The sequence below is a fragment of the Crocodylus siamensis genome, chromosome 13 (assembly GCF_052110815.1).
Source record: "Crocodylus siamensis isolate JL-2025a chromosome 13, ASM5211081v1, whole genome shotgun sequence".
Lineage (NCBI taxonomy): Eukaryota > Metazoa > Chordata > Crocodylia > Crocodylidae > Crocodylus > Crocodylus siamensis.
Window position 1 is genome coordinate 32,596,584 of NC_143407.1, and position 71,354 is coordinate 32,667,937.

Genomic DNA, 71,354 nt, shown 5'->3' on the forward strand with positions numbered 1-71,354 from the left:
TTGTGATCATAATGGCTGTGATATTAGCTCTGTACCAGGAAATTTTGTGTATATGCTGGGGGCGGAGGGCGGTGCTGACAAGATAGTCTGACCCCAGGTTTCAAACCATTAACACTAACCTCGCATGTGGTTACAATTAAAAACCCTTTCAAGAGCTAAACTGCAGCCATAGTGAGCCAGGAAGAGATGAGACATCTTACTTAAATAAATGTGTTTGCACTAGTTTGTCAGTACTGGAACCACCCTTATGTAACTTGTATCAAGAGCTCTTCCACTCTAGATTCAGACTGGTATGTTCAACGGGCTCTCTCACTGCACAACTAAGGTCCTCTTTGCTTTGGGGAACTAATGAAAATAAAAGCATGTTGTGTCCGTCTTCAGAAGCAACTCTTTTGTCAGCGAGGAAAAGGGTTAATCAATCACTAAGAACTGAAATCTGGCAATCTGAGGCAACAACTGCAGGTTTCTCTTTTAAAACAGAACTGATAAATGGTGGATGACCCTAAACTGCAACATCAGTGTAAGCAGAGTGCTAGAGATTTCTCTAATGCTCCCACAGGCATTACTCTATTCACCTGCAGCCTTTGCTACCAAGACTGTTCCACCTTGTATTGGTATTGAATACTACCATTTGTTCCAAAAAAGTATAAATTTACATTGGTGTAACCAAACCGATTTGAAACCAGTTTAGATGGACACATTTCCACTAGTTGAGGCTATGCTTAAAACAGCTTAGCTTAGTATCACATTAAACTAAGTTGGTTTAAGGGGGATTTAAACATGCTGGTATTAGAGCTCTGCACCAACATACTGGACCAATTTTAAAATCAGTTCAGCCACCTCAGTGTGACCAAGGAAGCCTGCGGCATGAAGGGGAGTGTATGGAAACTTATACTTCAATTAGTGTCACATCTTTCCAAAATTCTTTTTCTGTTTTCCTTTAGCAAATGACACGTAATTCATCTAACAGTCTTCCCATATTTGGGACTCTGCAGGCTTCCTCTGTACTGATTTGGAGTCTACAAGAGTCTGCCAGCTCTTACTTTTTAATCAGGATCCATAGTATTCTGCATATTCAAATTAAAATTCTTCTCATTTCACCCAATAGTCAAGTGCTTAAAACTCTTTTGAGACTTCAGTCTTTACAGAAGCACACTTTGTGACTTTCTTTTTTGGTGGCATCCAAGCCCCAGTTCTTTTGCTTCTACAGCACACAAACAACCAAAGACAGTGACTACAACACTCAGCATCTGCTAGAAAGGGTTTTTAGGACTTCAGAACAAGTCTTCCTTCCCTCTGGATACTCGTATGCCAGCTACAGCTTCCCCTGTTCAAGCCCTGCACCTGCCTGGCCAGTGGTCTCTTTCAGGGGTGCAGGCTATTCTTTGGGCACAGGCGAATGATATACTCTTCTAAACTCTCTGATGGGAGAATGGGTCATGGTTTAACTCAAGCTCTTCCCTCTGACATTACTTGTAGCTTACTAGTAACAGATACGGTGGTTTTTTCACTTCCCTGTGCTTCAGGTCTATTCCAAAACTTTGGGGTTAACAGCCAGGTTGAATGCTGCCCTGTTAAGTGTGGATATATTAAGGAGAAACCCTTCAGGTGTATTCTTAAGAACCAGAGGGAGGGTGCTTTGGCAGGTGATACAAACAGAGAGCCCGGGTGCTCTAACTCAGCAGACAGGACAGGCTCATCTTTTCCAGACAGTTTTTACCTATGTGACCTCCCAGTATTTTCCTTCCTGGACTTCCAAGTTTTATGAAATTGGTCCTGGTTTGTAAGAACACCGAGATGCTGCATTGGATACAATGTAAGGTAAGAACACAAGCTCCAGCAAGTTTCACATACTGAATAAGCAGTACATTTTTATTATTTTTTTCCAGCTGCCTTGGCCCAAGGAAAAAAAAAAAAAAAAGCCATACACTTGTTCAGGAGCACCAGCAGAAACTTAATTAAGAGCTTTGTATTCAAAGCCTTACCCTTTTCCAGCTACGCCAGAGTGAATGCGTCTTCATACAGAGGACAAATGGTTAACATCCTAAGATAGCTCAAGATATACAATTTCAAAGGCAGACAGAGCAGATCGGATAATAGGGAGTCCAAATCCTTTGGACAAGGTTCAAACTTATGCAGTTTATGGACATATTTAAGCCTTAAAGATCCATTAGCACACCAAGATAATAATACACTTATTCCTATCAAACTGATATAGATGTCTCACATGAAACAACAGATTCATGAGGCTTTGTGTTATGAAGCCACTGCTTATAGAAGGCTGCTTATCTTCATTCCCAGATACTCCAGTGTTATTACCCATACCCTCTTTTTAACAAAACCTTTCAGCAACAAGCGATGTGTGTCAGTTTCCAAGGATTCCCTGAACTAGAGCCTTTCAAAGAAGGATCAGGCTGTCTTTTTCTAGCCTTGCCATTAGAGTGAAACAGCACCTGCTGCCTGCCTTTTGCAAGTCATTTTCCTCCAGTTGTAGGGCACTGTTTGACTTGACCTAGCCTTAATGTCAAGTCAACATTTTTGCGATATTTTGAACACTTGGAAAAAGGCTTCCAGGAAAAGTATCAGAGTAAAACTTTCTTTCCATGGGGATAGCAACCAAAATACAAACAGTATTTTCAGGACCCACGCTGGTAGGAAGCGGCACTATGAACTCCCAGCGCCAGAGGCTAAGAGATTTTTTGCCTTAATGTCAGAGCAACAAATTAGCATGACTCATATTTGAATGCTCTGTCTGATGGATGATTTCTCTCTGCACTATGATACAACTTTCACTTTCCACGCAGGTACTAAAAGCAGTTTTCAAAATATACATGGATACTAAGAAAAGAAAAGGAAGGAAGGAAAAAAATGAACAAGAACTGCTCACTGTAGAATACATTTTACTTTTTAAAAAATATGCATCATGGTGATAGCTACACATGGTAGAATACCTTTGTTTGGAAAAAGGTAACAGTCCTGATGCTCATGTAATGGCCATTCAGACTAAAATTAAATAACTGAATTACCTTCCACAAAGAACAAGTGGCTGAAAATGAGTTACCCACAGAGCATTAAATATTCTCTTCCAAGAAAAAATATCCTCCACAGATATTGCAGTTGAAGGCCAGAGAGAAAATAGGCAACATCTACCCGGCCAACTGTATCTGGCTATTTCACAGTTACATAAGAGAGACAGATGAGGCCTTGTAAAATGACTATTAGATTACTAGTGTTCCAGAGATCTAATATTTTTTGCAAGGGAAAGGTGGACTAGAATAAGCACTTTTCTCTCCAATTGCTTTGCAAGCTAAGATACAGTAGGAGAGCAGTATTCAGCATCATTTGTTTTCTCAAAATGACTCAAGAGGCCTGCTAAGTATTCATAATGAGGTTTTAGAGCTTTATTATTTGGAACGATTGGACAAAGAGGGAATTTCCACATCACATCTTTACAAAGATCCTGCCTAGTTGCACACAATTCATTAAATTTAAGGCGGCAAATTGTTAGCTCGTTAATTAAAAGCAACAATACCTACAACTAGACTAAAACCAAAGCGGAAGACATCAGTATTTCAAAGTCCAGTACAGTTGTGGGGCAGGGGGAAAGGAAAAAAAAAAGCAAGCAACTGACTTAACAAAACGCTTAAAAGTATCACTGGCTAACTGTTTGTGAGAAGGAAAGGCAACAAATAAATGTTAAGATCCTAATTTACGAATAAGCCCTCAGAAATATTTTTAAGGGGAGCGCAGGAGATAGAATAACCCTGTGAACTCAAAGGGAGATGGCTCTGGAGTAAGGAGATTAACTTCTTAGTGTAAAGTTTCCCCATGTTCAAATCACAACTGCCCACTGGAGCAAGAAATAATTTCTAAAACCTCTGCCAAGCTCCGGGGCTCATTGCAGACACAAATTACAGCTTGCTGCAGTTTGGTGCGCTTCCTTACGGGGCCAAGCTGCAAGGGCAGAGTAAGTTTGCACCTAGGCTGGGGCTGGGCAGCGCTCGCCACCGAGGGAACATTCTGAGCATGTTTTCGGAGGCAGGACACTCGAGCAAGTGACTCATCTCTTCGTACTTGCAAGAGAATCATTTTTCCTTTAGAAAAGAAACGCTGCGAGCTCTCTGCAGACGCACTCATTCAATTTGGGTTCTCTGACAAATGTCACGTTTCTTTTTTGAAAAAAAAGAGAATCAAAACAGCAGCAAGGAAGCCTCCGGGTGGGTAATTTGCAAAGAGGATCGTTTTACCTCGTGGAAGGTGATGTGTGGCACTTTTTAAAGGGGGGGGGGGGCTGCTGCTGTTACATTACATTACATATGTCGCATTTGGGAAGGTGTAAAACAAAAAAGAAGAGAAAGAGCAAAGGGGGAAGAGCTGCCCTGAGGGGGAGGGGGGCGCCCATGGCATTTTCTTTGCCCTCAGTTTTTAACTTTCACACTGTCGCAGAGCTGGGGGGGAGGAAGGGGCAGGCAAAAAAGAAAAAAGAAAAAAAGCGAGCCCCCAGGGCCATCCTCCCTGGCCCAAACACCCCCACCTCCAACCCCATTTTAAATGAAAACAAGCTCCCGTCACCCGGCCGCCAGCCCGCCCGGCTGCTCCGAGAGGGATTAATGTCTTCTTCCCCGCACAGCCGGCTTTTTTTTCTCCTCGTTTGATTATTTTATTTTTGGCTCCGGCTTTTTTCCTTCTAACAGGGGGGGATTAAAATAATAACAGTCATCATAATAATCCCTTATTATTTCAAGGGGGGTACAGAAGATGAAACAAAACCTGAGAAAATCATCTGGGGGGGGCACTAAAATGGGGCAAAGGGAAAAAAAAAAAGAAAATCATCATCTGGGGGGAAAAATAAGTGAGAAAAAAAAAACATAAAACCTGGAGAGAATTATGATGGGGGGGGGGGGAAGTGAGGGAAAGGCGATCTGAGATTATGATCTGGGGGTCATTTGGGGTGGTTAAAAAAAAAAAAGGAGAAAAAAAAAGTGAGGGCAACAGAAAACCTGAGGAGAAAATTATCATCACTTGGGGGAAAATATGAGGGAAAGTAAAAAAAAAAAAAAAAAAGCCCCAAAAACGTAGGAGAAAATTATGATCTGGGGTCATTTGGGGGGAAAAAGCAAGGGAAAGAGATAATGTGAAGAAAAAATTATGACCTGAGGGGGGTCATTGGGGGGGCCGTTTGATCACTGGGGGGGAATGAGGGAGATAATCTGAGGAGAAAAATTATTATTTGGGGTGGGAGGGAGAAAACCTGAGGAGAAAATTTTGATCATTTGGGGGGGAAGAAATGCAGAAGGACGGGGACAGCCCCGCGGGGTGCTGCGGGCCGTGTGCGGGCTCCAGCGGCGGCGGCGCGGGGCGCCCTCCCCTCCGCCCCCTCCCCTGGCCGGCGGCGGGGGGAGGCGCGGGGGGAGGCGGGAGGCGGCCGCCTGGAGCCGCCTGACTGACAGCGCGGGGCCTAGCGGGGCCGGGGCGGCGGGCGCGCGGGGGGGGGGGGCGGCCGGGCCGGGCCTCACCTGGAAGAGGAACGCGGTCCAGTTGGCCTCCATGGCGGCGGCGGCGGCGGCGCGGTGCCCCCTCCCTCCCTCCCTCCTCCTCCTCCACCTCCCCCCGGGCCGCAGCTACATGGAGCCGACAACAAAGCGGCGGCGGCGGCGGCTCAACATGGCAGCGCCGAGCGGCCGCTTCCGCTAACCTCCGGGCCGCACCACTGCGCGCGGGGGGGGGAGCCCGGCCCCCGCCGCCCCACCCGCCCCCGCCCGCCCCGCCGCCGCCCCGTGCCCCGCCCCGCCCCCCGCGACCCCCCCGCTCGCCCGGCCCCCCCCCCTCCCCCGCACCCCCTGCCCCCGCGCCGCCCCCCCCCCCCGCCGCCGCGCGCCGCGCACCGCCCCCCCCCGCCCGCCGATGGGCGCGTCCCGCCCGGGAGATGGCTCAGAAGATGGAGGCGCCGGAGCGCCGCGCCGGGACGGCCCCGACACACCGACCGACCGACCGACACACCGGGACCGCGACACGCGTGGGACACCCGCGCCGCGCCGCGCGCACGCCTAGGGCCACCTGCACTCACACACGCTTATTTTTTACACACGCTCTTGTATATACAGACTTACGCACCAACACACACGCTTGAACAGCACACAGATGCACTTGAACTCCACGCACTTACACACGCACGTGCACTTAAGGCATCCCCACACACACAAGTACGTGAACACCATACACTTATATACACACGCACGCGCACGGACGCCCCCCCCCAACACACACCACACACACAGATGCACGTGAACACATTTATACACACACACACACACGTGTGCCTAAACACTGCCCCCCACATGCACATCACACACTTATACACCCCCAAGACACACACTTGAACACCCCCCCACACACACAGATGGACATAAACACCGCACATGCACTTAGACCCCCCCCTACAGACCCCCCCACATGCACACACACTTGGAGCCCCCTCCCGCACACACACACACCACACACTTGTACTTAAACCCCGCCACACCTGGAGGGAGCCCAGCCCACACCATGCACACACTTGGAGCACCCCCCTCCTACACACACACACACGCGCGCGAACACACACGGAGCCCCCCCACACACGCACACCACACACTTATATTTAAACACCCCACACACAAACACCACACACAGATGCACTTAAACCCTCCCCACGAACACCACACACTTACACACACGCACGTACTTAAACCCCCATACGCGCACTTGAACACCACATGCACATGAACGCCAAGCACTTATACACACACACGTGTACTTAAATCCCCCCACACACAGGCTCCCCCCGCGCACACACTCGGAGCCATCGCCCCACACACACTTGGAGGCCCCCCTGCCCCCCATACTCACACATCCAGGCTTCAGCAACTTTCAGCCCATCCCAAGCTCCCTCCCAAGAGCCGCAGCACCCGGCTGCTGCTGGAAGTTGTGCGCCGGAGGCCCCACGGCCCACGGGACCCGCAGGCAGCCAGCAGCACGGGGAGGGAGGGGGAGGGCTCAGCAGGGGGAGGGGGCCAGCAGAAATGCTTTGGGCATCTGCCTCCTCACAGCCTCCCCGTGGGTCGGGCGGCATTCAGCAGCACGCGTGTTGCCGCCGCTGGACGCGGTGAAAGTAAATCACGCAACCCTTTCAGTTCCATTCACTTTTGACTGCTTCATCACCACCCAAGGCTCTCTGCCACAAACCAAGTACCCAAGCTTTAGTTGGGGGGTCTTCTTTTATTCTGTGCACTTAACACCCCCAGATCCCACAAGCCAGCATCCTTCTGAGCTGGTGTTTCAGCCAGGAACCTGCAAACGGTTGCAATCCTGATACACCGGCAGAGGAGGTGTTGCCGCCAACGCAACATTATGGGCCGCGTAGCTTGCCACCTCCTCTGACATGTATATTTTCCCTTATGCATTACAGCACCTAACTTACCAGGCTAATTTATATGCAGAGCATTTCTGCTGCATCCTCTAGGTGCAAATTAAGGCCCTGGTCCCACAAACAGTTAAGTACAAGCACTTAATTTTAATTACATGTTTGCTCACATTAAGCACGTTCTTAAGCATTAGCTGGATCGAGGCCCAAACGTTGCATTGCACTTACCGAGAAGGACTCGCCTGTCTGCTCTCGCTTGCTTCGGCTGCTAGGTTTTCCTCCTTTGAACAACGGCAGGAAAAGGGCACGGTGGGCACCACGTTACGGTCATTCTTGTAAACTGGGAAAGGTTTTTCCCTTCTAGTGCAGGAGCCACCTCCGATACAGTTGTGAAGCCGCATGCTGCAGCCTGTAAGTGGATTTTTTCTTCAATGCTTACCCATTGGACAGAGCACTTCATAGGAAAGGGCCGTTTTCTTCAGAGAACTGGAGGAGGTGGTGATTGGCTTACAAGATGCTCCTATTTTCAGGCTCTATTCAATCCTCTTCACCCAGGCCAAGGACCCATTGAATTGGATCCTGCAATCACTGGTTTCTCACATTCAGGCAAAGGCACAAATAACTTTGCTGACATTTTGAGGTGGGGCGTGTAAGAGATGCGAGCTGCCACGGACTTCTTTGGGAGCGCAGCCTCAGCATACAGGGCTGGATCAGACATCCTATATTAAGTCTCCCATGCTACTTTCTGCCCTGACAGTCGAGATCTGCTTTTGCTAATAATGATTAAGTTACTGGTACATAACTTTACACTAACGAGACACATTTCCCTGAGAGGCAGTTGCAATACAAACAATGAAGCATTTGTAAAGGGAAGAGCATCAGGTGAGAAAGGGACACCTGCAAATTGATTTGTGGGGCCTCAGGCTAGTCACCAAGATGCTGCCCTGTGCTGTCTCTCCACCCTGGCAGTGTTTCCCCTCTGCCCAGGCACATTGCAGATGCAGACCCTGCTCTGAAAAACAGCTGCTCCAGCCATTTTATCACGACTCTAATGCTTTATTTCTTAAAAAGCCCCAACTCCTGGAGTCAAGTGATGACATTAACTACTGCTTTCACTAAATCCACACAGACCTTGTGGATGTGGCAAGGCAGCTTGAAAGCAGGAACCTTCAAAGGCTCAAACCACACACAGCAAGTAAAGAAATTATGGGTTTTTGGTTTTTTAAGTCTGAATTTTTAAAGCCAGCCACATTTTCAGGACTGATGCGGGGGCTGAATACCAAGAGTTGCCAGTTCTGTAAGTCTCTCTCATCCACAAATACAACTGCTAGAGGCAAAGTATTTTCCTTTGCTTTACCCACACGATGCATTTTAAAGAAAGATACAAGGTGCTGAAGAATAGACCCCATTAGGGACTCTTCCAGTGCGGCACTTTACCTCAGGGAAGCCGGCCACTTGATCTTCTCTGGCTACTGTACAGAACACCATTACCACTGCATCTGTGTGGGCGTTTTAAATAGTGCCAGCAAAGAGGCCTATTTTTAACTAATCCCAGACCAAAGGTGAGGCAGCACGGGCCTAGAACACCATGATTCTGTCCATCAGCACGCCGGCCACACTGAACTATTTGGAGGCAGGGAAAAGGATGGATTAAGGGAGCCACGGATGGAGTTGAGCACCCCCCACCATCTTGCACAGCAAATGCCTATTTAGACTCAGCATTTGAGTGCCAGAAATGAGCTGTCCCAGAAGGAAAGGTGCCCTTCAGGGACAGGAAGGACCTTTGGATGACACCTTTGTGCTGCTTTCCCCAGATACCCAAGCACCCTGCTTCTCTCCTGCCCTCACCTGCCACTGGTTGGCGCAGCCTAGCCGGGACCAGGCAACAACCTGGCTGCCCTGAAGCTGCCGAAGGTGAGCTTGCTCCTCTGCCCGGGACTTTGCCCAGGCTCAGCCCTTTGCAGGGGGTTGGCTCTGGTGGGGATGGGCTGGTCTCAGGTTCCCAGGGCTGCCCAGGCAAGGGGCAGAGCGTACAGCACAAAGGTGCTGATCACTCCAAACCCACCGCAGCCAAAGCACGGAGGGGAAGTGGCCAAGTGAGCTGCTTGCAGAGACACTGGTGCCATCTGCTAGGGATGCAACCACCCAGGTAGGCAGGGCAGGCTCCCTGCAGCGGGCCTGGGCAACCCAGGACAATGGGCTGGATGTGTATCCGCAGCCTGATCCGCCTAGCATGCAACCCAGGACCCCAGCAAAGGCTTTTCCCTGATGAGGCTCAATGCCCGTTTCTAAGGAGAATAGTTTGGGATCTTATTAAATCAACCGACTTCCCCAGTATCAGTCCCGGGATTGCTCTTCACCAGCTCTGCAGACAGGTTTCCCAGGAATCTCAGCCTTGCTTTATATATAAAGACCTCAGGAAAGATCCTACTGGGAGGAGCATGAAGGATCAGGCCCTGTGCTGCCTCTGCCCAGCCCCTTGTGTGCCTGGAGCAAGCCTTACCCTGCCCTGCCCATCTACTGCAGCAGTCAGGGCCATGCTATCCAACCCATGCAGCTCCTCATGGCTTGGGAAATTTAGCAATAGGGGAGCAGTAGTTAACACTCTCCCACAGGCAAATTTTCCAACCTGTGGGGAGGCTCCAGGGGTCAGGTCTGGCCTGCAGTTTGGGGATTGAGCACCCCTAGTGTATTGAGATCTGTACAAAGCAGACCAGTAATTCAGTGCTAACTCAGCCTCAGGGGTTTTATTTCACCCAAGGGCAATGGACAGAGGGTTGGTGGACTCAGGGATTTAATCATCAGACTCTACAGCTGGTCACCTCTTAGTTTAGTCCACAATCCTATCTATTACAGATTTTAAGTTTTTATATTGATGCTGTAAGGGCGCGGGAAAGGATTTTGCCCTACTGAAAAGCTTCCATCCAGTCATCCGTAGGTTCTTCCCTGGTATTGTGTGGAACAGGATCAATTCCCAGCACCTTGGTCTGAACAACGTACTATATGTTGAGCCTATTACTTTTTTTTATCTATATATTGTGGTACCTCCTTCACATATACACCCAGTCTTAAAAGAAATGTCCCTCCCAGAAGAGTAAAGAAAGGTGCCCTGCAATTATACTGTCACCCGGTGCTGCAATAATTCTTGCTTCTTACGTCTCCCTTGAAAAGAAGCTGCGAAACTGAATAACTTGTGCAGTGGTTTGGTGTGTGTGTAGGCACGCACACATGCACAGTGGATAAAATCATGAGCTTTTAAAAGCAAAGACCTGAAATCAAGGTTGACAGTAGGTAAACAAGTGATTCTGGAGCTTTTATGGAGGTCAATCAATCAATTACCTCTCCATGTCAGACAGTTCATCACTATCTGGCTTTTCATAAGTTACCCATTTCTGCTCAAAAATGGCCTAAGAGTAGACCTGCTAGGATCTCACATATCGGGATCAAAATGAATCAGCTGGTCATGGCAGGCTTTCAGTCCGCTCCTTGGATCAATGCAACTATAAGGAGAGAAGGGAGGAAAAAACAGATTAAACAAGAAGCAAGGGGGAGACCCGATCATGTCAAGCTGCATGTCTAGCAAAGTGTTGCAGGGATCAATATTAGGCCTTGCCCCATTTAACATCTTCATAAGCCATGTGGAAGAGAGGGCAAGCAGCATGATTATTACATTGGAAGGCAATTTACAGTGTCATCTGAAACCATTAGCCTACACAGATGCATTTTACATGCTTTTTTTTTTTTTTTTTTTTAAAACAACTGTTTAGGCAATAGATTTGCTGTTTTCTCATGCTTTACAACCTTGCCCAAAGAAAACCACATTCAGGTGCGTGATATTAGAGACAAAGGAAACAACCCCAGAACTGTCTCCTTAGTTTTTCTCCCAATGTGGAAAACTTGCTCCAACATCCCAGTTTCTTTGACTGTTCAGCAAACTGGATATTCCCTAACACACAGAATAACCAAGACAAACCCACCTGTTACAGACTGTGAGAGGCAGGATACACAGAGTGAGCATAGTACAGTAATGGGAGACAGCAATGACAGAGCTGCATCTTAATAGGCTGTTAACTGAGTGGACAAAAATTGAAAGTATTAGGTCTTTAGGGGACAGTGCAAGCACTGAGCTTTGGAAATAAGCTCAATCAATATTTCTAATAACACCTCTTAAAGCATGCAAGCATTCAGCTCTGTGTTTGCTGGGGGTGGGGTTCAAGCAGATGATTGGAGCTGTAAGGTTGTCTTAATCATAGACCGAAATAAAACCGAGGTGTTTTTGCGATTTAGGATTACTTGTACATAGGACAAGCCTCCAGGGACTTCTGCATTCCCTAATTAAAGCTTCCAAAAAAGCTATTTACACTGGTTTCTTTAAGGTGCTACACTATAATCAGAGAGGTAGAAGGCAAGGAAAGATTTAAACCAAACTGGGAAGGGGGAATCAGTGTGAGAAACCCTAAACATAGCTCTTTGTTGTCAAATACTTCACCTAGTGCTTTACTTCTCAAGCAGCTACTGACATGCTAAACTTGAGAGGGGCAAGCCTGGTTCTGCTATTCAGGGCAACTTGGAATGACAAATTACTGACACCTTGTTAGCACTGATCACCATCTTCCTCTCTCCCATTCAGAGGCATTAGGATTAGGGTCACACATCATAATGGAGGCCAGCAGGAGAGATTTTGCAAAACCTCACTGATCATTTGGGGTTTTGTTTTGGGTTGTTGTTTGGGGGGGGGGGGGGGAAGGTTGTTGGTTTGTTTGTTTTTTAATAAAGCCAAATTTGGCTCCTCCAGCCCAATGCACAATACTCTTACCTTAAAGCCAGCATTAGCCAAACTGCACATAAAAACCTCTTAAGGTTTCCTTCTGCTCTTTATCACGGAGGTCAGGAAAATCAGGGGGGAGGGAAAAAGACCAGCCCATTAGGGCTTGTTTTCAGGGCCTCTCAAGTCCCTTCCACACACAAATAACGTGCAAAGAACTGAGTTAGTGCAACCCAGTAATTTCTACTGCAGGTAGAGCACTGCCTCACAGAAGCACAGCTACCTCAAGAAGAGACGAGCCCTTAATGAAAGGTCAGCTCCGAGGTAGAAAAACAGAACAGGCAGCTGAATGCACTTATCACCTGGGTATTTCCAAAGCAGCTTGGGATGTTGCCACTGTATCCCAGGCTCTACTCTTCATGGGTCATTATCCTTATATTGCATTTGCATTGAGACAGGCACTGGGTCTGGGGGGGGGGCAGTGTCTATTATAACTGAGCCTCACTCCTGACGAGGCCTTATAAAGAGCCAATATTTCATCCCTTGAGCAGCACCAAAGGCCAGCAGTGTTCACATCTGGATGCTATTTAACCCCTAGAGTTTAATGGATTAGAACAAATGGGTCTGGCTCTCTCCCCTAGCCTCAAGCTTTTCTTCTTTTAGCGTTCAGTAGTTGAGAAGGGGTTTTTAGAGCTATCAGAAGATGTTACCCTATCTTCCATGACACAAACATATCGAGCATCAAAACTGGGGCTCAGCCAGCTTGGCACAGGCTGCCTTCCTGACACTCTTGTTTGGCAGAGGTGACCCACAAAAGGAAAAGAAAGGGTTTGTGCTGCTCTTTCTTGAGGGAAAAAAAAAAGGGGGAGGGATCAGAGTTTCCTCCTGTATTGTAAGCTATCCTGGACTGCTGGAGAACTGGCAGGGTGAGGACATCAGAAATATTAGGAAAGCAAAACCTGATTGTTGAGAGAAGCAAGGTCTTACTATTCACGCTACTTGGGAGCCTTTCTTGTGGTTTCTGATTGTTCACACCTGTTGGCAGAGCCCTTGGAAGAGCTCTCTTTGTTGAGCTCACCACACTTTTTCAACTAAGGATGAAGAAAGCAATCAGTCCACAGCACTGAGTCATCCAAGAAATCCTGACAAACAAAAGAACTTCAGGCTTGTTCCTGCTGTTTCCAAATAAGCAGGAAGGAACCTCTTGAGAAAGGCAGGTGAAGCTTTCCTTGTAGCGCATAAAAGAGCAAAATAAGGGGCATAAACTTACTCTATTCCCTTAGCTGCCAGGGCTAAAGCTTTGTAAGGTGAGGCATCAACAAAGCCCACTCCTACTGTCACAGACTGGGAATCCCATAGTAGCTGCAGAGAGAAAATGCTGTTTGAGAAGTATGAACCCAAGCTGGGGGTAATCCTGCAGGGGAAAGGGAGCTTGTGGGAGCTCTATGTATAACAGGAGTGTCTGTATCTACCCTATAGAGGCCCATTACCCAGAGCACCCCTGGAAATAATTTTAAAAAAATGTAGGTGTTATTTAAAACATTACAGTATAATCCCCAGTGCAGAGCAAATGCAATGGCTGGGTTTGTAAACTTCATATGATGATGAGAACGGTTTTCCTTTGACCAAACCCAGGGTGGCTTAGATTACACCGTATTTCATATAGACACCCTTCTCCTTCAGTACCGTGGTTTGAACTGTGATGACAGCCGCAAATGCTAATCTGCTTTTCCTCGATATGTGATGTGTAAGGTAAAGTTTCCGCTGTGACCCACCCTCCACATTCAGAGCCAGTTCTTCTCCTTTCCTTCCTTTTTTTTAAAAGAAGACTGCCTCCCTGCCTGTAGCTCAGGAGTTTTTGCCAACAGTAGAAGAGCAGAAATACCAGCAAGGGCTAAAAGGGCCATACTGGGGTGCTGCCTCTGTTCTGTAATAAAGGAGCTCGAGTGGATCAAAGGCAACATTATGCAATTCCACGGTGGAATAAATAAGAGTCTCACCACTGATCCTGATAATTCTTTGAATCCCTTCTTTTCATAGGCAGCTGAGACTACAGAGGCGGTTGCTCTCCCATGAGACATCGTTGTTAGCAATGCACCATGGATTAAATCAGTGGAACTCAACCTTGTTACACTCAAGATGCCCCTCGGAAAATTTCAGCTCTTAGCTTTCACTGATTTTTTTAACTAGGGGGAAAAAAATAGAGCAATTCTTCGGTCGCAAAGAACTCAGAAAGCCTGCAGCAGGCCAAAATGGTTTCGACACACTAGATTCCTGTTGGAAATCTCTGAGTTTATCTTGGAAACCGTGTGTAAATGTTTGCACACCCCGCAGCGCTAATATTGCGCAGCACCCTAAAAGGATTTCATGGCATCTCAGGATGCTGCAGGACACTGGTTGAGAATCACCTGATTCATTTTGGGAGATGTCTAGAGGCCTTTTCCAAACATAGCTCCCACTTCCACCAGTTCAGCTGAATCAGTGTTAAAGCAGGGAACAGCTGCAGCGTATGCAAGACTTTGGGGGACACATTTATTCCCCTCTCACTGTTTTAATTGAACTGGTGGCGTAAGTAGATCTGGCAGTCACCTTGCCTACATTGGGGCTTCTTTTGGCCCACAGGAACCAATGTTTAACTAGCTTGGGAGGTGAGATGCATGCATTCAAGCCTGTGATTCAGGGCAGGGTCTCTGCACATCCTAATCATGTGCCTGTTCTGCAGTGGGTACGAAACCTCAAAGGTGGAGGCGTTTTTTTGGCAAAACCCAGTTGTTTTCCACTCATCTCTTCTCAGCACCGCACACGCTCAGCCCTTGTAAGGGGACTGGAGTCCCTTCTTTGTACTGCCTCTGATGTCTATGTTTTGGCCAGCCTGTCCAAAGATCAGGGACTTGAGTTTGCTTCCCAAACCCAGGCTCTCGCAGGTGGACGCTCATGCGCTGCGAAAACCCTAACACCGAGGGTTGCAAGATGTTATCAGGAACTGCAGCTTTGTGAAGGAAGCACACACATACTACTCATTCTTTTCTTGTAGTGAGCTTGTCCTGGAGGACATAGCAAGGTCAGGAAGAAGGGGTAAGAGTTGAGTCTTATTGTGTTTTCCTTGCATTGTCCCTTTCAGGCCAAAGCCCTCGTGTTCAGCACTGCAGGGTTCACTTTGCTTCTGGCAGTCTTGCAGCACTGGGGACTCCCTTTTCTCTGCCATGAGGAGCCAGAGGCTTTCTTGGTTCCTCTCCCTGCACAGGACTGGGCTGGATCAAGTCGGAGGCAGAGCAAGTTCACGCTCTGCATACATCTACTGAGGCCCATTGCTAAGATCCACTCTGGATGTGATTCCAGAGAATCGAAATAATAAATAACTGTTGGTTCAGCCCAGGAGCATCCAGAGTGGTGCTGTCGGCTTCTTGGGACTCCCATGCGGAAAGGCTACCCTATTACCTGGAAGCCAACAAAGTGGAAAACCCAGAACAGAAGCACACGATCCTCCTGACAGTCTGCGGTGCCAAGACTTTTGCCATTGTTTGTTCCCTCCCAGCACCTGCCTTACCAAAACCTGAGTCTTATGCTGAACTAACTGCTAAAGGCGCATTTTTGCCTCAGGCCATCTGTCACCCTGCAGAGATTTCATTTTTTTAAACGGGACCAAAAGGCCCATGAAGGCATAGCAGATTACCTGGCTGAGCTCCATCACCTCGCCGAATTTTGTGAGTTCGGTGATCTCCTGGATGGCCTGCTTTGCGACCGTCTCAAGATGAAGCAATTCAACGTTGCCGGCTCTCTGAACCAAACTGGACTTTCCCTACTGCATAAGAAAAAGCCTTGGCAGCTGAAGCAGCATCCCATAATGTGAGAGAAATTCGCCAGGCATTCCCCAGTGATGTCCGCTTACTCCAAAATGATCGAGAATCAGATCATCACCAGCAAATTCAGTGGATTGTACCCTCACCAACAGCACCACGTAAGCCAGTTAATACACAGACACGTTTGAGTTGTGGCAGCCAACATAGACAAAGGGAGCGCAGGTTTAGGAAGGTGGAGTGTCGTGCCTGCGAGAAGAAGGGCCACATAGAGAGGGTTTGCCACTCCAAGGCCAGTTCTGGGAGACTAAAGACTGTGGCAATGTCTTCCCTCCCAAACCACTCACGGAGTAGAGTCCTCCCCAGAACTTGAGGTCCAAAACCTACATTTGATTCAAAATGTTGGTGTTGTTGAAAATCAAGGGTCTGAGATGACTGCAATGGTAGTAATAAATGGAAACAAGTGCAAAATGGAAGTGGACTTGGGTTCGGGAGTATCCCCCATAGATGAAAACACATTCTTCCAGTTGTTTTGGCACCCTGTCCCCAAATTACTGAAATCTGAGTGCGGCCTGCGTGACTACTACGGACAGATTGTGGAAACTTTGAGTAGCTGTGGTGTAGATGTCCAGTATGGATCTGTTAGACAGCATCTACCCCTCATTGTCACTAAGGGTTTGTGCAAAAGTCTTCTGGGGAGGAACTGGTTCTCACCATTGGGAATCAGTATTCAGGGAGTACACAGTCTCTGCACAGAAAGTCTGGACAGGCTCGCAAGGGAGTTTCCCCAGGTATTGTCCGAGGGATTAGGAACTTACTCGGGCCCACCTGTGATGTTCCAATGGCTCCTGCACTTGCCCCTATCTGCATGAGGGCTCGGCATGTACCTTTTGCACTGGCCGAAAACTGATGCAGAATTAGATCGGCTTATCACACAAAGGGTCCTTGAGCTACTTCTGCATACACGCTGGGTCACACCAATTGTTCCTGCTTTAAAACCTAAGGGCTGTGTCCGCGTCTGTGGGGATGACAAGTGCACTGTTGATAAAGCACTGAAGCAGGACCCACACCCAGTGCCTGCCACTAACCAGTTACTGTCTGTTCTTGCAGGAGGGAAGGTTTTTGCCAAACTTGACCTTGCCCAAGCCTATCAGCAATTGATGGTGGATGACAAGGCCACTGAGGCCCAAACAATAATTACACACTCAAGTGCCCAAGTGCCTCCAGTTTGGATTTTCTGCGGCACCACGACTTTTCCAGTGGCTCATGGAGAAAATGCCAGGAGTACTTCCCAGGGTTGTTCCATACTTTGACGATGTGGTGATCATGGGGCCATCTAGAGAGAAACTCACTGAAAGACTCAGAGAAGTTTTACAGAGATTCGATAAAGCAGGTTTCAGAGTAAAAAGAGAAATGTCAATTGGGAGTTTCCAATATCAACTTTCTGGGATATCAAATTGATGCTTCTGGCATTCACCCAGTTGAAGACAAGGTAAAAGCAATACATGATGGCCCTATACCAAAATGCAGACAGGATCTTCAAGCATTCCTAGGACTTCTCAGTTTTTATCACATCTTCTTGAAAGGCAAAGCCACCATAGCAGAGCCCCTGCATCGCTTAGTGGATACAGGAGCTCAGTGGAGGTGGACCCGCCAGCACAACGAAGCCTTCCAGGGTGTCAAAGAGTTGCTGACATCAGACTCTGTCCTTGCTCACTATGATGAGCAGAAGCCACTGTCCATTACTTGTGATGCCTCGCTGTTTGGGTGTTGGTGTTGTCCTCAGTCACACGTTGCTTTTTAGTCAAGAACAGTGGCTTCAGCCGAGGTGAACTATGCACAGATTGATAAAGAAGCATTGGCGATCATTGCAGGAGTTTAAAAATGTCACAATTATGTCTATGGCCACAAATTTGAAATCTGAACGGACCACCGACCCCTTCTTGGAATTTTTACTATGGACAAACCAACTTCTCCTATTTTGTCTCCCCGTATGCTAAACGCATATGACTATAGTCGTGTACAAACCTGGGAAAACGGTTGCAAATGCCGATGCATTGAGCCGCCTACCACTACAAATACCCGATTGTGCTAGTCCTCCGACAGCGGAAGTCCTCATGTTGAAATCCATACCAGAAGTCCTTCTTCAGGCTGATCAGATAGTAAGGATGACTGCAAAAGACCCTAGCCTTGCCCATGTCCTCAACTGGGTGTGGAGGGGCTGGCCTGCAGACAAACTGGCTGAGGAATTCAGGCATTTTCATCACGTCAGCATGAGCTGTCTGCCCACAAGGTTTGCCTGTTGTGGGGAAATTGTGTTGTAATTCCAGAAGCAGGGCGCCAAATCATACTGACAACGCTGCATGCAGCACACCCAGGCATCATGAGGATGAAAGTGCTAGCTAGAAGTTATGTATGGTGGCCAGATATGGACAATGACATAAAAAGGGTCATGAAGGAGCGCAGCATTTGTCAAGCAACCCGTCATAATCCACCGAAGGCACCAGTATTCCCCTGGCAAATGACAAAGGAAACCTGGTCATGCATCTACATTGATTTTGCTGGCCCTTTCCAAGGTAAGAACTTCTTAATCGTTGTTGACTCGTACTCAAAATGCCTCAAACTGTCTCAACTCTTACATCAGCTGCCACTATAACAGCTCTCCGTCAGCTCTTTGCAACCCAGGGGGTGCCCGACACTATTGTTTCTGATAATGGCAGTGCGTTCCCCTCAGCAGATTTCCAAGACTGCCAGCCACAACCTCATTTGAACTGTTACCATTGCACCTCGCAGGTCACAGGCCAATGGGCAAGCTGAGCGAATGGTGCAGACTGTTAACGATGCACTGAAAAGGACTGTTGTAGGAAACTGGCCAGATTTCTCTTTGCTCCACATGCAATTCCTTGCCCTACAACAGGATCCAGCCCAGCAGAGCTTCTTATGGGTCGTTGTCTCAAGACATGCCTTGACCGTGGTAACCCAGAGCCGCAGTTTAGGAAAGAAAAGGAGTGGACTCTGCATTGGCATCTGGTACCTTATGTCGTTTTGTTCCACAAGAGACCGTGTTTGCTCGGAGCTATGGGACAGGCCCACAGTGGGTTCAATCTAAAATTGTGAGCGCCACAGGACCCATATCATATCATATCCAGTCCAGACTGACGATGGACAGATTTGGAGACATAGTGTGGACCAGCTGCGTGGGCATTCTCCTACTGATAACCCTGCACCAATCTCCACCAACAGACATGGATTCATTGGGGAAGTGCCTACCCACTTCCACCAATGCAAACCCTTTGCCATCACCGTCAGAAGAAAGCGTCACCATTGCGTCTCCAGATAGGGCCGCCATCCGCTGAACCCCTCACTGAGTCCGGCTCTATGGGAAGACCACAGCGGAAGTGGAGTCCTCCCAAATGGTTGGCTGACCATCCTGTCTAGGGGGAAGGAGTGTTGTGACTTACTGTGTTTTCCTTTTATGGTCCCTTGAAGGCCAAAGCCCTCATGTTCAACACTGCAGGGTTCAGTTTGCTTCTGGCAGTTTTGCAGTACTGGGGACGCCCTTTTCTCTGCCATGAGGAGCCAGAGGCCTTCTTGGTTCCTCTCCCTGCACAGGACTGGGCTGGGTCAAGGCAGAGGGAGAGCAAGTATCCATTCTGCATACATATACTGAGGGCAATTGTTAAGATCCACCCCGGATGTGATTCCAGAGAATTATAATAATAAATACTTGTTAGCTCAGCCCAGGAGTGTCCAGAGTGGTGTTGCTGAACTCACAACTTTTCAGTAAAAACTGCTGATCTTGTCAGATCCAGCGCAGGAGTTGAATAGCTGCTTGTTTCTGCTGGAATGATCAGCCAGGAATTAGTTAACTGATCAGCAGAGGAAACCATTATGTTGTGCGCGTGGGCAGGATGGGAGCAAGGCTGATTTTTTGCACTGCTCTGATCTGAACCCCACGTGGTGCTTCACAAAGGGGTGCTGGTCCCTGGCTAGCAGATGAGCAAAGTGGGCAATAGAGACTGACTTCTCCAAGGCCAGCGAGCAGGCCAGTACATAACAGCTTACGCACATTTGTTCTCGAGAGCCTTCCACGACGCAGTCCTTTTAACGACGCCTGCTTGCTGAGGTGCATAGCCATGATTTCATCTCAGGAGTATGTGCTTGAAATGCTAAGAATAGAAAATGCTGTCAAATATTTTACTTTAGAGCCGTCCCTTTCTGTTGATGCTCCACTCCCAGCAAGACCCGGCGTGCTTTGAATTTCACAGCTTCGTGGGACTGAAGAGCCCTCAAGTGAGTAAACACGGTGAGAACTCCTCAGATTTTGTTCAGAGGGCTGCTTCCCCTCAGTCACTTTCCTCGCTTCCTGCCTTACCCTTTTTCTCTTTGCAACCCAGCCTCCTTGTTCCCAATTATTCGATGAAGCTTAAAGGAGCTGAGTTTTAAAATACAAGACCTGGGGATGCTGAGGGCTGCAGAATCACACCGGGGAAGGAAAACCGCTTAGTACATTTTAAGGAAAACAGAAGCTGCTTGCATGTGCGGTCTCTACAGTTATGCTGGCTGCAACAAAAACATGACAAGGGCTTTCTGCTTCCATGCTCTAAAGCATCCATGTGGGGCAGGAAGAAACTCCCTTATAATGCAACATTGCTATGCCAAGCAAATTCATAGGCGTATCTGGGAGTGTCCAAAGGTGCTGCACTGGAAGTGTCCAACGATGATAACCCCGCTGAAGTGGGGTTCTTCGCTTCATCTGGAAGTGTCCGAAGGTGAAAACCCCGTTGACTGGATGAGATGCAATCCATACAGGCAGACAGGCACATCTCCCGAACAGTGAAGGATGAGCAGGCTACAAAGGATCCATCTCATAGAAAAAGGTCCTAAGAGCGGCGGGCTCGATTTTATGCACAACAGCCGCTCTCCGTGCTACTATGAAACCCAACTTCTGCAGTCAATCAGCCGAAGCCATCCTCCCTCCAGGGACTGAAGGCATCATTTGTAGGCTGTGTCTGCTTTGCTGTGGCTCAAGGTCTCCAGGAGATCCTATTAATAACAACAACAACAAAAAGTGTAGCCATGCCATTATCAGGAGAAAGCTGCTATTTTGGAAGCTCTGCGGAGAGCTTTGTCTTTCCTTTATAATTAGGATGTCTGAAAGATCATTTCACTTTTCAAGAGAGGGAAATAGGATGCAGGAAATTACCAGCCAACTTGGTTGAATCGCTCTGGCGAAGCATTATTGAAAACAATGAAGAAGCAGCAAGAAGCTACTCAGAGGAGAGGAGCTTCATTAAAAAGACTCAGTAGGGATTTCTGAAAGAGCTTCTTGACTTTTTGTTTGTCTGAAGTCTTTGGCGACAAAGTTTGAGGTATGTGTATATGTTGAGGGCAGTGGCTGCAGCAGGCAGCAGGAGGGACCAGTGGAAAGAAGGGAGGATTATTAGTGTGAATATAAGAAGGCCAGGGCTGGTCAGTCCCACGGGGTAATTGTTTCCATGATATTGCTAATTAAAACAGGAGATTTTGCATGTTTGCTGACAATATTCTTGTTGTAAAAGGGATTCAGGCTGAAGGGCAAGCCTGTTCTTCCACCTGCTTGCTGTGGAATATATGACACATTAGGGCAGAAGGGCATCAGGACTCTTAGGTTGTGTAACGCACTGGCCTTCTCCTCCCCAGCCTTTCTCCAGCTGTATAGCGTGCTTCTCCAGCACCATCCTGCATGTGCTGATGAGGTTCGTGTTCCTTCTACAGGCTCAGCTCAGTCTTGCCTCATCAAAATGGGTCGTCTGCACTGAGATATGATATGATGAAAGACCTGTTCCTCTCTTCAAAGGCAGTTGCTAGCAGCTACAGGGGATATTGCTAAAGGACCAAATTTTCTGTGGTATTTAGGCACAGTGCACAAGTTACAAATGCCCCTGAATTAATTCCTCTCAAAGGCTGATGCTTCTGAAGGAGGGCTCGTGCTGCCTGCTTTCAGTGGGAGTAATGCACTCATTCGACCCCAGGAGCGGTAGTTTGAAAATGTAACCACCCCTTGCATCTGAATAAAGCTGCTTCATGGTTAGGGAGGGATGGTGCAGCCCCAGAAATCAAGCCTTGTCTCTTTCTTAGGGCCTGAGTGGCTCTATTGCATCACACCTATCACAGCTCACATCCACTCTTGTCTTTTCTAGTCCACGTAGCAAGGCTGGCAAAAGGATCAAGGTTAGCCTATAGGGTCAGGACTGAGACCCACATTCTCTTCCTTGTTCTGCCATAAATATGCCCTGGGGCCTCAAGTCACCTAAATTCTCTGTCTGCAAACGGGGGGGAACATTGTTTGCCTCGATTACAGCGTAGGGCTCTACGTGCAGGGGATTATCCCACTGATGTTCAATTCATATGCATCTGCTGTCAGCACGTCTTCTGTATCTTGATCGATACTAAGACACTCAGCTGAACTTTCAGCGGGCTATCTGGTGAATCTTTCCTGTACCCTCTGCTTGCAGGGGGATGGATGGTACAAGAGATTATACATATTACATCAAAATAACAGCCGTGGATCCTACAGCATGCCCAACAGGAGAATAGAAAGCACAGACAAGGCCCTTTACGGGTCCTGCATGTTCTACGAGTCTGTTTGTCTGTGTCTAATGAGAGAGACAAGAGGTAGAAAGCCTGCTTTGTGGAGCACATTGTGAGTTTTTTATTCTTCCTATTTCATGGTGCAGAGCAGGCTCCCCAGCAACATTGACTTCCATTGTCTGCTCTTCTCAACTCACTTTGCCACACCTGCTACAAACCCCCCTTCCTGTTTTGGGTGGAATGCTAGCTAGCCTTGCTAATCTGCTCCTGCCTTTGATGTCCCTGTGAATCTCAGCTTTGTCCCCCTTTCGCTGCACGGCCGCCTCCTCAAAAGCTTCCCAGGGCATCTTTCCCCGCAGGTTTTTTCTTCCCCCTTTTCAAATGACTGGTGACACTCGAAGGCGAGTCTTTACTCCGAGGATACATGCTTTCCTGTAATGTCAGTTTTGCTCTGTACCTCTGCGTGCAAAAACGCGATAGGGCTGGCTTCTTTCCTGCCAAACTTTGAAGCTTCTCTTTTAGCACGACGCATGACATAATTGCCCGAGAGATGCAATTTTGTTTCCTGTTGGCTGTCAGCGGCTGCACGTGCGAGGAGCATGGTCCAGCGAACATGAGAGGGAACTGAGAGCTGGCGACTGCACCCAGTTCTGCCACTGCCGGACTGCATGGCACCATCCAAAACACAGCACGCAAGGGGTTTTTTTGCGTAGATGTAATATCTTTTATTAAACCAACTGGAAAAAAAGTTCTTAAAGAGCTTTTGGGCACAATCACCCTCCTTGATGCTTCTCTTCACCTCCAAGGCGCACGCATCCTAATTGTTCTTCAGAAATAGGAGCTGACGGGCCCTTAGGTACCAACTGTTCTTGTTATTTGTGGGGTCTCTATTCTCTCTTGTTCAGACTAGCTGCAGCGTTTTTTGCTGACTGGCTTTAGTTTCACAGTCACTTTCTTTTGCCGTCCCTTTCCCTTGTGTTATCATTATTAGTGACTCTATTTCTCTTTTTTTGGTCAGAGAGAGCTATGGTTGCTAGACATCTGTTCTTGAGGAAGCACGCAGAGAGGACTTAAGGAGGCTTCTGTATGATAAACTATTGTTCCCAGCCAGATAACGACAATAATAACAGCAATAAAAGTAACGGTAAAAATAGTAATAAACAGACATGCACAAACAATATCATTACAAGCATATGTATAAAATTAAATGGTTTATGATAAAGCAAGGCTACTGCTCTTAGCTCTCTTACTCACAGCACACACAAGAAGTTTCACTGTTTTCTTCTGTGTTGGGTAGGTGACACAAAGCTTGTTTTTTAAACCTGTTTTTCCTGCAGTAAGTTGTTTCTCCTCTTTTTGGAACACGTTTCCTCCTTTTCCATCCTCTTTCCCCACATCCCGTTTCTGTTGGATAGAACTGGAGGGAACCAGCCGATTCTTTGTATACCACAGCCCAGCTGAGCGCCTCAGTGTTTTAATGCCATAAATGCCTCTGGGATAAGAGCAGTGTTTGAACACTGAGTACATGTATTCTGAAAAAGTGCCTGTGCTACATTACAAGGGCATTGGTTGTAGCTGTGTTGGTCTAAGGATACAGGCAGACAAGGTTCTTTGGGTAAATGTGGTATCTTTTTATTAGACCAACTCGAATAGTTGGAAAAAGTCTTCTTAGCAAGCTGTACTACATTACTGTAGACGATGTTGCACCACTGCTGTGCCAAAGAAAACAACATGAATAGAAAGCAATCTAGCTCCTGACTGCAAACCCCTGGGACTCCAGGGGTGAGATATACCGGACTTATCGTTGAATTACAAACTGCATTTGCAGATAACCATTTCAGGAAAAACCATAAGAACTGATACTGAAGGCAAACTACAGCTGAGAAACACAGGTATTTCCCAATCAGGTGGATACAGCTACCTTGGATAAATGCGAGCATACGTACAGATGTGTGCATTATATGGCATTCAAACATTGAGTTTTTTTGCAATGTCATCTATGTAACTAAAAGAGGTGGATCAGATAGTTTTAAGTGGTGACAAACAAAGGAAGGATGTTTAAAAAATGATATACGGCATCAAGTTTTCCCTACTTTTCAGTTGGGACTACATTTTATCAAAAACTCTACCTCCCCCCACCCCCCATATTAGCTTGTTACATTAGAGAAACGTCCGTTTTCCAGCTTGCGAAAAAATCAACACCAGCTTGGTAACTGCCCCCAAAATATCACCAAAGTCTGAAGCACAGTGAATGGAGACGCCTTTTCAGTCCAACTGTTTAGTACTGTGGTTGCTTATTGGTACCGCTGTTACTCCGGTGATCAAATACACACTTGGCTGCCAGGCTCCGTTCGTTAAGATTTCAAACGCGTGCTCCTTCATTATAGCATCTGAGCTCCCCACACAAGCAACAGTCTCCCGCAAAATGAGGAAAAGCTAGACTCGTCAGTCCTATTTCAGAGAGATGGTAAAAACCAAGACGATGACACAAGGAACAAAAATAAATAAATAAAATGCACCTCGTCTCCATACACCAATGCAGCAAAAACCAAGGACATCATTCCCTTTAAAAAAAAAAGAAGAAAAAAAGCATGTTGCAGGTTAACTTCCTCGTTTACCCACTAGATGTCTCTACTGCCCATTTGTTTTTTTGGTTTCTATCCCTGAATTTTAACGGCCCCATTTTGTTTGTTCGTCTCTGTTTACTTTTTGGAGGGATTTGGGGGGCTTTTGTTTAATCTCCAGTTTGGCATTTATGAAGAGATCTTCTCGGAAGAATCAGCGTTTGTTCATTAGTGTATCTAGCATCCTGAACAGCTAATCGTGAGCCAGTACACGGGGATTAGCGTAAAGCACGTAGACCACTGCCTACTCCCCCGGTTAATCATGTCTCCTGTGTCATTAGAAAGGGGAAGTGTTCTATAGTTAGGCTGATATTCCCATTTGCCAGAAGGATCTTCAGCAAATACTAAGCAGCAAATAACTAAGCACTTCAAGAACACTGGCTGCTAGGCCGATTAGTTAATGGATAGGAAAAAAACACGCACCACCCCAATTTTATACATGAGGGAACAAATTCTGGAGTACTTCCAGGCCATGCAGCAAGTCAGAAGCAGAGCTGAGACTGGAAGCAAAATTTGCAGCTCGTAATCTGAAGCTCAGAGCGCCAAACGCTCTCTACCACCTTTTGGCTGGGCGCGTCTACACACAATGCTTCCTGCGTGTTAGCCTGTGCGGTGGTTAAAACCTGTGCTAATAGCCTCCTGCAGAGTGTTATTGGGCTAATGCACAGTAAGTGTCACAAAATAACTGTGCGCCAACGCTACTGTGCAGTAATTCTAGTTACTGCACATTTAGTTAGTCTTTCATTAAACAAGCACTAAACTAAATGCACAGTAATTAAGGTGCATTAATGAACGTGTAGCTCCACCCTCTACGTCAACGGCTCTCAACATTTTTAGACTCCCCTCGGAAAACCCCAGCTCTTAGTTTTCACTCGTGTTTTGAATGCAGAAAATAACAGCAATTCTTCTGTTGCAGAAAACTCCCAAAGACCATAGCAACTCAAAATGTTTTAACTCGATGGGTTCCTGTTTGAAATCACTGGATTTATTTTGGGAATGACATTTGCCTGCCTAACAGTGATAACATTGTGCAGCACCCTCGAAGTGATCTCAGTGCACCCTGGCTCAGAATCACGGCATTACCTACTCAGTTCCAACATATACAATGGGAAGCAAGTTCAGAGTGAATGAGTAACTACACAGGTGAACTAAGTCAAGTCAAAGCCAGAAAATTCTACCATCTGACAGAAGCAAACTGTTTAAGGCGGCACCAGAAATCAACGAGTTGCAAAAAGTACTCATTTAAGATGAATTGAGTTCAATCTATGAAATCTAGAGTTCAAAGGGCCCATATAATCTAGCAAATATAGGTTCTGGACTGGGAGTCAGAAGAGGGTTTTTTAAACTCTGGTATTGACCTGCTGAAGAACCTTGGCTTCAGTCTGTCTGTATTTCCACTGCATCTTTCTAAAGCAGCTAGAAAAAAGATAGAGCACCTGTTACAGCTGCGGACCATAGGCATCAGGTAATAAGTGCTAGCTCTTGACACAGTCCACATGCCATCAGCAGCCGATTCAACTCATCGGGATCACTCATTTAACAATCCAGAAAATGTGCAGACAGCTGATGTCAGAAATTGTTCATTTTGAAAAAAATCAGACCAGAACCACAGAGTACGCATAAAGAATGAGTTGATGGCATTAAAACACACCGGTAATTACTCAGACGAACAACGCTCGTCTCAAATTTTTAATGATTATATGCGGACAAGTTAGTGCCACTACACTAATTTTATGGTCGAAGAATCTTTCAAAACACGCTCATCCTCTGATTTAGTGTGGCTGGGTAGCAGACTGAATAATGACTTTGTAACTCAGCGTTTGAGTCAGCTTTGCCAGGCTCACTGTGCATCATTAGCGTAAGCAGCAAGTTGCCCAATCCAGGCATGAACTGGAATACTGACAACAAGTGGGTCGTGAAGATCTCTTTAGGTTATGGTAAGCTGCAAATTTCGTTATCGTAGCAATGTGGATTACTGTAGCTAGTGTTAGTCGCATGCAATTTTCATGAAAGACCTCTCCTAGATGCGTTCTTAGCTTATACAAACTATTTGGAACCCTAAAATATTTGGTTCATAATTGTATGGATAGTTATTGTCAATTTTAAAACTATTTATATTTTTAGTTTCTATTTAATTACTCAATTTAGATGTTGCAACTGGGGATGTTTTGTATTCAGTGGGCATGTCTACTTGTTCATGAATGCGCCATAATTACAGCGCATTATGTTTAGTACCTGTAACAACCGGTACTAATTTAATGCACTACTGCACGTTAGCACAAACGAACACTTTGTGTGTGATGCTTAATATTCACTGGACTAATCTACTGCGCATTAGCATAGCTCTTGCCAGGCACACTAATGCACAGTAGAATTTATCCACTGGGTTTAAATGTCTTGTGTAAATCCACCCAGTATTGTGGAAACTAGGTTCAATCAATATCCTTCTATTATAGAAGATCTACGATATATTCTCCCCAGTAATTTCTACATAAATGACAAAGCTTAGTACAAGCTATTACCCGGCAAGATTTAAGGACACATTAAAGTTGTTTGGCATTTTTCCAGTGGATATCAAATTAATCACTAATCTCATTAGCAATATTAGAATTACCAATTTAGTTTCCGATTTATCTGAAGGCTGCTAAATTAAATTAAGACAAACCTCGTGGAAGATAGGGAAATAAGTAAAAGAGGCTAGTGGGGTGGGCATGTGAGGCATTCTACCATGTAACTCTGCATTTGGATGTAAATTAAATTGCAGGAAGACAGCTGCAGAATACAAATATGAGAACATCTAGGAAAAAATGGCAACTAATGAGGCATTCATGTTGAATCCCCTTAAGAGGCTTGAATGCTTGACTTTGCCATTGGCAAGGACAACTTGTAGGACATTTTACTACAAGAAATGCAGTTATCCAAAATTGTACCAGTGAGCAGAACTCCTCACAACAAAAATACAGAGCTCACAAGCAGCATATCAAAGGGCAGGACTCAATTTTCAGTCTTGTTGACTTTCTAGTTAAATCAGGAAAGAGAAACAGAATGCAAAAATTAACTATTTGAGACCAGTTCCAGCCATTGATTACTACACCACAGGAAAAAAGATTTGAGTGAGTGCATTCATTTTAACAGAGATTGAATTTTATACTGGCAGATTGTTAGCCATGTTAGTCTGAAGTCAGGCAGAAGGCAGGGTAGAGGTGCACCATGCAGACACTCTAAATCAAAGATATATAAGCTTGCCATTTTATGCCAGCTACTCTGTGGCATCAGTAGTTCATTTGGCAGGTCATGCCAAGCAGTATTATTTCATTTCTTAAATTGGACTTGCAAAGAAATAAGCACAGTTGCACTAAAGCCTTTACTACTATACTTTTGCTCAAAAGCCTCAGGGTCAAACTAAAAATTTGCAAGCACAAGGCTATTTAGGAAGTGTAAGTGGCAACTATATTTAGCACTATCCAGGTCTGAACGTTTAAGCTGGCAAAAATCAGTCTCAGATACATAAAAAACAAAACAAAACTATGGGTAGCTTGTGTTCCTGTGGCATAACTTCTAATTAGCAGTTTAAAATGTTATCCACAAAAAAAATATCTAATGGGTAACTGTGGGTCCCAAAGACATGCATAATTTGAGTGTTTGCTTTCCTTAGAAAACTTTTCACCTGGGTAAAACGCACGAAAACCCAAGAAGCTATTTGAAAACAGCAGCTACTATGCCTTCTGGAAGCTGTAGCTCTGGCCTACATCCCCACTCTCCAGCTTGGACTGTGTTCCCTAACCACACCGAACTCTGTGCATTTACTGTGGGGGCTCAGCAAGAGAAGACCAGGGTGGGTATATCATGGAAGACAGTCTAACTAGCCAATCCAGCTTGCCGGCGAATGGGGGAAATCGGACACCAAAGCTGTGTCTCAAGTCTAAAACTAAATTTCTGAATTTAAAGTGTTTCGTTTTAGGCTGGAGGCACCTTTTTGTCAAAGCTGCCAGAGGAAAAAAAAAAATCCTCAGCTTTGTATTTGCTATGAAAATGAAGTTATATTTTTGTCCAGAGAAAAAACCACCTCATTTTCCAACCATTTCTACTTGAAGTGATGCTAGGAGACTTAGTTAGCAGTTAAGCTGGAGTCAGGGAGAAGGCCAGGCAAGAGTTGCACTTCACAGACTAATTCAGAAGCGTAAGCTTTTGTAAGCAACAGCTTAAAACACTGATACTGTAGTATCACTTGGATTTAAAAAGGACGGGTTTTTCCTTCATCAGTTCTTCATAGGTACAGGTACTCCTTGCTTAATGTTGTACTTATGTTCTTGAAAAGTGCGACTAAGCAAAACACTGTTAAGGGAATCCAATTACATCACAGTATTTACCTACTAGCAGACAGTGGCCAAACGACGTTATAGCTTAGCATTGCACAACTTTAAGCAAGTACGTTCTCAGATGGATCTGCAACGTAATAACGAAACATTAACCCGGACAATGCAAGTGAGGAGTACCTGTACTGCATTAATGGTAACATTCTCAAGCCACCACTTGCACGCTGAGAAAATGCTTCAAGACGTATTCCAGCATTACAAGGAAAGGAAGATGCTCAAGCATCAGGGAGATTTTTCTTACAGTGACCATCACATCATACGAGGATTTTTTAGTACGTACAGAAGTGGCATTACCAGAATGACTATACCCACATTCAGTAGCTAAACTAGGAAGCGGGTCATTTTGTCCTTCGTATGAAAAACAAAAGCATGAAACATTTGAAGTTGGACCCTTCACTCAGGAACTTAAAGATATCAAACCAAAAGTTGGCACCTTTCCATTTTTTTTCAGGCTTGTACATAGGAAGATGCCTTGAATCTTTAGAGTTTTAGCATGTGTTTTACAAGTAATTTTACTTTTGATCCAATTCAACATTAACTATGTGTGTGTAAAGGCCAAGCATATGCTACCCATGAAAATGTAAAGGTGAATGCTTCCATGACTGGAGCGTAACCATTTGAAATCAATAACAATGTCCTAAGAAAACAGCAGCAAAATATTCTATTTAAAAAATAGTTTTCCAAGGCTGCCAGTGAATTCAGTTCAATTTTCTTACAAGCCACCACCTACACACATGGGTCACTCATCTGTGTAACATTTATGTCAGTGTAAGAACTAGAAAGACATTACAAATGACTAGGGCATGTCAAACATAAGACCGGGGGCGGGGGGGAATTATACAGAGTTGGGGGGACACACTTGTCCTGTCTACACCAGCTTAATAATTAAGAGACACTATTCCACTTATTATTGTCTAATCAGGAGCAATTTGTAAACTTCTAGTTATGTGCTATGGCAGGTAAGGGTGCAATGAAATATAGAAAGGCCATCTTGCTGAAGCCATTTTTTGAAATGCTGAAATGAAACCAGCACTGCACCACAACCGTTTTATTACAGAATCTCCAAGTGCTTTACAAACATTAGTGCCACAACGCTATCATGAAGTACATATCGTCTCCACTTCACAGACAAGGAAATGAAAGATTGACACACTTCTGCAGGCACACAGGCTGCCAGGTCCAGTACCTTGTCCACTGGACCATCTCTCCTCAGCAGAAGGATCAGCAGGAAAGAGAAACATCTTCCAAATTATTCCATTTCCTTCTATTTAATTTGATGAGAAATCAAATGCTGAGTTTCCTTTTAGCTATCAGATGCTACTAGCAGCCTCCAACCTTTTAGAGGTATGGTTGCAGGGCAGTCCTCAAAGGAAAGAATTTAAACAAGATCATCTGCTTTGCATGAAAGAGTCTGTGTTTTCTAACTGTAGGTGTTTACATTAGAGCAACTGGCCAGTATCGCCTCCTCCTCCTGGGGTACAATGTGCCAATACACATTGGTCCTCCACTGCAGGCTGCCAGCCTTTCTTGCAGGCTACATGTACTAGGGCTGCAAACCACTCTGACATAATCCTGGAAGTAAATGATTTTCAAGCATTTTAACACAATTTCATTGAACACACAGCCAGTAAGATTGTCAAATATAAATTTGTCAAATTTCTATTTTACCTGTTAACATTTTCAGATTGCTGGGAACAGGGCTGGTCACTTAAAATATATCTATACATAGCTTCACCAGGAGCAAACCCACTTCAATTTACAGTATGAAGCTCACAGGTCTCCCATAGCAATTTGGTCTGTAGTCATCACATTCTAGGACTACTACGCCACCGAGGCATCAATATTATCTTACGGTTTAGCTATCAAACATCCCTACTCCCCCAGTTCTTTAGAATGTGTTAACTTGGGACGTAATCTAGTATCACGAACTTGCTACTCCTGTACAGAATTAGTTCCTTTGAAGACATCTTTTAAACCATGAGCTCAATACCCCTCATACTTCTACTCTTCCTCTCTTCTCCAATTGGCATCTTCCCACTGCCATTCTTGCATCCAAATGCAATGAGATTACTAAATCAAGTGTAAAAATCCCAATTAAATATCCCAATTAAATATTTGCAAAAGTTTTCTACTCGAGCTCTCACAGCACCTTGCCCACCCCCCCAATCTCATGCTTTTATTCATTGCCATGAGTTTTATAGTTTGAGAAGGCTCTTCAATCTAGCACACCATGCACACTTCACACAATTTATACGTTAGTTCTACAGGAGACATTCCAGACTGTGTAACAAGTTTCCACATTTACTTCCAGCATACATTACATTTATGAAGTCACATTCTACACTCCAGTACTCTTGAGATAAGAGCATGGTCTGTTTTCACAGAATACAAATTCAAGACTCACGTTGACAATGTAGCGTTTTGTCTGACTGCAGAATTTTGGATACTATTTTTCCCTGCCATCCCAGAGCAATGTATGATCAACCACCCCTGAAGGGAATCAAATCTTAACATATTTACACAATCATTTTAAAATCTGACAGCTTTCCCCAGGAGAATCCACTATGAAAGTGACTTCTGCACTGGCAAGTCAGTTTTTCTTTACATAAGCTTAGCCACCTTATTCAGCCTTTAAACAGGGGCCATTCAGACGTTTACTCAGCAGTTACACTATATACTGGTCTTTCCTATTTTAGGCTTAGTATTAGCACTTAATTTCTCAGTAACATATATCCTCATTTAAATACAAGAGACAATTTTACTAGAGCAGTTTATAGCTATAGATTAATTTTATTAGACACCTGTGTTTTAAAAAGGTTAAGTTCACATTTAGATGCTTCAGGTCATTATTCAGAATGATACACCTTGGGTGTTGACAGGACATGGCCTGAAGCTAAACAGACCCAGGCATAATAATTACTCAGCTGCCTACAACATAATCATGGCTTAATGATGAGACTTAAGTGCCCTGCAAGTAACCCTCTAATTTCTTGTTCACAGCTTCCTAGTATTTATCCTTTGGGCAGAATACACATTAGACTCACAGGATTTTTAGTTTTCCCACTAGAGCAAGCTAGAAAGATGCCATTTCCCCATTTTATCAAGCTATCCAAAACTGGTGTAAAGTGTTTTACACAGACTACATTTTGTATTACTGGGTGGCTACTTCCACCACATTTCCATGGTATACCATTCTTTCTAACCCTAAGATGTTTTTTCTTTGTAATCTTCACAACTGTAGTAGCAAGGTGTTAAAGTGAGCATTCCATTTTCAAAACTGTTTCATCTTGCATGTTCCCCTTACATAATTAATCTTTTGGTAAACAAACAAGCTGTGTTGCATGAGATAAAGTCACCACATTAAAATGCCAAGGGCTAGCCAAATATATGTGGAGTAAACAAGATAAGATGAACATGAACTTAATGCCTGCTGTAAGTATACAACAGTTTATTTAAAGTTAAGTCCTCACCACAGCATAAGAATTGCTTTGGACTTATTTCTAGAGTTTAGTGAGCTTGATTCTGTTTTACTGACAGATCTGGCTGAGTAATTCACCTTGGATTTTCTTTTAAATTAAAAGTGCTGAAAAATAATATTTAAACTTCAGAACAGTTAGCATTTAAAAACCAGTGCGAAACAACCCCTATGCAACTCAAAATATAAACACTTCATTTTAATATGGTCAATCTTTAATCTTAATCATGCCAAGAGACTGATAATAACAATAAGACAACCATGCAGAGGGTTTTTTTAAAAATTTTATTTGTCAAAGGAAAAAGGCAATTGCCAATTGAAAACCTACTTAATCTTTAACTTCAGTTTTTGTCTTTAAATTTAGAGAAACGACTTATTGATTTACTTTTTTTTTTTTAAACAAACCCCCCTTTTCCCCTTTAATGTTTACCATCTACTCGTGCTGAATCCTTCCAAGGAGATTGCTCCAGCGTACCTCTCCAGGTCCTCGCTTTGCTCCTTTTACCAAAAAATGAAAAAAAATCCTTCGTGCATCTTAAGGGCTCCAATCGTCAAAAATAGGAAAAATATCTTTGGAATAGCCAATTGAGTTGAATAAAAAAATCCACACGAATGCGGTTTGGTTGGGGCAGGAATCCACTCCTATGTTCCTGGTAATTTGATCCCGCTCCATGAATCCTTGTAATTCAGCCTCCCTATCCTATCCACATTATGATTTGAATCCAATGATCCAGCTCCAAGGATTGGGATCCAGTGAGCCCTCTCCAATCCAAACCTTTATAACCAGCAAAACCAAAAAAGAGGAGGCAAAAAGTTAGATACTGTAATGAAAAAATAGGATTCTGGGGAATGATGAGTTATGTTTGCCATCAATTAATTAAGATGTACATTAATAACTATCAATTCCCCAAAACAAACTTTTGAATGGTGATGTTCAGATAAAATTTTAGAAACGTTAATTATTTGGAGGAAATACTGTAATATTTACATATGTTAACTGGTAGCGCCAACATAGTCATTGCTTGCATGGTGAATTACAGGTTTTGTGGTTGTAAAAAAAATGTTTATGAAATTGGAAAAGTTGACTGCTAAAGCTATCCACCTACTGTATGTCTAAACTAAAGCTAGTACTCCCATCTGGAGGGTAACAAAATTAACTGCTTTCAAACATATCAGTGAGTCAATTGTGCATTAGTCTGAAGGGGAAGGGTTGAGACTTAAGGAATTCTTCCCAACTAGTTTCATTTTTGCTTTCATTCTGATACTTAAAAAAAATGAAGTAGCAACGCTATATCAGTCACACAGAGGACATGCAGATTTTAGCAGTATTGATATTATACTCTAACTGATTTGAAGATACCCTGAATCTACAAGAGTGTACAAACACTACGCAACATTAACACTTGTAACCAAATGCTGCATGACAAAGTGAACTGCTACGCCCACCCCCGTAAGTTCTTTTAAAAAAAGTAAAATGGAATCAAGTTACGAAAGCAAGTAGTTTTGCCACAATTGCTAACAGGGTTTTAAGGAACAGAGCAATTGTAGTCTACAATAACTAAAACATGCCTGAAAAAGTTACAAGTAGATGTAAGTACTCAATTAACCATTGTCATTCAGTATAAGGTCAATACTGCCAATTTCATCTGTGACAATAGCACTTGGAGTCATACCATTGCCTCCATTATTGATCTGATCCTCCTCAATCCTCCTTTTGACAATCCTAAAATGATTGACATGTGCTCCACAATCCTTTAATCCAAAGCATTCTTAATCCATCTCTTCAGATATGTCTACAGAAAGACACATGAAAAGGCAAGGTAAAATATAAGATCCCCCAGAAGAGACAAGTTAACCACAAACATCCCAACATCCCCAGCTCGTCTGAACCATAGCTGAACACTGAGACATTTACACAGCAATACCACAGTCTGAAGAGTGTGGGTATTTACTAGAACTAAATTTAAACAATCCTGACTATGACATCAATTAAAATACAATTTACCAAAGACGTGAGGGGGGAATGTTGATGTTAAGGAGCAAATACTCACTAGGGATTTTACACAAGAATGCAATTCAACACTTTAGCCAATTTGAATAAAACAGTTTGAATTAAAAAAAATGAAAAGACTGTACTGAGTAAAGAAAATTGTGTACAACATGGGTTCTACAAAAAGATCATAGCTAATGGTCATTTATGTACGAGAACGAGATCTGCTGTGACGGGGAGAGTAGCGTGGAGATCCTCTGCTTCTTCTTGGGGAATAACTGCGGCTTCTGCTGTTGCTTCGACTACGGCTCCTGCTACGACTACGGCTGCGTGACCGAGATCTTCCATAGCTTGGGCTTCTTGGGCCATCAACTTTAACACGGATGTAGGCAGTTTCTCCCTATTAAATAGACACAACTTTCGATTGAAAGGTCTAAGCTTTTCAGCTCTCTTTTCAGGCATGCTGAGTACATTAAGTAAGACAAAGTCTTTTAAGTAAAAGCTGCCCTGTTTCTCTTTTGCTAACAAGGTCTGCCTTACAATAAACCACATCAAATTCCATTTTTTCTATGGGCGCCAGCTGACACAGTTGAGCCTTCACTTCCTTACCTTCAGCTCCCATTGTTAAGCCCTGTGTATCCAATTCTGGCCCCAAAATAAGCAGGGAACCTACCTCATGAGATCTAAACTTAGTGTTATCCAGTTTTCGCACCGCGTAGGTCATATCTTCTTTCCGCACAAACTCCACGACACCAGTGCCATCTCGGAAAACATCAGCATAACATACATCACCTGCTTCACGCATGTGATCCTTCAAATCCTGCCAACTCCCACTTGGAGGCAGTCCTGAACAAAAACAGGTTACAGATTACCTCCAACGTCCATGGGATTGTTTACTACCCAGCTGCGCTATATGTGCGGCTGGGCACAGCAGGTGCCTAGGAGATTTGAATAAGCTACCCCCGGGGGAGCCTTTCACGTGCTATAAATAATAAGCGAGGGCTGTGCAACAAAGCTCCTTGGAGGAACAAAATCCCATGTGGCTCAACAGCGTCCCTGGTGGAAAGCCGCCCCCCGCCCCGCCCTCATACAACAACCCGGGAGCAGGCGGGATCTTACCCGAGACGATGACTCTGTACTCAGATCGCCGGGACGGGGGCCCGTACCTGCCCCGGGGGGCTCCACCTCCTCCGCCACCGCCACCACCTCTGCCAGTGCCTCGGCCGCTCCGCGGGAACTCCACACGCAAGCGATACCCATCATAATCATACCCGTCCCGTCCATACACTGCGTCCTCCGCATCCCTGTGGGGCAAGGCGGGCCAGGGTGAGCGGGGCCTGCCCAGCTGTGCCCCCGCCCTTTGTTCCCCCCCAGGCTGCTTTCCCGCCAGCCACGCCCCAGAGGGGGGGAACCATGTGGTAACACCCCCATGCTCAGGGGGAGGCAACAAAGTGAGAACACCTCCCATGGGGGGGGACCAGGCCCCATGGGGGGGAACCAGGTGAGAACAGCCCCATGCTGGGCTGAGGCAATGAAACGGGAACAACCCCCAACCATGGGTAGAGGGGGGAGTGGAAGGTGGCAAGAACAGCCCCCATGCAAGGGGAACAGAAGAATGTTTTTGTGAGCGAGTCCCAAGCACCGCATGGGGGGGGGCATGGCATGAGGGGGTCCCAGGCCCCAGATCTGTGGGGGAGCGGTGTAGCAGGGGAGGGATCCCGGGACACGTGCGTGGGGGGGCTGTGTGGCAGGGGGGTCCCCGGGCCTCATGTCTTGGGGCGGGGGGGGGGCGGTATAGCGGGGGAGAGAGTCCCCAGGCCCCATGTCGGGGGGCGGAGGGCGAACCCACAGTCCCGGCCCTCACCGGGGGTCCTCGAACTCGACGAAGGCGAAGGGCGGGCCGCCGCGGCGGTTCTTGAGGTCGATGTCGCGGATGGCGCCGTACTTGTAGAAGACGTCCTCGATGTCCTTGGTGCGGATGTCGGGCGGCAGGTTGCCCACATAAATGCGGCAGTCGTTGTTGCCGGCGGGGCCGCGGATCACGCCGCCTCCGGACATGGCAAGGTCAGCAATGGCTGCGGCGGGCGCGGGCCGGAGCGCAGAGAGAGAGAGAGGGGGAGCGAGTAGGCGAGCGCCGGGCACGGAGCGGACGAGAGGAGCGAGCGCGCGACGCCTGCAAACACGGCTGCAAAATGGCGCCCGCCGCTCCCTCGCGGTGCCGCTGCGCGTAAGGATCGCGCCGCCGGCCGCACAACTCCACCACACTGTTCGGTGAGCGTCACGGTGTCGCTCCGCTCGCACCACGCATGCGCCGTCTGCAGGAAAAGTAGTCCCTACCTTCAATCGCTTTCCCTCGACAAATGCTGCCGCCGACCTCGGCGGAGCGCCCCGCGCCGCAGCTTGTGCGGTCTAGAGCTGGCCGTTCGGGCGGGAAAAGCGCTCCTTTGCCTCTCCGCGAGACGGGAGCCGTCACATCCGGTGAGCAGGCCCGGCGAAAAAGATCCGGCATAGCTCCGGGTGGGGGGGGGGCCATAATGCACCGCACGGGCAAAGGGCGGGGGAGCTTGGCGCCAAGGAGGGGCGTGGCCCACAATGCATCGCGCGGGGGCCTGGCTGTTTCTTGTGCCCTAAGGGAGCCGGGGGGGGGCAGAGTTAAGCAACAGCCTCCACATTCCCCCCCAGTCCGAGTAAGGGGTGCAATTCTCTCCTGACCCCACATCCAGCGGCAGCTCTAGGCGTGCGGGAAGTCTGCCCAAGCCAGCAATCCCGCTGCATTGCCATGAGGCTGAAGTTGGTTGCTTATTCCCGGTTCCTTATTCCCGGTTCCTAAGGAATTGGGGGTCATATAACAACGGGGGTCAAACAATGGGTATACGCAAGCACACGGACACGTTGGTGCTCAGGAAAACCTCCCGGATTAGATCTGTGCCGGGGAAGGGGATCCCTGCCCAATCTTCAGCAGCGCTTCCGTGCGTCACGCGTCCCGCTCGTTGCCTTGTTGGGTGCTGGTTTCCTTGCTCTCCTAAACCGACCTCGACCGCCGGTTCCATGCCTTTTGTGCCCTGCTCATTGGCGACATGTGGGGGAGCATGCGGGTGCACGTGCACCCCTGGAGATTGGCGCTGCGGCCCCTGCAAAATGCACCGCCGATGCTGCCGGTGGTCGCCACTTGCCACCCGCCTTTGCCGCCGACCGCCACGGCCACACGCGGGAGCTCCCAGCTCGCCACCACCACTGCGGCCTCCAGGGGCACACGGCGTTCATGGCCCTGCTCGTTGCTTTGTTGCAGTGCTGGCTCCCTTGCTTTCCTAAACGGCGAGGGTGCTTGAAGGGAGACTTGTTTTTTTCACGTGAAGCAAACATTCAAGGCTTCGCAGTGGGGCTTTTGGTGCTAAAAGGGGTGAGAGGAGGGAAGACTTGAAAATAAGTTGTTCGGGGGCATGCAACTCGTACAGTACGAATTAAAGAATCGAAAAGGAGTTTATTTTGCAGAGGAGGATAAATTTCCCTCTGAAATAAGAAGGGTAATTAGGAGAATGATCCATCTCTAGGTGACTTGTTACTGCAGAAACCAAAGTGTACATTTCATAGTGCTGCTTATACAGGTGCATCCTCCCAGTTAACGTTGTTTCGTTATTATGTTGCTAATCTATTAGATCTATTTGATCTATTTGAAGTGGTGCAATGTTCGGTTATAATGTTTTTTTGGCTGCTGCCTGCTAGTAGGTAGCTACTGTGACATAACTGGATTCCCTTAACATCGTTTTGCGTAAAGTTGCATTTTTCAAGAACATAACTACAACATTAAGCAAGGAGTAGCTGTAGTCCTATTCCTGATTTGAGTAGTGTCTGTTCAGCTTCTTTCCCAGCGTAAGTGTTCACTACATTTTGCTTAGATCAAAATGGGGGAAATGGTATATGTAAGGTAAGTATCTTTCCAAGTTGCCTGTCTTTATCTACATGCCAATACAGTCACTCCATCTTAAACTATCAGCCTGACAGGGAACTGACACCTAAGTCAATGAAAAGCAAACTATACAATTTATGTGATGCGTTCATCCGTTCCTAACTAGATACGGGTTTGCTTGATTGTTTAGGAGAGCCGAGGGACCTTTATCTTTATGTCCCCTATTTCTGGAGGAGCTTTTCGAGGCACCTGATTTGGTCTCAGCAATTTATTTTTTTTAAATGCCTATTTAATTGCAATCGCCAATATAGTGACAAGGTCTGTTTCTCTTAAGGGATGTCTTCCATCCTGCATTCATTATGTGCCATGTGTGCTGTTATGCGCATCTTTGACCATGTCAGCTTGGTGCATAATGTGAAAGCTCCATAAGGAATTGTGGGGAAGAGAGAAAAAATTGGGAAGGAAATGGGAAGAAGCAAAAAATATATATAGTATAGCTTGTGGATATGTGGATGACGGTTTTTGCATACACTTTAGTATATTTTTCTGGTGTGTCATTCCCTCCTTGATTTTTAACCCTGGACCTGAATACAAATGCTTCTGAAGGTAAAAGGGGAAATTTAGAAAAGAGCCTGGATCGTGCATTAAGAACCCAAGACTAATTTTCAGAAGTAAGTTTAGCAGTTAGGCACAGATCATCAAGGGTATTTAGGCACCTGACCAATATCTGGGTCTTAGTTCCTGAAGTCAATAGAACTTGAGTTCCTGAAGGCATATCTACCCATCCTCTGTGTTGTGCCTGGGTAATCAGCTACAAAGCATGTGCTTTTCACTAGGCATGCACCAAATCCCATCCTACAGCAGTGCCTGAGTAAGCATCCCTGAGACATGGAGCCTGAGGAGGTGCTGGGCATGCTCTTAGGTTGGCTTCAAGGCAGCTACATTGGTGCACTTTGGGCCCTGGGGTGCCTAGAGTGGGAGCAAAGTTAGTGTAGGCATGACTTGTGTGTCAGAAATTGGGACTTGGGTTTGGTTTGCACACAGCTTTCCTACCCATCCAAGTATTTGACTTAGGATACCTTTTTGTTTTTTAATCACTATATTCATAGAATCCTTAGGGTGGATACAGTGTATCTTTTAATGGCATGGAGGGCATTTCAGAAACTAATGACAAAATAGCTGTTGTCTGCAATGAAATGGGAAACTACATTGTAGCAGGGAATATTGATGGCAGTGTTGTCAAACGCATCCGTCGTTTACAACACATAAAGAAGATGTAGAAAAGTCTGTCCGGTAAATGATTGTTACACGCAAATTGCTTTTTTCAAAATGGTTTGATTTTGAAATTGCCGTTGTTTTCTGGAACACCCTCATAAATTATTTCCCTTCCCTTAGTACAGTGGTTTGCAGCCTTTTTAGACTCGAGGCACCTTGGATAGACTCGAGGAACCTTTCAGAAAATGCCAGCTTAGTTTTCAGTCTTTTTTTTGACTACAGAAAAATAATAGAGCAGTTTTTCTGTTGCAAAGAACGCACAGACCACAACTGTGCATTTCTACCAGAAATCTCTGGGTTTATCTTGTGAATCATGTTTGTAAACAAAGGATGCTAACATTGTGCGGCACCCTGCAGCACGCTTGAAGGGCTCGCAAGGGTACCATGACACCCTGGTTGAGAATCACTACTTTAGTACCTTTATTACAAGCCTAACTGTGTCCACACTAGGGGGGGTTGCATGACTTTCAACTAGAGTTGTACCAATTTATATCTTCAACTTTTGTGAATGGATGAGGCCTTTTGGCTTTTCACTTGTTTGTGGGTTTTAAAAAACGTTCCCAACATTGTTAGCAGTGTCCATTTTCTGCTATTCATTTTCATATGTTAAGTAAAAATACATATTTCTGTGAGATAACAGCAATCATCATGATACCCCATGAAGAGACTATTTTCAGTGTAATGTCATTTTATGCCAGCTTGACTATTATAAATGCCTTTCATTTCTCTCTTGTGCAAATTAAAGTACAGTAATCTGTTCTGCTCTAATGATTTTAACACGTTGATATCACTTCTGTCTTTGCTGCAGGTTTAAGAAAAAGATTGCTATTAATCACTGAAAGGTATTATATGAAAGCCCTTCCTTAGGAAGCAGTCATTTATCTAAACATAACTCTGTTTTTTCTCCATCTTTAAAGAATTGTTATAGTTTGTCTAATTCTAGCTACATTGAAACAAACTAGCAAGGCAGCAAGTGCAATTCTCCAGCATAATTCTGGTGTTTTATTAAAGACTGTGCATTGTTTAAGCAGGGTAGCATTAGGTCTTTTTTTTTTTTGCATAGCTCATTAGTTATTTATCAGATTACTATACACTTAAAATATAGCAAATATTTACAACACAGTGTTTTATTCCTTAGCACAGACAAACTTTTGTCCTTTCTGTAAGCATTAGCCTTTATTTGTTAAAACTCAGTAGGTAGTTAAAAGAAACTTTGTAAGGCATCTTAACGTAAAGATAGTGAATCAATCTGTTTCAGTTGCTAAAAACTTCTTTTTTGTGTTTTAGTAATCCTTGTAACTATTTTAAAAGACTGACTTAATTACTCTAATTACAGTACTCTAGAAATATTGAATGTGCCAATGTTTTCTCTCTCATTGCAGTTTATAGCATGGTATCATCCACAAATAATCTGCAGAACACTTGTTTGTTTTGTGAGAAGGCTTGTTTTCTGGCAAAATATAAATGTAGAGAAGCATTAAAAATAGTAATTCTATAAGAAAACAGTTTCCTGGGAAGGGAATAGCAATTACAGAGTTACCTACAACAATCCTTTAATCTCTTAATAAAAATCACTCCCACAGAACAGGACACTTTGTTTTTGAAAATTACAGTGCTGGAATGCAAGACCTTCAAAATGAGGGTGTTGATCAGTGAAGCCAGTATTAGAACCACACATTGCATCTAATGTGTCCAACATGGACAGCTATTATAACAGATTTTGTTTTAATGGCTTCCTTGACTGTGTCTGGTCCTCTCACCTATGGCAAGAAAAAGAGCACGCCTTGTTTAACCCCTTCTGGCAACTCCCTAAATCTTTCTTGCAGCCGCCTTTCCAGCCTCCTAGGATGCATGCTCAGTATTTTCAAATAACTTCTCTCTCTTGTATAGCAGTTGTCAACAATAGCTCTCAGCATAATTATCTGTGTTTCATATAGGAGGAAACAGACTCCGAGCAAAATGGTTTGCCCAGATTAGTGGCAGAGGTGGAAACGGAACCCAGTCCACTAGGCTACATTTAATTCTCCTAGTTGATTCCAATTCTTTATGAGTAACATAGGGGAAACTGTAGAGGATACTGTGTGCTCCACTTACATGCGAATTAGATAAGCGAATAAATTGTTTAACTGTATAAGCCAATGTCAGCTCCATTTTTTTTTTTTTTTGTCTAGTATCAGTTATCTGCATGTTGGTTAAGTGCACAGGATCTTCCAGCTCCACTGTCTACTTTGTCATGTGCTTTTACTCCATTTAATTGCCTAATTATTAGCTCTAGAAACCCTGAAGAAGAAACAGCTGTCAAAGGCCTGCTGGAAGCCTAGATGGGAGTCAGTCAGCTTTGGGGCTGTTACTGGAAGCTCCGAAACTGGCTAGCTCCCATCGTTTTCAAAGCCTCAAATAGCAGCCAAACATGATTGAAACTAGTTTGTTCTGGTGCTGCTAATACTACAGTACTGTGATCTTAATAAGCATTTTTTACTTTATGATCCAGAGAGTACATACTCCAGGTCAGTGTATAGTCCAAGGGTTGGCGATGATTTTGGGCAGAGTGCCAGACACCCCCCACCACCACCTTGACTCGTAAAATGTTGATATGCCAGGGTTGGACGATGGGGGAGCTGCGAGGGGCCTGATTTCTTGTGGCAGTGCAGCCTAGCCCCTTCCCCGCCATCTACCCCGACATGCATGCTAAGCAAAATGCCTTTGCGTGCCATGCTCTGGCACATGTGCTGGGGCTTGCCAACCCCTAGTATAGTCCAAAGACTCTGCTCCTAAACAGAGCATACGGTGATCTACTTTATTTTTCTGACTCTTCTGTGGTTTGCTTGGGATGGAGCCTGTTAGGGAGATATTGACTCCGCTGTTTTTTGTTGGAAAATGCTAATTTGTCAAAACTGAAACCACTTGCAGGGGAGGGCGTTTCAAGCAATATCTTGGTTTGCAAATTTGGGGGGGGGGATACTTCAGAATTTTCTAAACTTCCTATTTTCCTTCCCTAATTCTGTGGTCCTGATCAGTATACTTCGGTAGGGATTAGCCCCTTTTGGTAATTCAGCAGTAACAATGAAATACACTAAGAGTACCCAGGGAGCTTGAAATTATGCTGCCAATGACATTTTATAGAGTATGTGGTATTGAGCCACACTTTTGTTTTGCTCTCTTGGTTATGATGCCACTATCTCTTCTTTATTACTGACTTGCTTCTGAAAGAAAATCGTAAAAATGTATTGTGTAATTTTTGAATCTGACTCGCCTTTAATGGAAAATCATTGATTCACATGGAATGTAATCAAAGAAAAGTTTTGCTGTTCCTGGGTACACATTCTCTGTTCAATGGGAATGTATATATTTGCAAAAATGATCTGTCTGTTTGCTTCTCTGGTGTATATCTTAAAGTGGCACTGGGCTATTTCTGGAGAGAGGAATCAAACTCCCAGTTTGCGTCATAACACTATTAAGTTAGCAGAGAAAATGTAGTATAATGGGGCACGCTCAATTAGTTGGTGGCTACATGGTGGAAGCCTCAACTCCTTTGTGGCTCTGAGGTATATTGCAAAGGTTAGGGAGCTGTGGCTTTTGCAGGGGATGCAATACCTTGCTTAGTTGAGACTAAAGGTCAGTTGTTTTTCATGGAGTTGTTTAAAGGTTGTGTCAGTGGTAGAGGCCATTAGTCTTCCGTGCCCAGAAGTCTGGCGTCTGAAGGGAGAATGAAGATGGAAGTAGTGTTTTCCACTGCAGCACAAGGATAGCTCTAAAATGAAAGGTTGAAAGGACGCTTGAAGAATGACTTTGTGGCTGGGCCAGGATTGCTTAAGGAAAGGCAGCTCCCGTCTGAAATTGGGGAAGGGAATCGGCGGCAAAAATTGGATTTGACGCAACCTAGGAGGATGTAAAAACAAAACTATGTAACACTGACTCTTGCCAGGGGGAATTCAGCAGGATATGTCCAATGCAAGATAAGCTGGTAGAATGATTAGCTGTTTAGGCAACAAAATAGCTGTTTGAAGAGGTATTATTAAAACAAAGAAAATTGCTTTCCGTGAGCGTGTGTGTTAGTAACACTTAGATTTGTACATAAACTAAAAAAAAGCACATGCATACGCTCTAGGCTTCCTTGGCACAGACTAAAAATAAAATGTAACTAAAATGCAGTTTGACTGCATGACACTTTGCTGAGAGCAAGCACAAAAGAACAAACACAGGTACAGGGAAAACAGGAAGCCACCTTGGAGAAAGAGAGCGCTGAATCCACTGACGTCCTCTGCAGACAACACCGTGAGAATCTAAATGACTGTATTTAGTGCACGGGTACCACCATGATTGGACTTGACAAAAGCCCAGGAGAGGCAAAGACAAGTGAAAAAAATCAATTGGATATCTGCAGGTGAAAAAAAACCACCTCCAGCATTTTTCTCAGCTCTGATAACTGAAGGTTATCAGGACATTGTTTTTTGCCTGCTCTAAAACACAGAATCTCTGAACAGCACAAACCCCCTTTACAAAAATAAAATATTGGTTGAGTACCGCTTACATCTGTATTGAATCATACTGCTTGCTGGGCCGTCATGCTATTCCCTCGTGTCTGGTTTGTCTAGGATTATTAGGGAACAAACACTTCCACCCTTCAGGTACAGCAAACCAGGACTGGAACATTATTAAATAAAGAAATATGTAGACGTTTCCCAAATCTCAGTAGGAAATGTAGACCCCTTAAAACATAGTCAAAGAGCCTCAAGGGAGAGGCAGCAAACAAAGAAAAGAATTTCCTAAGATGTGGGAACGGAGCTTCGCTTCGGGAGTATTGACACAACACACAAAATGGTTGGCAATGCTAATTGAAGCCCTCTAGCTTGTTGTGATTTCTCAGCACCGTTCACTGCAGAATTGATAAACACAGCTGGCTCAGCGCATGGGTGAGACGGCTTCTCTGAATCAAAACTCGTCAGAAGTTTGTTTACTAGTGGCTGAGTCGCTTGCTAGTAAGCCTGTGACATCCTTACTAGGAGAGCTGAAAGGATGGCTACAAAGAAGCTGACAATCTAGGGGGAAAGATGCATTATTTTTAAAGTTTGCAATCAATATTACGATGTTTGCTAGCCCTAACTAGCCCATTAAAGCTGGTCTAATGTGCTTTAATCAGAAAGGCAGTGCTTTCACTGGATACCGGATCCAGTACCCAGTGTCACTGGATACTAAAGGGATTAAATGGGAAAGATATTTTAAAGTTGATCTTTGCACTAGTGATAAGAACAAAATATTTTTCAGTCAAGCTCATTTTCCAGAGTATACATGGTTTGCTTATGTTTGGCTCTTCCCCAGTAGTAGGCAGTGAAAGTCCACTGGTCAGCTTCACTTTCTGAGTCTCATACGCTTCTTATATACTAGCAGAATTGTAGGTTGGGGGGGGGATGAGGGTCTTACATAGTTGGGAAGAACTTAATGATAAATCTGTTTTTGCAGGGGGAGAAAAAAAAAGACTTAATGAAAATATTTACATTCTTCTGTGAGCTCGCTCTTCCCACTCTCCATCACTCCCTGCATCCTGCTGTTATGAATTTTGGAGCAGCCTGTTTTCTCTTCGAGTCTGAGACTGGTATGTTCCAAGAATCTGACATTTGCAAGAAGAAAATGAATGCAACTGTTAATGGAAATGCCACAGCGAGCCTCTCTTTTGTTATGTTAGGATACAAATGCATTAAACTGAAGTCAAATGTATTCACGCAGATCTCTTATTTCAGTTAAAACCGGAGAAATCCTCATGTTTGAGCCAGATTGGATGCACCTGCAGAGGGACAGATGAGTTAAAGGAGCGTATATTATGCTGTGCACTGTTCTGGCATAATGGAGAGACTTGGGGAGCATAAAGGAAAAGTGAGGCCTAACAAGGTTAATCCTGTGCAGCAGGTGGCCTTTCCATGCTGTTGCTATATCATTTTTTTTCCTGACCGACACCTCGTACTTGTCATAAACAGCTTTTTGAGGTGGTGAACGAGGACATAGAGGCGCCCCCATTGGCAGTAGCAAATTGTGGAAATGGGGAGTATTAGGTGTTGGCTGAGTTCGTAGATGCTTCTCACGTCCCTGCAGCCCTCCCAGGAAAGGGTCTGCCTAGGACTGAACTACATAATGGGGATGTTGCATTGATGACAGGCTTTTCTTCTTACTCTGGCTGCCCCTCTCTGCTCATTAAAGCAGTTGGGTTGGTGCATGAGGGTTGAGGTCCCTTTCTCCCCTTCCAGGATTTAAGAACAGACTTGACCCAAGCAGTCCCCTCCAGTCCTATATATCCTATGAAGAGTAGGTTCAGTATTTGGTGCCATTTTAAATTTTAGGTTCAAGTTTAATCCCACATTGTGGGAATAAATGGCCCTGGCCCTTTTGTGTGGGACACCTTGCAAGTGCCAAGTACTGGTTTAGTGATAGTGGGGTTTATTTTGCTCTGCTTTCCCCCTGAATTTTTTCCATGCACTTTAATGCTTTTATTTTCTGTTTCTTTTCTTTATTCCAGCACCTTAAGGAGGTGCAGCGTACATCCTGCTAAATTGCCCTTATGCGAATTTGACAAAGAATTGTGAGTAACTTACTCCAACGCCTCTTGTACATGTGATGGGGATTTAGTCCCCTAAATTGAAATGGTGGGTTTCTAATTGCGACTATTAAAACCCCAGTATTTCAGTTTAGAGGCTTCTGTTACCATTATGGCCCAATCCTTTTTTTTTTCCTCCCCCATGGAGTCTGCCCGCCTCTCCCATGGCTGAGGGGCAAGCTGCCAGCAAGCCCTGAGCTGCAGGGGGTCCCGGACCTTCCCTCCATGGTGGCAGCACCATCCCACCTCCCAGGGCTGTCTGGGTGGGTGGGTGGCTAGTGGGCGGGTGCTGCCCCAGCTTGCAGGCAGCACCCAGCCCAATTCAAGTGTTCCCTGAGCCCGAGCTGGGGCAGCACCCACCCACTAACAGCCTGTCCAGGCAGCCCCAGCTGGCACCGCTGCTGCGGAAGGAAGGGCTGGGACCCTTCACAGCTCAGAAGCTGCCCGGCTCACCAGCAGCTCACCTCCTGGCCATGGGAGACATGGGCAGGCTCTGCAGGGTGGGGGGGAAAAGGATTGGGCCCTTCAGCCTGCGGCAGGGGAGCGACTTGTCAAAGGCTGCAACGTTACAAATAGCCACATTGCAAACTATATGCAGATGTGGTTTAGTTTGCAATGTAGCAAACTAATTTAAAAAATAAAAAACGCCACCTGTACAGCCAGTGTGAGGCAATTAAACTGCAAAAACGGCCAATTTTTGTCACGTGTACAAGTGCCCCAGAGGGCTAATTGGCAGCCTCTAAACTATGATGAAGTTGCTGCTTTAGCTCAGGTCATTAGCAGAACACTAGCCTAGGGGTGTGAACAACCTGGGTTCTATTTCCAATGTCAATATCTTGTTCTAAATCCATGACCATTAAACTCAAGACCAAACGATGGCATCCTGACAAAGAGATGCATAAGAAAGAATGAGCAAGCACACAATGTGAAGTAAATATTAACGATTAAGAAACAACCTACACGGAGTCAGCTAGGGAGAGAAGCAGGCCATAAAGAGGCGTTTCAGCTTTGCTCATAGACGCTGGCATAGTTACCTGCTTACTGGGTCTAGGCAAGAGTGCATGGTAACGCCTGGCAGGGAATATGAAAAGCTCGTTGTTACTGCGGAGGACCCACATTTAAGAAATAAACCTGACTTTACTTATGCAAAAACATAAGTGATGTATTTGTGTCCCTTAGTACACTATTTGGCATACTTCTTGGCAGGCTATTTTCATTCCCTGTCTCTCGTCTTTGTCTTTTTTCATGCATGTGCATCCTTTTAAATATTAATACTCTAGCACATCAGTTGCCAGCCAGGACTTCATAGTGGTTCCTGTGCTGCCTGTCTTTGCCCTGCAGAACTCTGCAGCAAGGAGAGAACTTCCTGCTCCAAAAAACAAACCAGCCCCTTAGGCCTCTACTTTTTGAGCTAATAGGGCACTTCTTCATGTGACGGGGGTTTAGTTCTCGGGGTTTAATTCTATGCCCCCTAAATTGAAACAGTGGGTTTTTAAGTGAAACCCACCATTTTCATTTTTCCATCATGTAACAGTGAGGGGCCTGATCCTGTTGTTTTTTTGGGGGGCAGGGGTTGGAGCTGGAGCCTGCCCATGGCCGGGGGCGTGAATTGCCAGGGGGGCGAGCTGCCTCGGAGCTACAGGGGGTCCTGGTCCTTCCCTCCACAGTGGTGGTGGCCCCAAGGCTGCCCAAACAAGCTGGTAGCAGACCAGAAGCTGCTTCTGCTCAGAGGCAGCACCCGGCCCGATTCAGCTATTCCCCAAGGCTGCGCAGGGAGTAGCACCTGATGGACTTCTGGCAGGCAGGCTCAAGGAACAGTTGGATCAGGGTGGGTGCTGCCTCCAAGCTGGGGCAGCATCTGGCCCACTAGCAGCCCCAGCAGGTGCCACCACTGTGGAGGGAAGGACCAGGGTCCCTTGCAGCTCAGGGACCATTTGGCCCACGGGAAGCTCCCCTCCCTGTCTCTGCCAGCTGCAGGAGAGGTAAGTAGGCTCCATCAAAAAAAAAATTTTTAAAAAGGATTGTGCCCCTCACTGCTTCTGCCTTCAGCAGGCGTCTGCTGAAGGCAGAAATGACGAAGAGCCCAATCCTCTTTTTTTTTCTGTGGACTCTGCCCGTCTCTCCCGTGGCTGGAGGGCGAACAAACAGACGCATTGTTGCAATTTGCAACATTGCAAACTCAACTACACCCAGATGTAGTTTAGTTTCAACAATGCAAACTCATCTAAACCCCCCCAGTCTGGCACATGTGTAGTGTGTGACGCCATTAAGCCACACAAATAACATTTTCATCGCGTGTACATTGTGCCAAGTATCACATGTACAAGTGCCCATAGAGATTTTCCATTGTGAGCAATACAGGGCCTATGGCACAGTTGAGCTGTTTTAACATGAGGCTGTAGAGGGCAGTGGTACATAGGCATGGTCAGCTCATTATATTATTCATTACATCCTAATTAACTTGTTTAAAAAAGACACAACTAGTTTAGACCTTTACAATGTAATTTTTAACTGAAAGGTGCTGAAATGTGAGAGAGAATGGATTAAAGCCTAATCCAACTAGAAATATTTTAAAAAATACATTTTAATTAAAACAGTGTTTTAATTGTTTTAGATTTTATTGAAATAGCTGACGACCGTGATAGGTAGCAGTGCCACAGACATGCTGATTCTACACCATCTCAGGGATCCCCTGCACCAAGGATATTCCCTAAGAGCAAGTGACACTATGTTTTAGAGCATCTTTACAAGGCACGGGAGAAGAAATGTGCTCTTAAATTTTTATCTGGATAGTGTCTGTTTAATTTTTCTGTAGTTCAATACTTTTTTTTAGAAGTTTTGCAGTAACATTTGCAACTGGGCAAAACCCAGAAATGTCATGTGCACATTAAGGCTACTGACATGTGAGGAATGGAGCCAAAAGATGGAGGCACTGAAACAATAGAGAAATGAACTCTACTTACATTTCTCAGCAGTTGTAAAAGAGGTGTATTGGAGTGGCATTGTTAAAAGGGCTATCCTTGTTTCTGTCATAAATCATGTTTCACAGGGTTTTACTTCCTAGGTTTTTCTAATTCCAGTTAGGCAAACTTCAGTGTGCCTATCAAAGGCAGTTTTTAAAAAAAGAAAAAAACCCATCAAGGCTCTATACAGTTTCAGAGGTTTTAAAAATAGTGAATTAAAATGTATAATTAAAGAAAATAGGAATGAAAAAGACCAGTTTTGGTTATCCAGACAACCTCCTCCCCTGGGCCTTTCAGGTACAGGTTTTAATGCACAGCAAAGTCTCATTTCCTTTTTATGGCAGTTTCTGAAATTTTGGATTCAGCAGTAGACCTTCCCTTTCAGCCAAAATAGCAAACACTTAGGGGAATAAGAAAAAGAAGCTTATGTTTTCACAATGCAATTTTGTATAGAGTTATTTGGGGAAAATAAATAGATAAAGTGAACTGTGAAAGATCATATTTTAGAGGCAGCTCCATGGTGCGGACACTAGTTATTATTTATATAGTTTCTCAGGGAGCATATTAACATTTTTATAGCCCATGAAATACCTCTATATGGAGGGAGTTGTTGGTGTCAGAAGAGCAGGGAGAGCTGAGAGGATGGAGAAGTAGGCCAGTAAAAGCCACTGCTTCCTTCATGGGAACTATTCAACTAATAATAGCCAAAACTTTGAGTCATCCTGCACTGCATTAAGTGGGCAAACTTTGAGTCACTTCACTTTGTTTTAAATGGACTATCTTTTACCTTCCTTAATTTGTTTTGCCATAGCCGAGTGTCCTTCACTTTGTCCTTAGAGGGTCACACTCAATTTCTTCATTCAAGATGAATTAATTTTTAGTTCAGCCTCAGTTGTTTGCAATCTTTTTCTCCAGGTCTTGAGAACAACGTTTCCTTCCCTACCCATTTTGTCTCATGCGCAAAGTTTCCTTTGCTCTCTTTCTAGCATGTATTCATTTTTTCTCTGTAGTGGCATTGTGTATTCCCAATTAATTGGATTCAGTCTTCAGACTGAAGCTGATGAACAATGCTTAACATCCAGAGGATGGAAATATTATTGGCTAAATTCAGTTCTGCCCCAACTTGTGCTCATCCTATTTAGATGCTGCCCTGGGCCGGTTTGATCCCTGGTGCAGCTTTCTTAGCTACGTTGACTTATGTCCCCTGATGCTATACCCCAAGGACCATGGCAGCACTTAGGACTTGCTGGGATACAGGACTGCCCCTCCAGTGCTGATCCCCCATTAAAATACCCTGAGGCTGTCTCAGTTAGGGACCCAAAATGATTGGCGATGAGTCTTTGCTGAGTTTTGCTAGTGTTGTTCCACTGGTAGGAAGGAAGAGGCATGGTCCTTCATGACTGTCCCTGTCTGTCAGCAGTAATGGTGCAAAGGTTTGGGAGAGCCATGCTCAGTCTGACTGCTCGGTCCTGGACCCACCCCTGGTTCACATGCTCTGGTATTCCTTTGCAAATCTGAAATAAAAAGGAAGAGCTGTCAGCAGTGCTGCCCTGTCCCCCTGTGTGCTACCAGCTGGTTTCTATGCCATGCTCTGCTTTGCTCTCACTTCTTACCTAGGAAGTTTCAAAGCTAAAAATGGTCTCCTATGATGAATGAACATGATGAATAATTACAGCTGAGCTGTTGACATGCATAGAGATAAAAGTTTGTTGGGATGTTCACTATAAACCGCATGACTGCAGCTCAACATATACAAGGCCATAACCTGCAGTAATACTGTTTTAGATAGAAAGATTAATTTCTTTTGCTGTTTCTTAGAGGAGCAGAAATAAAAATCAAATTTCTTCAGTTTGCTTCTGCGATATAAGATGCTTTCTGCTGCATTCAGTGGTACTTCTCCATAAATTTAAAGCTAAGTCTCAGCACATATGAAAAATTCCTCCCCTTCCAATCGGCTTCATTAGGGACACAGACTTTTCAAAGGCAGTGGTTGTGGTGTTGGCGATCCCCTTGGTATCAAGGAGGAAAATGCTGCCCTGGGAAATCTTTCTGCACAGAAGGCATGAGGCTCAGCAGGTACCATACTTTGGGTCCGTGAGATTGGGACCTGAAGGCTTTTATTGTGAGTTGACCCCAATTTTATACCTAGCTCTGCATCAGTTTTGGGAATTCCAGTATTCCTAGGAGAGTTATAGCACCTACCAAGAGCCTCACCCAGTGGCCATCTGCCCTCCAGCCCAGGGGACAGGAAGCAGTTCTTTCAGTAGTCCATAAGCACCACTCCTCAGGTTGCTGAGAGGAGGGTGTTGGAAAGCAAGGCGGTTTTGGGGACTACTAGCCCAGTTATGAGCTTGAGTCTCAAATCTGGTGTTACTGTGCATGCATAGCGCAGCCTCTGCGTGCAAGCTCAGCCCCAAAGCAGCTCTGTCTGCTGTGTAAAGCCAAGCTATAACATGCCAGCTCTTGCTAGGGGAGGGAAAGCCCTTTCTAGACTGAGTGTGAGGTGTTTCTCTAGGGGTTTCTCTCCAACAGAGACTGATTTTCAGTTAGGTGAGATGGCTGCTCGCTCAGGAGTTGCTGCTTGGCTGACGCCAGCCTTGGCCTGGCAGACAGCTCTGCTTGCAGCTCCTTGGCTTTCACTGCAGTCCGCGTCAAGCAACACGAGCTGTGGCAGCACCGGCTCTTCCTGGCTCCCAGGTAAATTTAAAACACAAATCTCTAACTTTAACAGAGATCCACCTCCCCACAGCCTGTCTCCAAGTGGAGTTTGTGTGGGGGGATTTATGGCAGTGGCTGTAATATCTTCCTGCTATGTCTTGGTTTAACAACACAGATCATTGCCCTGCAAGCTAAAGCAAAATCCCCAGTGCCTGCACTGGCCTTCGAACTAAGAGGGACCATCTCTCCCAAACATGCTCCCCTGACTTTTCCCTTTCGGTGCAGCTGGCCAGAATTTGTTAACAGATTCTAACACAGTAGCTGCCCTTTTGAGCTACCAAACTTATAATCACTTTATTCTTAACATTATAGGCCAAGCTATTGCACGGATCCAGGGATTAATGCAAAAGATGGAGAGCCAGGCTTCTGGTGTGACCTCTTTGTCTCCAGGGTCGTGACAGGCATCACAGAGATGCTCACATACCACAGCAAAGCGGCGACACAAGCAGCTGTGTTGACAGAGCAATGGAGAAAGAGATTTCAGGCCATCCCAACGCTGCTGTCCTGGATACGTGCCGTCAGTCCAGGGGCACTCCAGGGCGGGGAGGGGCTCTCATAAGAATATATCCTTACCACGTCCTCTCAGCAGATGTTACATCAGCTTAAAAAAACTCATAAACTCTGGCAACATATATTTTATACGCTATAAACTTCTGCTTTTTCCCTTGCCATGAACTGAATTCTTTATGCCTTCTCCCCATATCTCCATGATTAAATAATAACTCTCAGACTGAAGAATGTGGCTGGACCTCACCTAATAATTCAAACCATGGTGGGTTGTTAGGCAAGAGGCTGAAGATCGAGTGCCATTTACAGTATCTAGGTGTGAATTATTGCACAATAACTCAGGCCCAGGAGTGTTTCATTGCATGCAGGAGAGAGAGCAAGAGGAAAATACATTAAGCAGCTGGCTGTGATCTATAAGGTATTACACTTACGTTGAGGGGGTCAGATAACATCACGTGCACCGTAATCAGAGCCCAGGTGGTTTGCGACTGCACCAGAACACAGCGCACCATGTATCACTTTGCAGTGGTTTTCCCGGGCTGTTTTCGGTACTGGAAGGACATCACAAATCAAATGTGTTTGATTGAAATCAGGTGTCCGATGTTAGGTTTCCCCCCCGACTCAACTGTTTTTTTCATTGTAAAATTTGGTTTTGCTTAGAGCAATTACTTTGTGGTTTTAAAAAGCTCATTTTAGTTTCAGAGAGATTCCTGTGCTTTTCCCTTGCTTCTAACACCAGGTTTGGTAATAGCTCTGGAACTGGGATGGACTTTTTAGGCGTACTGGCTGCATAACCCATTCTGATTTCAAAATGCGACGAATGGCTAACGACTGGGAGAGGTTGGGACTGGAACATCGGTGGTGTTGCAGGGAATGAACCGGCGCTTATTTTATGCTGTCATCTTGTTGAGAGGGCTGCAAAAGTCCATGCAATATTAAATGCACATATTTGCTCTGCCCAAGGGCCCTGATCTGCTGAGATCTGAAGCAGTGCCATGTTTCAGTGCAAGTGTTCCTGAAGGAAACGCGAGCGAAAGTCACTCCTGCACTGAGGGCCAGGACAAGATGACATCTTTCTTAAGTCCACTTTATGCCCTTTCTTGGCAGCTGTGGGGCTGGTGCTCTGCATCCAGATGTGCCCATGTGCAAGTGTGGGTCTAATACACCACTCAGTGCAAATGGACAATCACACGCTTTAGGCAGGACGTGATTTTCTTTGAAAACCGTGGCCAGCAGGCTGAGTTACATCATTGATGATAAAAGCAGAACAGGGCCTGTTTCCCAGTGTCAGCATAACAGCAGCGTTGCATTGACAAGGGGAGAGGACTAACTAATTCCAGCCAGCTTTGCAAAATAAAGCCCCTTGCCTAGTGAACGTGTGTGCCACTTTTGATACTGTCACGTTTGCAGCCAGAGACCAGGCCAGATCAAGGGATGGCAGGAATTAGAGCCACTGAATCATCATTTGAAATTTCTCTGGCCGGTGCTACAGATGCCAGAAGGGAAGTGAGCATGGATCAAATTGTGCTATCTAGTGCAGTGGTCTCCAAAGTGGGGTGCACGCACCCCAGGGGGTGAGCAAGACGATCCATTGGGGTGCGAGAAGAAAATAACTTCTATTTCTATTTCTATAAATATACATGTATTGGGGGTGCATGCTCAAAAATTTTTTACTGATGGGGTGCATGATCAAAAAAGTTTGGAGACCACTGCTCTAGTGTACCAATGTTACCTCCTTTTGACTTCAGTTAAGCTGTGGAATTGCTGCTGGCAGAGGGCTAGGATCTGAACAGTGCTCCAACCCTCTTCGTTCAGAGCACCTGATAAAACCTCAGTGTTAGAGGAAACTTAGATTTTCCTGTATAATTTTTAAGGCAGATGAAACACTGGGCACAGGAGCCTGGAGTCTTCCAGTAATTAAAACACAAACCTGCCTGGACCCTTCAATCTGACGAGGCATTACATATGTAAGGGATGGATCAAATTTGTGCTTATTGATCCAATCAACTGTGGCCATTTTTTTCTCATGTGAATAGAGGAGGAGTGATTTGGCTGCAAATGCTCTAAAGGGGCCATTTGGCTAAGCTAGCGCTTTTGTCAAATCTAAATCTTTAAATTTGACACCTGTGTCAGAGTGAGGGCCCTTCGCACCTGCCTGTTACCTCCAGGTACTAATGACTTGCAGAGAAGTTTTGCTGATACTAGCATTTGTCCTGGTTGCTGAGGGCTGGTCTGTATTGGCTTCATCTCTAGCACAGGTGGGGTTTTGTGCAGGGGGCAGGCGTGAGCAAGAAATAGTTGTATCTGGCTGATTTGGGGCTACAGGGAGCATTGTAGCAAGAGTGCATTGTAGGAAACCCACCAGCCTGGATTTGGGGACCCTGGGCCATCCTGACACGCAGAAGGAATAAGCTCTCCTTCTCTGTCCCCAGCTGTCTCTGTCGAAGGGGTGAATTCTCCTGTGGAGCCTGGAGAGATGGAAATGCCTTTTTGGGGAGGCCGCAGAACGGAGCCCACCCTGTATTTATGGCCAGTGTGCTTTTGTGTTTTGCCTAAGACCCGTTTTTAGATGACAGGGATGCAGTAAGCTAATCATAATGATGAGATGAATAATTGAAATACTTCTCAGTCAAAACAAACACAACCTGTGACTTTTTCATGGTCGAGACTCGCTGCTGAGCAAATGGCCTGACAGTGGCATGTATTTGGGTGGGTGCTTCCCTTTTTCCTTCCTCTTCGTGCAGGCTGGGAATGGTTATAGCTGAAATAAATCACTTTGAACGTGGTGCTGGTTGCATCATTTTACGCTCTCCAGATCTTGTTGCATTTATCTTGTACTGCCCTGGGGTCCAGCCCAGGCATCCCGTGGTCTGGGGGCTAGTCTGAGGCTTGGAAGACCTGCGTCCAAGTCCCAGCTCTGCTACCGAGTGACCTAGGGAAAGTCATGCCCCAGCTACATGCCTCAGTTTCCCCATATGTAGCAAGAGGAAAATCGGGCTAACCTCCTGTGCAAATTGCTTTGTGATCCACATGTGACAAGCACCATGCAAGAGCTAGGCATTGTTATTATTGTATACCCTCTCCTCTGAGATAATATTTAAGCCCATGTACCTTCTGGGCTGCATTTAAGGCCCTTCTTTTAACTTGGGGCTCACGTCATCTCTTGGAAGCAATGCACGGTTGTACGGGCTGAGAGATTCCTGCAAAGGAAAGCTAAGATATTTCAGCAGGGTGGTTGGTATTTCCATAAAAGTTATTCTTCCCTCTGATGTAGCCCCCTGACTTCACTGCTGTGCTTGCTGTCTCTCACCTCGCTGATGAAGCCGGCTTCCTCACCTGCAGTTGGTATTTAGCTCCCTAGAGTGGTTGGAAAGTTGCCATCTTTGAGAGGAGCTGTATAAACAAGACACTGATCCTTTGCAGTCTGTGAAGTGATCTATACACATACTGCCCTCAAAACATTTTGATATAAGGTGCTATGTGACTAGAAGACATCAAGGCGCAGAGCCCTGCTGCGATAGGCCCGTTCATATAACTCGCTCCACTGTGAGCATGAGAGCTGACGCCCAGGTTTTTTATGATCAGCTCTCACAAGACATTACAGCTGAAACTCATATTTTACTTCTTTGGGGCCACGGCAAATGAAATGAAATGTGAGCCCATCAGAGGCACCCCGCAGGCACTGGAAAAGAAGGTCTGACCCCAGACCACAATTTACAGCAGACCGTAATTGCCGTGTTAGTTGTACTCTGGCACTGGCAGGTTTAAAAGATGCTTGCTAGAACAGCTGGGAGACTCTCGTACTAACTCTGCCACCGATGCTGTGCTTAACCTTGGGCAAGTTTAGTCCAGCAGGGCTTCAGGTCCATGATCGTAACGCTTTTGCCTGCCTTTGTCAAGCGCTTTCCCATCTCTGGAAGAACGATGCTGCATATGCAGCTTCTTAAATACTCAGCAACCCTGGGGGTGTTCTTATTTTCACAAGCTGCAAACAGCCCCAAGGGGCCAAACTCACAGTCACAGACTGGTGCAGAACAGGAACAGCTCCATCTCACCCCTTTTCCTCCAGTTGTGCCCTCACTGGTGTATGAGAGCAGTTTTCTACCCTCCTGGATGATACCCTTCACAGCGCGGTGGTCCTCACGGGAGCACCAGCTTTGGCACCTGACTGCTGGTGCGTTGTATGCAGGGCTGGATCCTCACCCAGCCAACACCGAAAAGCAGACAGGGCTAGATTTATTCCTCAGCTACTTAAAAGGCAATAACAGCCATGGCCTCGCACAGCAGCTGCACTGATAGGCAGAGGGGCATGACAAATGCTCCGGCACATTATTGTATGTAGCTGGTATTCAACAACCTCTTCATCGACTCTGATTTGTCAGCAGAAGCGCCGGTAATCTCCTGGCAGAACTGCCTGCACTCATGCTCTTGTTCGCAGCCTCTGGATGAGTGTTGTCGGAGAGAGACGAATCAGCCCCCAGTTCCAGCTCTTATGCGCCAGTGAGAGCCAACGCACGCTTTTCGTCTAAGGTGTTGCTAGTAACAGCATCAAGGAGCCGCCAGAGCCGAGGCAGAACAAAGCAGCTCTGCTGAATGGGGAGAAGCAGGCGGCCGCGAGGGTAGCTGGAGAGGAGAGAGGGGGTTCTGGCTCCGTGAGCTGCCCTCTTTATTTATCGTGGTTGGCAGCAACCCCGCAGAGGGAGGAAAGAAACTGCCCTCTTTTTATTGCCAGGCCCAGAAGGGTAGAGGCTGGGGATGGGGATTGGCTTCCTGCCAGCTGCCCGATGACATGCAAGATCGGTTCCTGAGCTGCGGCTCAGCTCCCACCATCTTGCTTTGTGCTCCTGTGAGGTCTCACAAGCCTGGCCAGGCATGAGAAGTACTGTATTGGCATAGATGCCGTCCAGCGAGTGGTTCAGAGAACGCAGAACGGGGTGCTGTTCCTTCTGAGCTAATAGTCCCGTGCGTGGCTGGGGGGCTGGAGTGGGGGGGGGGGGATGCTCTTTTTTGGGATGAGTCAGAAACCGCTCATGGTCAATGAGGATTCCCAGAGGCTCTTCATGACTGCTGGGGTGTTACACTCAGGGTCCGGGCTCAATTCTAGTTTGGGAAATGACATCAGAGCCCCTCTAATTCCTCCCCCATACTTTCAGTGGGATATGGATGCCTTTCCCACTTCCTGTCCTACCCTGCCGGATGATGTTAAATCACTTTCACGTGCCACCTCAGCAGCACGTGGTGGCCCTTGTCTGTGCACACGTGCATATTCTTTATGTTGTTACTTTTTTGACCAATGTGGCTAGAGAGAATGCAGGGTCAATAGCAGGCTGTCCCAACGAAGAAGGAGGGGATTTATTTGGTGTCATCTTGCTTTTTGCACAAAAAATGAACAAAATCCTATTAGGTTGATGGAGGAGTAGTCAAATGCAAGAGTTTCCTTGCCTGGGCATTCAAGGCCTTTTTAGCCCAGTCTGGAAACTCTTTCTCAAAGCTTCATCTAAGACTCACCCTATATCGAAGACTCACCCTACCTGTGTGTCAAAAGGCTGGTGAGCGCAAACACAAACACGACATGCCAAAATAAACAAGTTTAAAATGTTTATTGCTTGTTAAATTAATGAGGGTTAAACATCGCAGCATGTACAAGCGCCCTGCGGCTCTAGCTGGTTTTAGCTCCTCCTGTGAGCTGTTTCACTACTTCTCCACCTGAGCTGTGTCTCCTACCCACCCACTGCTTCCCAGAGCTGTAGGCAGCCATAGCCCTATGCCCATAAAGTTTAAATTCCTGAATGTTTGCTTGGGGTGAAGCCTGCTATTATTTCAGCTACCCAGTCCATAAAGGGACTTTGTGACTTCTAGCCATCCTACATGAAAGGTGGCAGTTAGACCTACCTGTTTTAATGAGATTTAATCCAACCTATAATGGAAAAAGCTCAGGGGCTTGTGAAAGCCGATCTCTACATTGTTACATGATGATAATAATAATGGACTCTTTGTTCATATTGGTATTGGGCTGGACTATTTGGAAAAAAGCTTTTATTCTGGAGTAAGAGTTGTCCAGAAATAGTTATTCTGCTTTAATTCACACCCTGCTTTAAACTGGAATAACTTTCATGTGCACACAAACTCTTCAATCACAAGTTCTTTGGGATATGGCCTGTCTCTAGGCCTCTGTTTGGACAGCACCAGACTCAATGGGTGCATCTACATGTGCGCTTTAATGTGCATTAGCCTATTTAAATGCACATTAAAGCACCATTAAAAAAACATGGGTGCCTATACACGAGTGTGGCAGCTGCTCTGATGTGCTATAATTACAGTGTGTCAGAACAGACTTGATTAATCAAGTTCTGCTGGAGTGTGGTAATTACCATGCTCCAGCCAGCCTCCGCATCTCATATATCAGCATCTCCATGCTTCAGACTGGCAGTGGGGTGCTTTAATTAAAGCTTGTTCAACAAGCTTCGGATAAAGTGCCCCCATTGCTATTTTTAAGTGCAGGGACACTGGTACACAAGACGCTCCGGCTCTCAGACTCCCCCCACGCTCCCCAGCACATGTATAAACTCCCACATGCCATTTAGTTAATGCACATTAAAATAGGCTAATGAGCATTAAGCATCACTTAAAAACTGTGCTCTTTAGTTAATGCCCATTAAGACAGGCGAATATGCATTTTCCTAGTACCTCACAATGGAGATACTAGATTTAATGCACATTAACTAAAGCACATTAATGCCTGTGTAGATGCGCCCAATGGGATACAGAACCCAGCTGTAGCTTATGGGTGCTACCCCAATATAGACCCGTAGGAATTAACAAATGATAGTGAAGACAGCCTGCCCGTAGTAGAAATGTAGTCTCCAGGACTGACCAGTTCTGGGAAGGCCTATGCAATAGGATGCTTCTAAAATACTTGTTTTCAAGGACAGATAGAGAGCAGAGCATGAGGTGGTGACACAACACAGGGCTACTTTTCTCAAGTCACCATTCACAGGGATGGAGAAAAATCAGATCCTTCAGGGAGGCCTCATCTGAAAAAAAAGGGGTCCAAATTGCTCTCAGGGTATTTGGAGGGGCATCAGGGAGGGGGTCCTGAAGAATGATGTTTATTCAGTCCTTAGCACAGATTTTGCTGGGTCAGATTTAACTCTGCAGGAGCCGTAACACACTGCATGCCTGTTGCACACTTACTGAGTGCTGGAGATGGCAAGGTGCCACCGTTCATTTGAGAAGGCTGGGGTTTTTTTCAAGGCTAAGTCTGTTTATCTAACCATTAGTGTAACGTACACCACCTGCGATCCTAAGTAATATGATGCCAAGGGTGACACTGGAGTGCCCAACGAACAACAGGCCCCAAATCATCATGAATAATTCAGTGAGATAAAGGAGCTCGTACTCTGCAGAGGCTGGAGACCAACGAGTGCTGGACGCCTACTGTTACTAGGACCAAGCTTTCATCGCCGAGGTCTTGTGGAGGGCAGAGGAAGGACTGTAATTACCTGTGCTGTGTCAGACACGAGAAGCAGTGGGAAAACCTGTGTTTTGCCATGCAAGATGATGGGTCTAAGTCTTATTCATACTATTGTAGCAGTGTAAAGGGAGCATCGCTGTCACAGAGAATCGGGCCCCACTTCAGGTTTCACGGTGCTGGGAGTGAGTGCCGGGAGGGTCCCTGAGCAGGTGGTAGCCTGTGGGAATGGCTCTCTCATTTCAGTTAGGTACTTTTTAGATATCCGCGGCGCTCTGGACTCTCTATCAAGGCAAGAAGGGGGGCAGAGTCCCACCTGAGAGCTTGCTTCTCATGCAGAGGGACAGAAGTTGCAGGCTTCCCCCATGCACCAGGTTGGGACATCTCTGGAGGGGCCAGGAGTTGGGAGGAACAAGAGGACCTGAGCAAACGCACGGGGGCAAGGGAGAACCAAGCCTGATGCCCACTCCCACTCAGCCTTGCGGGGTGTAATGAAGACATCCCTGCTGCTGCTCTGAGGTGCCCCCTGCCAAGTGTAGCACCGCAGCATGTCCAGTCTGGCGCAGCGACTCTGATCCCGCACCGTGCTGTGCCATGCAAAACCCAAGCCACACTCTTTTAAATAGGTCAAGGTGGAAGGTGCCCAGCATTGTCGGGGCTGTTCGAAGAAAGGGATGGGCGGATGCATCTTTCCCTGCCCCTGCAGGAAGGGCAAGGAAGTGGGAACCCTTCTTTGGCTGAAGCTGTTGGTGCTACAAGAGCAAGGCTGACTGTGACGTCTCAGCAGTAGCACGGTGGTTGCTGGGCATATCTTGGCATGCAAACGTGCATCTCTTTTGGACAGTGGCTGATTTTTTTTCCCCTGGTTCCTCCTCAGGCCGAAGGGCGTAGATTACTGTTCCCCCTCCTTTCCCAAAAGGACCCCCCCACCCCCATCCTGGGTCCCCATCTGCCAAGTCACCTCTCTATTTGTCCTCTTTGCATGTCACATCACTGGTCCCAGATTGCAGGAGAGGAAACGACACCCAAAGGATGCCAGTGCGACCCCTCCCTTGGGAGGATCCCCTTCTGCCCTGAGCTGCCCTAGTGCAGATCCGGAGGCGCTGCGCTGAAACCCACGGGCTTGCTCTGGGTTTGAGAAAGCAGGAGAGGAGCAAGCCCCTGGTTCTGCTTCCCCTGGGCCTTGTGCAGAGAGCCAGAGCTGGCAGGATCACGTGGTGCACGGGAGCAGGCTCTTAGCTCACAGGCAAGCAGCGCTGGGGGCTGGGGAACAGAAACCCGGCTAGGTATAGTGGCTCAGGCTTGCTCCAGTGCTCTGGCTCTCCTGGGGCCTGCGGCCCCGCTGAGGCTGACAGCATCTCCTTCCTCCGCAAGGGCAGAGTTAATGTGCAGCCCTTTTGCTGCCTTGCTGCATTTGCTTGCAGTTGTTTCTGCATGGCCCAGTGGTCTGGCCCTGCCTTGACCAGCAGCACTCACGCCTCTCTCCTCTTGTGCGGCCTCTCTGAGCTCCCCTGCAAGGAGAGCTATTGGCATGCTGCAGCACCGGTTATTACGATCCCATCCTCTGGCCTGCCAATGTTTGCTTCCTCCGTGATGGGCTTTTCCTTGCCTCCCGCAGCCGGGGAGCGCGACTCCAGTGTCATTCTGCATGTGCTTGGCATGTCGAGTCGTGGACGTCCTCCGATGCCTCCCCCGGCGGAGGGCCAGGGCGCTTTTGCATGCCAGAGCCAGGAGAGCAGCTCCCCCCAGTGCGGCTGGAAACTGTCCCTCCACCTTGCATGGGCTGAGGAGCCCACGATGGCATCACGAGCCTTGGAGGAGGTTTGGTCGGTGACAGAGGAGCTTTCTCGTTATCTATTCATGAAGCTATTGATTATAATGCAGCTTTTCCCCATTATGGCTCAGCTCCGCCATCAGAGCTGGGGTGGGCAGGACAAGCTGGGGAGGACCCACTCCTGGATGAAACCGCAGCTTTCCAGCTTGCTTCAGCTGCCTAGCGCTGCATGCAGGCCACGGCATTGCCAGCCCCGCCGTTTGCTGCTGCTGTGTTGTCCAGCGCTAAACGCTCCTGCTGCTTGTGTTGCCAGCACCCTGCAGGTGTGGCAGACCACAGGCCTCCAAGCATTTCAACCCGCTCAGATAGCCCCCAGCGTGGTCAGGATCCTCCCAGATTTCCACAGGCTGCAGTTTGGCTCTGACAGGCACAATACCTGGCTGTTGCTTGCCGTCGGTCTCTGATTTTCCTTTGACACCACAGCACTATAGCAGCTTAGTGGGCATCAGAGAATCGAGCAAGCCAGGAAGCATTTGGGAAGTATCCATCTGCACACATGCGCGCACACAGGGGCCTTTCCAAAACCAGGAGTGGGTCTTCCTTGGCTTGTCAGAGCCCTGGGGCTAATTCGAAGCCAAGGGACATCACTGCTGGCTTTCAAGAGACTCTGGATGAGGCACGAAGAGCGGCTGCCCTCTCCTGAAATTCAGCCTGTTGGAGCCCACCCCATTTTTGCTCCGACAAGGTCAAAACATGGTTTAGGAGGAAAGGTTGGAAGAACCCGGATTATTTAATCTGGAGACTGAGGGGGGACTTGATAACAGTCTTAAAACACCCACAGGGCGACTCCAGAGAAGGCGGCAATAGTATTCTCTGTGGCCGCAGGGGATAGGACAAGAAATAATGGTCCTAAATTGCAACTAGAGAAATTTAGGTTGGAGATTAGGAGGAACTTTCTCGCGATAAGGATAGTCAAACACTGGAGCAGGTTACCCAGGGAGGTTGTGGGGTCTCGAAAGTCTGGTAGTTCCCTGGAAGTTTTCAAGAGCAGGTTGGACAAAGTCTTGGCTGGGATGGTTTAGAGGGGAGTGATTCTGCCTTGAGCAATGGGTTGGACTCAATGACCTCCTGAGGTCTCTTTGAGCCTTATTTTTCTAGGCGGCTGCTGCCCTTCCAGCTGAAGAGAACGCAGCCTTCCTTACAGCCCCCCTTGCTGCTGCTAGACATTTTGGGAATTAGCCACTGTTTCCATAAATCGTCATCCAAGTTGAAAGAAATCATCTCCTCTGGCTGCATAGGATACATAAGGCTGGTGGTAATTGCTCCTCTGGAGCCAGTCTCTCCAGTAAATAAATTCTTCTCCCTTGGCCACTTGTTTCAGCCACTTACTTTGCTTTACTGAATGCAAGTGGCTCGAGGTAAGGGCCGTCTCGCTGGGTGTGTGAACAGCACCTAGCACAGCAAGGTCCTGGACTGCTCATGAGATGCACCTCGTGGGATGGAAACCCCACCCGTTCTGTCCTGAAAGGGGCTAGGTGCCGCACTTCCCGCTGCCTTCAGCAAGTTGTTCCTTCTTCCAAAGAGATTGTAGCTAGAAACCAAAAGCCACGGCTGGGAGGGGACAGCCATTTGAAATGGGTGGATGAATTACAGCCTAAATGCAAGGGAAAATGACTCCATTGCCACAAGCAACTGCCTCCGAGGATGGCGAACAGGTCTGGGGACAGCCATCCCTCTCTTCCCCAAAGGCCGCAGCCCCACCACAGTTGTTGGACAGAGCAGGAATTAATTCAGGGGAGGCCTAGGGTTGGGGTTACGCAGCAGCTCAGACTAAAGGAGTGACAAATTTCAGAGGCCCTTCCAGAAGGCAAAGATTGAGACCTGTTTGCCTGCTGGGAGTGGGAAGCCCTTGGGTCTCCGGTGCTAACACGGTATTAGTTTGAAGATGCCATCGAGAGAGGTGAGAGGGAAGCCGATGAGGAAACCTGAATGAAACCCAAACCAACACCCCTCCTCGCATTGGCAAGACTGGCATTTTTACTTACAGATCTTGCAGGAAACTCACACCGCAAGTGAGATGCAATGTCCTTACAGAGAGCGTGTGACCTGGATGCATGCTGATAAGGCTCCTGAGTCATTCAGTGCCGGAGAGGTTTGGATCCTATTTGTAAACACGCAGGCAACATGCGGGAGCGGGGAAAGGAAGGCTGTTGGTTGTTGTTTTCTTCGAGAAAAAGACCCCAGTGTCGTTGGTTCCCTTCTTTCTTCGTAAGGCTCATCTCCAGCAGAGGTGAAGCACTTCAAACTGGCCTTGGTGCTGTTGATTTAGGGAGAACGCTTCAAACGAAAGGACGCCAGGTGTAATTTTATTAACCAGGGGGAAAAACAGCTAAGACAAGTGGGGGAGAGCCTGCACTGGAGGGGTTTGCTGGGTATAGCTAACACCCCGAGTGCAGCAGTACTGGCGCACCCTTTTACGGACCCACCAGCCCCTCTGGTATGTGGTTTAGGAGCAGGTGCAGGCTAAGCTTGAAGTAAGAGAATGAACAACACAGGGTTTTGCACCACTTGGACTTAAACCAGCTCAGATTTGTGCAGGGGCACGGCTCAGGTTGACCACCTGATTGCCATCCCTGGGGCCAAGTCAGGCTGCAGCCCAGTGAGTGCCTTCTCTGACCCGGCAGAGATCAAATGGACCACGCAAGAAAACGGCACTGTGTCTACGCTGGTAGCTGGCAAGACCGGTAATTGAATTCCCTGGCACAGATAGGGCCTTGTTCTCCCAGCTCAGCGGGACACTGCGTTCTTTTCAAAACTGGGCCACCCACAATACAAAAGGCGCTGACCACTTCTGAAAATCCAGGGCCAGATTTTCGGAGGGATTCAGGGGCTGAAAGACACACCTGGGTGCCCAACGGGATGTTTGAAATCACCCGTGTACTTGAAATCAAAGCAAAAGGGACTCAGTCTTTGAACCATCTCTCTAAACACCTGCCTGCATCTTTAGGTGCCCAAACCCCTTTGCCAGTCTGGCCCCTAGCCCTTCTTGAAGGCAGCACTCTCGTGAAATGCCCCGTTTGCTGTGCTCTGGCCCCCAAGCAGTTAATATTTTGATGGACACGTTGTGCCCATCTGTTCCAGCCTATATCCGCATGCCACTGGCTCCCACTGCTCTCGCTTCATTTGCTCAGCGGCAGTGATGTGCATGTGGTGCTCCCTGCCCTTTCCTTGCAGGCAAAGCTATCACCATCTAAACGAGCCGTCACTGGCAGAAGGGAGGGAGGCTCGGGTTGCGCTGAAGGATCTTTCCCAGCCAAAGAGGGGGGAGAGACTGACAACACGCTCAGTTACCCATCCTGTAGTGTGGGAGCAGTGAAGCTCGTGCCCCTTTGCAAAAGGCCTTTTGATCCGTGGCCATGTGCATGCCACGTATGATCATTTCCAGCACCTGCAAGTGTCTCTCATCCATGAGTTCATTGCTTTGTTTTGCTGTGATGCATCTGGTAGCCCTGGGATGCTGTGGTTAACCAGTGAGCACACCCACCCTGGAAAGGTGCTGGAAAGGCTTTGTGACTACTAATGTCAAGGGAGCCGCAGGAACCAACACCAGGCCAGGATTTGGCCAGGGCTGACTTGCGTATTTTTAAGCAGGAGAAATGGCTGCAGTAGCTCAGTTTGGGGCACGTGCCCTGTGGATGGGAGTGAAGCAGAGAGCAGGGGGTGGGCACCGTACCGCTCCTGAAATCGGCCTGTGCTGCAGATCAGAGCCCAGCACAGCTCAGGCTATGTTCGGTGTTTCTGTCAGGCCAAATCCCTCCCATCTGGCAGGAAAATATATTATTATCTGATGTCCTGGAACATCTGCTTTTTAGCTCCTTCTTCAAGGCAGACTCCCCGCTCTGGGGCTGCTGCCACGACCCCTTCCACGGTGGGTCCTTAGAAGTAGGCGCGGCGTCATCTGCAGAAGGAGAGGCTGGGCTGGTTCACAGGACACTTGCCTATCCGTGGCTGGGGAAACCCACTTTCGAGTGCCTACTGCGGCATAGCCCTCCTGGGTGACCCTGGTGAGTCGCTCTGCCTGCCCGAGCCTGCATTCCCACATGGGCAGCGGAGATAGCGTACTCCCCCACCCGCCATCACAGTGGCATTCGGTGAACCACTGTCATGTACTCGGGTACTATGTCAAAGGAGATCTGAGCTGTTAGGCAAAAGCCTTTACTTTCCCCCAGCACAGACATGATACAGAGCCTCTGTTCCTCCTGATGCTCTGCTCAAAGCCTCCCCCTTCCTTTGATTGAAAGTTGTGCCGCTGTGCTGAATGCTGATGAGAACGTGACTCAATCCAGTCCCAGGCACGCCTTTCTGCAAAGGCCTGTTTCTCCCACTCCCGGGACCACTGGGAGCCAGTGGCTCCTGCCCCTCTTGCTTCTGGCTAGCAGGCAGGTCAGGTCCCTGGGGGGATGCTTGCCGCAGGCCTAGCATTTCAGGGCTGGATGTGATTTCTAGCCACAGAGCGAAAAGCACAGTTGCAGAGCAGGAGGGGGAAACCAAACCTTGCTGACCCGATGGCCAGATCCGTGCCACGTCCACAAGACTGGAATACGAGACGGCCTCAGTTTCTAGTGTTAGTGTCACACACATTTGGCTCTGAAATGTGTTTAGATCACAACACAGGAGCTCTGCAATGAGCGGAAGGGCAGGCTGTCCAAACCTTTGATTATCCAAAAATTGAGGACAATAAATGCTGGACCTGGGGACGAAATCAATGGGATTGGGACCGTTCTGGCTACTGGATCCTCAAATCCTCCTCAAAACAGTTTCCTATGGGAATTTTGTAAAGCATTTTGCCATTTATTTTACATGGGGTTTATCTAGGGTTTCTAAAGGAGATTCTCGGGAGCTGATCACAGGCAGGAACAGGGCACTGAAAACTGCACCGTGAATGGGAATGAACAGAGCCATGCAGAATTTATACCCAATTGCTTCATGCAGCTTGTGAGACCCTGGCCAGAAGGATCAACTCCTGGTTAAAAGAAAGGCTTGGTCCAAATGAATTCATCACCATCAGGCAGGGTCATTAAAGGGGAAAGACCCAAAGCTGGAAGGAATGCGGGACTGCTTGCTTGCCATCTCCACTTGGCATCTTCTTTTTTGCAAGTCCCTTGCACCCAGGGAGGTTTCTTCCATGCCAGAGGCCCTGAGTCCCCCCGACTGCATTGACCCTCTGGGTAAAATGGGTGTTAGACATGGTTGCCTCGTGGTGGAAGGTTTTCACACTCGGGCCTGTTCTGCGAATTGTGTAGGCCTTCCCTGCCCTACAGACCTGTGCTAGCATGGCTCACTCACTCAGGGGTGACAAGGGTCCCTTACAAATAGGGCACTGCTAGCAGAAACCCTGACTTTCACGGCAGAATATTTCTATATATCCAAGTAGATCCAGGCAGAAGTACCTGGCATGGGTGTGATGAGCCATGTAGCCATATCCCAGGCCATCCTCACCGTAAATGCACACAGCTACATCCTGGTTGAAGAAGGGTGGATTCACTATATGGGTACAAAGCACAGCTTTGCTAATATAACTGTGTCCATGGTAGAAGTCCTTTGTGCATATAAAATACCACCAAAGTCCAAGCATGGGCTTGATATAACGGTGCGAGTCCTTCAAGGGATGCAGCTATACCTGTATAAAGGTGCTGATACCTGTATACCCATCCCCAATGGGAGTAGCTATACTGGTAAAAAGCACTAGTATAACTGATATAATCATGTCCAAATGGGGAGGATGCTATAGCTCTAACGGTACCAAAAGAGTGAAAATAGTGCAGTTTCCTAGTATAGCAGGTGCCTGGTTTTGCTTTGATGTAACTGGATCCATGAGGTACATGACAAGGGAGGAAGAGGGCTGAACTCTGGAGCAAATCCATAAATCAACACGTATTTGTAAAGAAAATACAATACTGGCATGGGTTCTCGTGTTTAGCTGTGTATTTGTATTGCATTTTTATCATATTGCAAATTACATTTGGCCTTGCGAGCGCTTTTCCTCAAGAACAGCAAAATGTGGGGCTTAAATGACTTCCTAGTGTCTTTCTTAACGCATCTATTTTGTTTCCCTACAAAAGCTTCACAGTTCTCCTTTAAAAAGGGATCAAAAACTGTCAAGCGCTTCATTCATTGTATCAGACACAAAACAATGATTATCAGTGATTGCAGTGTCTCTAGATGAAGGGAAATAACTACCAGCAACTCTGAACGTGCTTGCCTGTGTTCCGGATATAGTGCTTGAGAAAGACGGTTTTGTGCTGATATTGAAAAATGGATAAATCCCCTTTTTATTGTCTTCCAGTGGCTTCATGCTCTTGCAAAACAGCCCCCAGCGTGAGCGTGTGAGAGCTCAAGCCACAGGCTCCCAGCACCCTCGCTGCCTTACCCGTGTTGTATTTAAAACAGAAGATGAAGATTTCAAGGCTGGAGTAGCTGCGCCCGACACCCGCAGGAAAGTGAATCGTGAGCGCAAGGAGGGGTGAGAAAGTGAAGAGCAAAGCCTGAGACGCTAAATACGCCTCATTAGGAAGTGGCACTGAAGCAAGGCTGGAGGCAAAGAGCTTTTCTCTTTAGAGATTTCTTCCTCTGCGGGTCCATTTAATTGCCAAGGCCTTTTCTGCAGGCCGGGTATTTCTCACACTGGTCTGAAGTGGATTTTTACTGGGCCAGGCTCAGGAATTCAGGACAGGAATGACTTCGCTAGGTGCCCAGTCTTGTTAATGGTATCAGTAGTGGTGACTGGATGCTGCTACAGTAGTAAAAAGGCAAGTCCTAAATAATCATTACTCATGTCTTGTGCATATTTCTGGGTATAATTGAGAGTGTCATCATCACCTGCCTTCTGCTTTTGGATCTGGGGGCTGCTTTATGCCCAGCTGTGCTTGCTCTGACCTCCTCCTTTCCCCCCTTCGGCCAACCCCTGCCCCATGTGGACTCGCTCTCCCATCCCCATCTCCTCTGGGACTCTTGCCTTCCTTTTGTTTGGGAGCCCTGAATCCTCCTCCCCAGCGAGTCTGCCTCAGGTAGGCCCCTAGCTGCTGATTTGGTGCCACCTTTCCTGCTGCTGTTCGGCCGTGGCATTGCCGCGCCGTCTAGGAGTTCCTCTAGCTGTCAGGCCCGGATCCCAATAATCCAGCTCAGATTTAGACGCGTAAGATCGTTCGACCCAATGGAGTCAGTAGCCTCCAGCGAGAGCTGTGACCTATGGAGCAGTCACTCCCAGAGGAAACGTCAGGTAGCCAGCAACTTGGTTTTATGCTTGTATCCCTGATGGCCTGATAGCAAGCATGATTCCAGCTGAGGCCTTTGGCACAACTGCAACATCAATATTTCCTTCGACTGTTTAGGAGAAATAGGAGCATGCAAACCATGGTAGCTGAGCCTGATTATGACACTGTCACTGAAGTCGGCAAATGCAAGGAAATCAAAAACCAGGGTGCTGACGTCTGGTGATCATTAGGGATCCTGCAGTACTCTTTGCTGCCACACTCCTGGCCAGGCTAGGACCCGGGTGGAAGAACCCCTCTGCCCCACATCTGGAAAGCTGGGGCAAGAGGAGAAGAGGAATGACTTTTTCCAACAGCTGTGCAGTGTCACTGGAAACTTCAATGCACAGCTGCTAGGTTTCACCTTAGAGCCAGCTGCAAGGGTTCGGACATCTGTCCTCAGTGAACAGGCAGTCAAATGGATGGCAAACTGAATAGATCTACCCCACAGAAATCAATTCCATGTGGCAGGTAGGGAGATTAGATGCTACTGGCAAACTCTGGAGCAGGGACAGATGCTTATGTTGGGGCATGGACCGCACCTTGCATGGTGCCGTCCTGATCTGGGTTACGGCCCTGGAGCTGATGGAGTACAAATAACAATGATGGTGCTGATCAATAAAATACACACCAACTGCTTTCATCATCAAGGTGATGCACATGGAAGACAACTGTGTTTGCTCTGTGTGTCTGTGCAGGGCCACTCAGCCCATGACTGGAGCTTCTAGACATGTGATTAATAAAAATCAATAAGGAATAAGGTAATAGGAATAGGAAGCTCTTCCATACTTCACTTCACACTGCTAGAACGCTGTGTCCTAGGTCTGCGGGGTCTGAATCTCGCTCACGCTAAGCTAGCAATGTAAAAAGGCCTCACAGTAGGTATAGATCACATGCCGACATTGTCCAAAGGGGTCTTGGTGAGCTGAAGGATTTTGCTGTAGGGGTTGTCACTAGGACTGATTACACCAAACTCCCAAAGGCCTTTTCTGTCTGGTACCTCTGAGCCAAGAGCCAGCACCTCTCTTGTTGCGTACACCCCTGTGCGTGCAGACATCTACTAGGTCTTATGCTGCAATGCTGGTTGATGGGTTTGCTGAGGAAGCAAAGGGAGGCCAGCACAGCACAGTGTGGTCTTCCTTTTCTCTGGATCCCAGGGGGTGTGTCTACACAAGCAATTAATGCATTTGAATTTTGTGAAATTTGCTCCCGATAGGAACAGTTCAGTCCGGAGCTGCTCCTGCCCTGCTCTGCCCTCCTGCAGCAGCCTGGGCTGGCAGCGGAGGGGTGGAGAGGTGGTCTGCCTCCCAGCCACGTGGCGATCGGGATGGGTCCCAACCTCCACATGGCTGGGAGGCAGCTGCCTGACAGCTGGGACAGCTCTCCCCATCCTAAAGAGATGGAGATGAATCCCAATCTCCATGTGGTTGGGAGGCAGCGTCCCACCAAGTCAAGACAGCTCTCCCTGCCCCCTGTGGCCTCCTGGTGCCTAGGCTAACCAAGAGCAATTTGCTCTTAGTCAGCATCTACACATGCACTTTGGTGCATTAATGTAATGCACTGATTTCTAGTACCTGTATCTACAGGTACTAAAAATTATGCATTAAACTAATCTACGGTATATTAATTGCTGTGCATGTGGAAACAGCGATGACTTACTGTGGATTACAGTAGTCTAATGTGCAGTAGATGCAACCTGTGACTCTTGCACTTGCAATGTGCTTCCAGAGCAGTAGAGAACAGGCCAGTTCAATTCCACTCTAGCTGGGAGCAGATATTGTTACCCTGCTTTTGGATAACAATAAGAGCATTGAGCATGTGACTGTGTAGCCCTTCATATC

At 46.6% G+C, this 71,354-nt stretch overlaps 2 protein-coding genes and 1 long non-coding RNA gene across 8 annotated transcripts in view; 1 reads left to right on the forward strand and 2 right to left on the reverse strand.

Annotated features, from left to right (window-relative positions):
- The window catches only part of VEZF1 (vascular endothelial zinc finger 1), a 15,485-nt gene extending 9,876 nt beyond the window's left edge, over window positions 1-5,609 (reverse strand). For all 4 annotated transcript variants that reach the window (XM_090025778.1, XM_090025776.1, XM_090025777.1 and 1 more), the window contains exon 1: window positions 5,517-5,609. In XM_090025778.1, coding sequence (XP_089881904.1) covers window positions 5,517-5,549 — 33 coding nt within the window. In that variant the 5' untranslated portion in view covers window positions 5,550-5,609. The remainder of the gene's footprint in view (window positions 1-5,516) is intronic.
- Window positions 5,610-33,278: 27,669 nt separating this feature from the next.
- Window positions 33,279-37,205, reverse strand: SRSF1 (serine and arginine rich splicing factor 1). Of its 3 annotated transcripts, XR_016438903.1 has the most exons (5): window positions 36,867-37,205; window positions 36,122-36,306; window positions 35,676-35,848; window positions 34,686-34,805; window positions 33,279-33,787 (listed from the first exon to the last, which is right to left on the reverse strand). XR_016438903.1 is itself a non-coding variant. In XM_090025680.1 (4 exons), the coding sequence occupies exons 1-4, from the start codon at window positions 37,058-37,060 to the stop codon at window positions 34,767-34,769; spliced, it is 591 nt and encodes a 196-aa protein (XP_089881806.1). In that variant the 5' UTR covers window positions 37,061-37,205; the 3' UTR covers window positions 33,279-34,766. The 3 variants fall into 3 exon arrangements, 2 of the variants coding, with proteins under 2 accessions (XP_089881806.1, XP_089881805.1); XM_090025680.1 differs by having other exon boundaries at window positions 33,279-34,805; XM_090025679.1 differs by having other exon boundaries at window positions 33,279-35,402.
- Window positions 37,206-37,357: 152 nt separating this feature from the next.
- Window positions 37,358-55,766, forward strand: LOC149854203 (uncharacterized). The gene is made up of 4 exons (XR_016438904.1): window positions 37,358-37,480; window positions 45,645-45,777; window positions 46,693-46,755; window positions 52,764-55,766. It is a non-coding gene; the product is annotated as an uncharacterized LOC149854203 (long non-coding RNA).
- Window positions 55,767-71,354: the final 15,588 nt, after the last annotated feature.

Bases quoted from the DNA above. Each gene is read 5' to 3' on its own strand.
- SRSF1 (XM_090025679.1), bottom strand. From the start codon at position 37,060: ATGTCCGGAGGCGGCGTGATCCGCGGCCCCGCCGGCAACAACGACTGC. The intron at 35,849-36,121 runs GTAAGATCCCGC...GTTTTTGTTCAG, and splicing joins GTACAGAGTCATCGTCTCGG to GACTGCCTCCAAGTGGGAGT. The intron at 35,403-35,675 runs GTAGGTTCCCTG...TCTATTTAATAG, and splicing joins CTAAGTTTAGATCTCATGAG to GGAGAAACTGCCTACATCCG.